At 37.9% G+C, this 72,089-nt stretch overlaps 3 protein-coding genes across 5 annotated transcripts; 1 reads left to right on the top strand and 2 right to left on the bottom strand.

Annotated features, from left to right (window-relative positions):
- The first annotated feature begins 1,998 nt into the window (after positions 1-1,998).
- On the top strand, positions 1,999-13,288 carry mpnd (MPN domain containing). The gene is made up of 13 exons (XM_083555014.1): positions 1,999-2,424; positions 3,947-4,149; positions 4,748-4,969; positions 5,098-5,209; positions 5,482-5,563; positions 5,980-6,076; positions 6,863-6,935; positions 8,662-8,738; positions 9,928-10,096; positions 10,496-10,566; positions 11,034-11,123; positions 11,391-11,483; positions 12,121-13,288. The coding sequence occupies exons 1-13, from the start codon at positions 2,421-2,423 to the stop codon at positions 12,205-12,207; spliced, it is 1,380 nt and encodes a 459-aa protein (XP_083411140.1). The 5' UTR covers positions 1,999-2,420; the 3' UTR covers positions 12,208-13,288.
- Positions 13,289-15,400: 2,112 nt separating this feature from the next.
- On the bottom strand, positions 15,401-49,554 carry sh3gl1b (SH3-domain GRB2-like 1b). Of its 2 annotated transcripts, XM_083555047.1 has the most exons (10): positions 49,062-49,523; positions 35,579-35,647; positions 32,486-32,558; positions 31,424-31,567; positions 29,592-29,725; positions 27,466-27,624; positions 26,502-26,605; positions 25,302-25,432; positions 24,547-24,591; positions 15,401-19,438 (listed from the first exon to the last, which is right to left on the bottom strand). In XM_083555047.1, the coding sequence occupies exons 1-10, from the start codon at positions 49,104-49,106 to the stop codon at positions 19,242-19,244; spliced, it is 1,101 nt and encodes a 366-aa protein (XP_083411173.1). In that variant the 5' UTR covers positions 49,107-49,523; the 3' UTR covers positions 15,401-19,241. The 2 variants fall into 2 exon arrangements, with proteins under 2 accessions (XP_083411173.1, XP_083411174.1); XM_083555048.1 differs by lacking the exon at positions 24,547-24,591 and having other exon boundaries at positions 49,062-49,554.
- Positions 49,555-50,340: 786 nt separating this feature from the next.
- rorca (RAR-related orphan receptor C a) lies at positions 50,341-70,103 on the bottom strand. 2 transcript variants are annotated; one of them, XR_014535828.1, is made up of 11 exons: positions 69,599-70,094; positions 60,439-60,524; positions 59,547-59,688; positions 58,238-58,639; positions 57,545-57,666; positions 57,213-57,345; positions 56,576-56,683; positions 56,113-56,223; positions 54,808-54,920; positions 50,678-54,313; positions 50,341-50,640 (listed from the first exon to the last, which is right to left on the bottom strand). XR_014535828.1 is itself a non-coding variant. In XM_083555013.1 (11 exons), exons 2-11 carry the CDS (start codon positions 69,603-69,605, stop codon positions 54,152-54,154), a joined length of 1,386 nt encoding a protein of 461 aa, XP_083411139.1. In that variant the 5' UTR covers positions 69,606-69,902; positions 69,950-70,103; the 3' UTR covers positions 50,341-54,151. The 2 variants fall into 2 exon arrangements, 1 of the variants encoding a protein (XP_083411139.1); XM_083555013.1 differs by having other exon boundaries at positions 50,341-54,313; positions 69,599-69,902; positions 69,950-70,103.
- Positions 70,104-72,089: the final 1,986 nt, after the last annotated feature.

Here is a 72,089-nt window from a genome sequence, read left to right as displayed (position 1 = left end):
TATATATATATATAATTAATTAACATTGTATAAGCTTTAATTGCTATAATGACGATTCAGTTATATGTCTCAGCAAAGCCATATGAGAGACATCAGCTTAACAATGTTAAGGAGTCTGTAGAGGAAATTAAACAGTGAATGCTTGTTTACTTCCTTCTGCTAATTTCTGATAAGTCGGAAATACTTTTGCTAGGACCATATGCAGCTGGAAGTCTTTCTGTGTACATCAGTAAAAGACCTTGGTGTGATTATTGACTCTGGTTTTTCCTTTGAGGCTCATGTGAATAATATTACCAGGATCACCTTCTTTTACCTTAGAAGTATTACTAAAATAAGAAATATGATGTCATTACAGAATGCAGAAAAACTAGTTCATGCTTTGTTACATATAGATTAGACTGCTGTAATGCTTTACTGACTGGGTGTTCTAGTAAATGCATAAATAAGCTTCAGAATGCAGCAGCAAGAGTCCTCACCAGAACCAGAAAATATGTCCACATCACCTCTGTTTCAATCAGTCTACACTGGCTCCTAATTCAATCTCACATAGAAATTTAAACAACTACTAGTGACATAAATCACTTGTTATTTAATGATCCTCCACACTTACTTTGATCAAAAGGTGCAGGCTATTTGTTGGTACCTCAAATAATAAAGACTACAGTAGAGGTTTCCCCACAGTTATGGAACAATTCCAATTATTGTTTTCCCATTATTGTTTGGGACTTAGACAAAGTCTCAGTGTTTAAGGCTAGGCTTATTTTTTTTTTTAGTCAGGCTCTTTGTCCTTAGGTAAAGGAACAGATCTGGAGAGATTGTTGATAGACAGTGTTTTGGTCAGTGGTTTTGGTTTGGTGTTGCTGGAATATTTGGATGCTGAGGTACCAGTGACAAGTGTTCCCTTTTTTATTTATTCTCTTCGAATCTTTCTAATTCATACAGACTCTTTACCTCTGGATAGAGTTTTATTTAAATGTAGTCCACTCTGTGCAGCTAAGGATGGTTCCACATCAACAGTCTAAAGATCCATAAAGATACTGAGCAACTCAAGAATTATAAGCATGGATTTGGACTGTAAATTGGTATTAATTTATTCATTAATGCCAGTCTGCTACAATGGCTTAGGACCACAGTTTGTATGAACAGCTCTGCATTTAAGCATCAGTCAACACGCCTTAACAATGATGGAACTATAAATAACTTTCGGTGCCACCCAGAAGGAAAATTGACATTTTGAGTCTGGTTTCTCTCAATTTTTCTTACTCTTAAAATTATAAAGAACAACCTTATAGGGAATAAACTTGTCTGTTCTAACATTATAACTTTTTTTTTTAAACTGCTTTGAGACAATGACCGTTGTTAAAAGTGGAATAATAATTTTATAAAATGTGTTTGTTTGTTTGTTTGTTTGTTTTATCAACATTAAGAGAAAAATGGGAATCCAAAAACTGTCTCATATATTCAAATTCTTTCAAAGACGCAGAATTCATTGACACAAAAGAGATCAGATTATGACTGATATACAACTAGTATGTATATGTATGCATGTATTTTTCTTAATTAAAAAAAATGTTTAAGACCAAGGGAATATTTCACCAAAGGAATATGTATTTGAATGCGTTTTGAAAAAGGAATAAATGACAATGTTTTTAATAAACACACCAATACCACTACAACTTACTGATTTACAAAAACACGCCGTTTTGTCGCCACCTAGTGGCGTACGTCATTTTTTATTACCGTAACTCCCTTATTATATGAACAACTATCTTTAATTAATCTTATTCAAATAATAACGTGTTGACTATACACAGGTAAAAAAACCCAAAAAAAAACAAAACAAGAAACAAATTAAAATACACCACATAAGCTGTAATTAGCCACAATGTAAAAATTAGACGGTTGGAGTCAATTTCAGTCCGTGTCGAATCAACCATCCTAAAACGCAAGCACGATTTTTTTATCCCTAAAGAATGAAAGAAAAACATGGCGGAATACTGCATGAAGGGATAATATGGGATGGATATTAAACATAGAAATCTAAAACGAGATATGTCTTTATAAAATGTCTGTATAGGTTTCTAAACAACAAACATATATAAATAAACATGCACACTTCCGCATTTGAAACGGCTGCAACGCCGAAATATGGCGATAGTAACGGTAGCCATGGCTACGTTCCAAACCGCATACTACCGTACTAAACAGTATAGCAGAAAACCACACGCCTTTATAGATGACTTAGATTGTTTGGCGTACTATTAAGTAGGTTAGTATGCGGTTTGGGACGCAGCCCGAGTGGTGGCTTTTATTTCAATAAGCGCTTTTTATACCCCAGCTGGGGGACAAAGTGGCCGAAAAGAAAACGAAACTAGGGTATAATCGGAGCACTGGCGAATAAAAGCGACGGGTTTGGTGACATGGGTAAGAACAAACACTAAAACCATCAGAGTTTGATTTGTTTATTAGTTCAAAATGTGAGGGATATAAAATTCAGGAGGCCGCAGCAGGACAAAGCACATGAGCATCACTCGCTTCTACCAACATCAAAACAGAGATCAGGGACTGAAGTCAGATTTTTTTCAGCACACAAAAATACATTATAAACCTTTAATAGTCAATAAAATCTCCAGGTGCATGTTATTTTTTAATTATGGCTGTCAATCGATTATAATATTTAATCGCGATTAGTCGCACGGTTGCTATGAGATAACTCATAATTAATCGCAACTTAATTGCACATTTATATCTGTTTTTCAATCCTCTAATCAACATGGAGAAATCTGCATGCTGTATGCAAATGTATGTGTATTATTTGTGAAACCAAACTCAACACAGCACGAAGGCAAAATATTATTGAAGATGTTTTACAGTAATTATAGTGTTTTAAATTACGGAAGTCATCAGGACGCTAAACGGAACTTTTTCTGTTTCCACACGGACGGGTTTAATTGCTGGATATGTGCAATCGTTGTGGATTTTGATGCTTGAATGCTTGAGACCTGGTGCATCAGTAAAACTAATGTCTAGTGACATTATTTTATTCTTTTTCTGAGTAAAGAAAAGACATGAATAAACGTGTGTTGCGTTTAAGGTTTTCATTTCGGCTCTTTTATATTTATTTATATTTTTTAAATAAACATTTAACACGTACATTTTGACAGCTCTAATTATAATACATGGATAGTACATGAATGAATGTTTACACAATGAGCCTGATGTCCTGGTGCATTTATTGGGCATTAGTGGATGTGTTACGAGGTGGTTCCAAAAAGTTTCTAGACCGGCTTTGTTTACAAGAAAGTACTTTATTTATTCTACGTTTACACACCATCACATTTCAAAATAGTCTCCTTGCACAGCAATACAGCGCTCCCAGCGTTCCTGCCACTTCTGCTATTTGTGCTGGATTTCCAAAATGGCGACCTTTGAGCTGAATCTTCATCTTCGGGAAGAGGGCGAAGTCTGCAGAAGCCAAATCTGGCGAATAGGGTGGCGGCGGAAGTGAGATTTTGTGGATTGATCTCTCGTCATCTTTCGGTGATGTTCTCCTGCTCTTGAAGCGTCGCGTTTGTCAAAGGTCTCTGTGACAGATTTGCCCAGTTTGCAGAAATCCATGTTTGCTCTTTGTTTTTAATTGCTGTCCATAATGGAATCGCAGGCGTGGTAATGCACGTGATCAAAATAGCACCAGTTTGCACCATTAGTCTCGAAACGTCTTGATACCACCTCATACAATAATAAACGAATACTCCCACATATGCACATTTAAGAACCGCTACGTCCTGGTAGAGCTCAGTCAATGGGCTTGATGGAGGCATCTGCTTGAGTTCTGTTGACAGGAAGTGTTTCCTTGTCCTGCTTTCTATGACCCTCAAACCCTTCACATTTAAACCAGTAACCTCTAACCGAAACTTTTGTGGTTGTTTTTTCTTTCTCCTCTCAGGTTCTGAGCCACCATCATCTCCTCAGCTGGTGGATGAAGGCGTGGATGAGGATGATGAAGAGCTGAGCGGAGGAGAGGAAGCCGAGCTCCGAGTTTCGTCTGGGCGGGGATCGGTTCTGACTCGGAGAGGAATCACACTACGCGTGCTGCTTAAAGACGGCCTGGTGGAACCGGGAGACGCCGTCCTGTCCATACACTACCTGGTACGGATCACAAAATCCCTGGATTTCTTTGCAATACAACTGAAAAAACTTGCGTTTTAATCCACAATCTAGTCCTCAAACCCGTTCTTTTATGCTCGGAGAAAGGATCGATTCTGAGGCGCTGAGCTACAAAACAATCTCTGCTGCATTGAAAGTTCCTGAGAGCACAATGCTTCTCCAGCATTTTTAAACTGATGAGTTTTGGAAAAAACAGGGCTCTTTATAGGTTCACTATGAGAAGAGAGGTGGAGGAGAACCTGATGGTCAGTCGGGTTGAGCGCCAGAGTTTATGTGTGGAGAAACTTGCAAAAGGGCAACCATCACTGAAGCATGTTAATGCTCCGGGTTTATTGCAGAGTGGAACAGACAGAGTTTTTTTTAACGTCCATTTTGATTAGACCTCAAACTATTTTCTGGATTTTTGTCCCATTTTCTTTCAGCCTGGTTATTTCCTAATTAATGACAATTTAACCACCAAACACATGTCCGCTCACAGACCATGCAGGTGAAAGTTAACAGTTACTTTTTTGATACTTAATTGCAGCACCTTTTCAGACTCCTGCACGTGCTCATGATTACTTCGTTCTGTTCTCTGCAGGGGAAGAACTTTGTGGGTGACCTGCTCACCGATGGAAAGATCCGATGGGTGGAAACGGGGCAGATCTTTAACTCCCCGAGTGCCTGGGCCACACATTGCAAGCGCCTGGTGAATCCTGCCAAGAAGTCGGGCTGCGGCTGGGCGTCTGTGCGCTACCGCGGTCAAAAACTGGCCCAGTACAAAACCAGCTGGCTGCGTAAATACCAGCCCAGTGCTGACATGGTGAGGGACACACAGCACACTAAAAAACAACATGAACTCAAGGACAGGAGTTTCAGCATTACCGTATTTTCTGGATTATTAAAAGTATTAAACTAGTTTCTTTTGTAATGTGCCTTGATGTGTGTCAGAGTCTCGCCAGCGAGGGAGAGGATGACGAGATGGGAGATGATGAAGAGGAGGAGGGGAAGACGACTATTCTAACAGACGAAAGAAACAGGAAGTCCAAACCAGAGTTTCATGGTGAGCAAAATCTTAACTCTTTTCATGCAGCATGAGCCGGAGTGGTTTATTCCTCTTATTACTTATTACCAACAATTGAGATTTTATTTTATTTTTTTTTATTAAACAACATACTTTTCCGTATGTTTATTGTTGTGGAATATCTTTAAAAATGCTCCACTTCTCACATAGCAGCTATAAACATACGTGTAAAAGAATCGAATGTGCACATATGACAGTATAACATCACGGCATAAACACGTCACAATAAACAATGTTTGTGTGCGTTTTAGACGTGGGCGTGGTGCACAGGAGAGGAGACCGAGAGAGAATCCCGGTCAGATACTGCACACTGGGGACCAGAGACATCGCCAGGTAATAAACCTGTAATATGACACTGATGGAAAAGTCAGAGTTTACAGCAGGGTTATATAGAGTCATATAATACACATATGTAGTCGTATATTTAAACTTTTTGATGTAATGAAGCGCTACAGTGACATAAACGCCTAGGATGAGTAACGGCTCCAGATAAAATCTGATGTTCGCTCTCTCTCTCTCTCTCTCTCTCTCTCTCTCTCTCTCTCTCTCTCTCTCTCTCTCTCCCCCCCTATGGGAAGGATAATAATGTCACACATGTTTTTGTGAAAGATCAGGAGCAGGTGCACCTCTTTTTATATTTATTTATCACGATCATATAATGCAGAATATGAATCTCAGCATGAGTATTTTCAACATCGTTGCATATGATTTATTAGTCAAAGTGAGTTGATGATGCGGTCTCTCCTCAGAGATCCTCACACACTGGTGGAGCTGTCGGCTTTCTCCGCCATCAACCGCTTCCAGCCGTTTAATGTTGCGGTCTCCAGCAACGTCCTGCTGCTCATGGTAAACACAGTGTGCATAAAATATTATAATGTCCAGAAAAAGTGTGTGTATATTAGGGCTGTCAATCGATTTAAATATTTAATCGCGATTATTCGCAGGATTGTCATGAGTTAACTAGTGATTAATTGCAACTCAATCGCACATTTGTACCTGTTCTAAATGGACCTTAAATGAATACTTTTCAAGTTTTTAACACTTTAATCGACATGGGCATAGACAAATATGGACACTTTATGCAAATGTATGTTTATTAAGCAAACCTTCAAACCAAAATCTACAAAGTTTTTTTTATATTTTTTATATTCAGTTTTTTTATTTTTATTTTTAAGTACATAAATCATCAAGACACCAAACGGAACTTTTGCTGTTTCTACACGGAGGGTTTAAGTTGCCGGATGTGTGCATCATTCAGATTTTGGTGCTTGATTTGAGACTTGGCGTATCAGTAAAACAAATTTTTAATGATTAAAAATAATACTGTGTATTTTATATATATATATATATATAGTAAAATACACACACACATTTATATATACATATTAACATATTTATAATCCCCCCCTAAATTTTTTTTAAATATATTTACAATTTATTTATATTTTATTGCATATGTATTATGATATTGTAAATACTATTATATTTACTTTAATTTTATTGTTATCCTTCATCTAACCTTTATACTTTATTTATCTAATTATCACTCCGTTTTTAAAATTAAGCTCTGATGCTGCTAGATCTCCGTGTGATGTTCTCTGGTTTACTTACTCCTTTTTAATAATTTTTCAGGACTTTCACTGTCACTTGACTACGAGCGAGGTGGTGGGCTATCTCGGCGGCCGATGGGACACTACAACACAGTGTAAGATTTCATCATCTGCCACACTGTAGATATACAGTGAGGAAAATAAGTATTTGAACACCCTGCTATTTTGCAAGTTCTCCCACTTAGAAATCATGGAGGGGTCTGAAATTGTCATCGTAGGTGCATGTCCACTGTGAGAGACATAATCTAAAAAAAAAAATTCTGAAATCACAATGTATGATTTTTTTAACTATTTATTTGTATGATACAGCTGCAAATAAGTATTTGAACACCTGAGAAAGTCAATGTTAATATTTGGTACAGTAGCCTTTGTTTGCAATTACAGAGGTCAAACGTTTCCTGTAGTTTTTCACCAGGTTTGCACACACTGCAGGAGGGATTTTGGCCCACTCCTCCACACAGATCTTCTCTAGATCAGTCAGGTTTCTGGCCTGTTGCTGAGAAACATGGAGTTTGAGCTCCCTCCAAAGATTCTCTATTGGGTTTAGGTCTGGAGACTGGCTAGGCCATGCCAGAACCTTGATATGCTTCTTACAGAGCCACTCCTTGGTTATCCTGGCTGTGTGCTTCGGGTCATTGTCATGTTGGAAGACCCAGCCTCGACCCATCTTCAATGCTCTAACTGAGGGAAGGAGGTTGTTCCCAAAAATCTCGCTATACATGGCTCCGGTCATCCTCTCCTTAATACAGTGCAGTCGCCCTGTCCAATGTGCAGAAAAACACCCCCAAAGCATGATGCTACCACCCCCATGCTTCACAGTAGGGATGGTGTTCTTAGGATGGTACTCATCATTCTTCTTCCTCCAAACACGTTTAGTGGAATTATGACCCAAAAGTTCTATTTTGGTCTCATCTGACCACATGACTTTCTCCCATGACTCCTCTGGATCATCCAAATGGTCATTGGCAAACTTAAGACGTGCCTGGACATGTGCTGGTTTAAGCAGGGGAACCTTCCGTGCCATGCATGATTTCAAACCATGACGTCTTAGTGTATTACCAACAGTAACCTTGGAAACGGTGGTCCCAGCTCTTTTCAGGTCATTGACCAGCTCCTCCCATGTAGTTCTGGGCTGATTTCTCACCTTCCTTAGGATCATTGAGACCCCACGAGGTGAGATCTTGCATGGAGCCCCAGTCCGAGGGAGATTGACAGTCATGTTTAGATTCTTCCATTTTCTAATGATTGCTCCAACAGTGGACCTTTTTTCACCAAGCTGCTTGGCAATTTCCCCGTAGCCCATTCCAGCCTTGTGGAGGTGTACAATTTTGTTTCTAGTGTCTTTGGACAGCTCTTTGGTCTTGACCATGTTAGTAGTTGGATTCTTACTGATTGTATGGGGTGGACAGGTGTCTTTATGCAGCTAACGACCTCAAACAGGTGCATCTAATTTAGGATAATAAATGTAGTGGAGGTGGACATTTTAAAGGCAGACTAACAGGTCTTTGAGGGTCAGAATTCTAGCTGATAGACAGGTGTTCAAATACTTTTTTGCAGCTGTATCATACAAATAAATAGTTTCAAAATCATATATTGTGATTTCTGGATTTAATTTTTTAGATTATGTCTCTCACAGTGGACATGCACCTACGATGACAATTTCAGACCCCTCCATGATTTCTAAGTGGGAGAACTTGCAAAATAGCAGGGTGTTCAAATACTTATTTTCCTCACTGTATACGTATGACATAACTTGTATCTGTTTCATTCATTTTATCAGTACATTAAAGAAAACCGCTTTTCTCCATTTCCTTGTGACAGTGCTCACGGTTTTACGAGCGTTTCCGTGTCGCACACGATTGGGCGACAGAGACGCAGCACCTGCTGTAGAGGAGGAGGTCAGTGCAGACATCTCATCTTATTAACACACAAATTATTAGATGAACAGCACAGTAGCATGTTCATCTCACAGCTTCAGGGTCTCATTTTAGCAGAGCTCTCTTGTTTTCCCTGTGTTCCTGTTTCCTCAGTGTTCTCTGGTTTACTTCTATTGTCCAAAAACATGCCAGTTGTTGATATCATTAATTTATGTTGCCCACAGGTGTGTGTTTGTTTGTGTGTGTGTGTGTGTGTGTGTGTGTGCCCCCCTTTTGTTTTGCTTGTGATAGGCTATATGAATTCCTAACCCAGCCATTAGGGCTGCACAAGCCAGTGCACTCTTAGTGCTGGTCCCAAGCCTGGATAAATGGGGAGGGTTGTGTTATGAAGGGCATCCAGTGTGAAACATGTGCCAAATCAAACATGCAGATCACAAATCAGAAATTCATACCGGATCGGTCGAGACCCGGGTTACCAACGACCACCACAGGTATTGTTAACCAACAGGTTACCCGGTGGAAATTGGGCTACTGTTGGCCGAGGAAGAAGAAGGAGAGGAGAAATACGTCTACAGAGACAGCAGGGAAAGGAGAAGTGTGAGAGTGGAGGTTAGAGTTGGTACTTTAAATGTTGGTACTATGACTGGTGAAGGGAGAGAGGGAGCCGATATGATGGAGAGGAGAAAGGTAGATATGTAGTGTGTACACAGGTGGACTATGTTCTATGCAGGAGATGCAACCTGGAGGAGATTGGAGACTGTAAGGTGCTGGCAGGGGACAGTGTAGCTAGACAGCATCAGATGGTGGTCTGTAGGTTGGTTGTGGAGGTAAAGAAGAAGAGGAGGAGTGTGAAGACTGGAAGAGGTTGGCAGCAGGTAAAGAAGGATGTGGCAAAAGCCAAGGCAAAGGCATATGATAAGCTGTAGGAGAAGTTGGACACTAAGGAAGGAGAAAAGGATTTGTAGGCCAGCAGAGGGACCGAGCTGGGAAGGAGATGGTGAAGCAGGAAGTGGAGGGGATAGGTAAGGGGGAAGTGAGTTCCTGGGATAGACTCTAGATATGGTTCCAGTGTTCCTGGAATGGACTCATGATAGGATATAGTATACCTGGAATAGACACCAAATCTAACACTATGCTGATGTGGATAAAATGAATAATGAAGGCGTGAACAAGATTGTCTCTCCTGACTAACGTGTGTATGCTTGTGCAGATTTGTCAGAACCTGTTCATGAGGGGTCTATCATTGGTGGGCTGGTACCACAGTCACCCGCGAGGCCCCGCCCTTCCATCACTGCAGGACATTGATTCACAGATGGACCACCAACTCCGCCTCCAGGGCAGCAGTAATGGCTTTCAGCCCTGCCTGGGCATCATCTGTGGTAAGAAATAAACAGAAGATATTACCCCATGAACAATTAAACGTGTTTGGATTCATTTACGTGAATCATCTTTCATACAAGTCCATGCTAATGAGCGGTTACTATAAAAATCATTATACATTAGAAAAAGTGAATTAACATAAATTTGTAATTTGCCACTAACCTGCTGTCAGAGCTTCTGGCATAGAAACTTAATCCTCACCATCTGACCAGTCAAAGTCCAGATTTTAGCAGAAGTGGAGTTGAGAGAGATGCTTAAGAAGTTTAGAACCAGGAAGTGAAATTTGACCAGGATGTGCTTAGTATTCAGGCAATGCTTCCCTCTGGTGGAGCTGAGGGAAAATTACAGTTGGTACCCTTACATGACATCATTTGGTTTTGTTTGTTTGTTTGTTTTAGGTCCTTATTACCATGGAAACCAGGGTGTGGCGTCGACCATCACTCCGTTCTGGGTTGTTCCTCCTCCAGAAGTAAGTGTGGCGCACTTGAGCAACATTTCCAATACAGAAAAAGTAGCAATGTCGGAAAAGTTGTTCACTTTCCAGAGTCCCGTGATAATAATAAGTTTACAAGAGACAGCAGTTCAAAAAGTGAAATACAGGACTTTACCTTGCCCTTTCGCATTCTTTCTCTTCCATCTCTGTCTTAAAGCGTCTCTGTCTGTCCTTCTGTCTCGCTGTCTGTCCCTGTCGCAAAATCTCTCTCTCTGTTTATTTTTCTTACTGTCTCTTTGTCTCTCTATCTCGTTTTTTGTCTTGCTGTCTCTCCCTGTCTCATAGTCCATTTTTCTGTCTTGATGTCTCTCTCATCTTACTGCCTCTTTCACTGTCTTGCTGTTCTCTCTTTTTTTTGTCTCACTATCTTTTTCACACTGTATCTGTCCTATGCTGACATGTTGTCTTGTCTCCTTTTTTGACTAAATTTTTCTGTCTCTCAGCAAAGGCCAAATGATTACGGTATTCCAGTTGCAGTGGAAGTCACATACGTGCAAGACAACTTCCTCACTACAGACGTCCTTAATGAAATGGTGAGATTGTAGGCGATATGACATGAGAATGGCTATGATTCTTTTACAGGTCTAGAGTTTATTTTAATTGTTTTTTATTGTTTTTTTATTAAAGATATTTGCAAGTTTTTGTAAAAGGTTAGCAAACTGAATTACAAGTCACAACTCTCATAGTCTAGCAACAATATATATACAGAATATTGTATTTGTAAGTTCATATTAGAACAAAATCATTATTATCACCTTTATCGTTCTTGATTTTTGTGTTTTTATGTGAACTCTATGCAGATGATGCTGTTAGAGTTTTATCGAGCAGCTCCAGATCTGGTAAATTTTAATCAGATGTGGTGTTCTGATACATCAATACTGGACAAAATTAAGGTCTGTCACCACACAGCATAGCCGCACACACACACACACACACACACACACAGAGAGCTAGGTGATATGTTGGTACAGAAAAATATATTAGGGCTGTCAATCGATTAAAATATTTAATCACGATTAATTGCATGATTGTCATGAGTTAACTCGTAGTTAACCGCAACTTAGTCACACATTTTTTATCTGTTCTAAATGTACCTTAAATTAATAATTGTCAAGGATTTAATCCTCTATTCAATATGTGCATAGACAAATATGGATGCTTTATGCAAATGGTGTTATGGTGTTTTCTAATTACGAAAATCATCAGGACACCAACACGGAACTGTTGCTATGTTTCCACACGGACGGTTATAAACGGCGGATGTGAGCATCATGCAGATTTTTAGTGATAAAAAATTATTATTACTATATCTGAGTAAAGAAAGGACGTTGTGAATAAATGTGTGTTGCGTTAAAGGTTTTAATTTCGCCTCTTTTATATTTATTTTGATTTTTAATTCAAACAGAAATGCGAGCTGCATTAATCGAGCGTTAATAAAATCAGTGCCTTTCATTTTGACAGTCCTTATATATATATATAAGGACTGTTTTTCTGCCTCATCTTACTGTATTTACATGCTCTGTTTCTCAGGCGTCCCTGAGTGGCCACGCCCCCAAAGACCAGGCCTACTCTCAAATCCTGGAGCACGTCTACAACCAGCTGCGCAACATGCAGTGATGCAGTGATGGAAACGTCCTCTCTGCTTTCTTGATGCTTTCCTGGACATCATCTGTGTGTGGGAAAACACCCACATACACACACTAAGGAACTGAGTGCTTTTGCATCATTATAGCTGCCTCATTCATTGCGAACACTCCATGAACATCTTCCATTTCTGTAGACAAAATTGTGTGAATAGTTTAGAATATAGGAGTGTTTTCTCTCATTTTTATCTAGATATTGCACACACACAATGTCACATGCAGCTAGTTTCCTAATTCGGAAAAAAATGTTGCACATCATCTTGGAAAACGGTCACATTTTCGTTCATTTTCTTCACATACCTCATTTTATAACTTAAGTTGGAATATTTACTGTCGCAGGAAGTCAGGGTTTGATCATGTGTGGACTTTCTTCATGTCCCCTGTTTCCTCAGGGGTTTCTGGTTTCCTTATTCTTCCAAAAAAAAAAATCAGGGTAAATGGGTTTAAATCACATAAGATTGAATAGAGGGAAAGAAAAATGACACATTGTGCTGACATCTTGAAAGTCTTTGTGAGATTGAGGAGAAGTTAATTCTTCATACACATCATACATTACTGTATAAAGTAATGCGTATACAACATATTCAAATGGCCTCTTTAACACTCAATAAATAAAGGTACCAAACTACTATTTTTTTTACTCTTCTAGCTGTACTTTTAATTAGCTATTAGAGGAACGCTTTAAATTTAGATCGGTTTTTAACAATATTCATCAATGTTTATTTAAAGTTTCACTGAATTGAAGATGAATGTACACTGGCCTTTATTTCTGTGATCTTTAACACTTACTAACAAAGATTCACATAAGTTTTTAAGTAGTTCGGAAGTACGATTTTTGCCGAAAAAAATCCTTTTCAAATCCAGAAACACGAAACTTTATTCGGTTTTAAGACAGCTGAACACGTTTTATTAAATTTTTTTTATTTATGTATTTATTACGTTATTTAATTTTGTTCCGTCATGTGCCACACTGCAGAGTTAGGAATTGGTGTGCTTGTATTTTTACATGCTATTCTTATACTTTTTACCACCTCAATAAACTAAAACAAACATCATTCCTCTTTTAAATCGCTTTAATTCTTTTTTCCCACTTAAAAAAAAAAAACCACACATTGTAACAAAAATTAGTAATTCATTGTTACACTTTCACTTTTCTACTATAGATATTCAACTCAAAAAATATTTTATTGTTTTGTGTAAATATCGCGGAATATGAAAAGTGGAATCGGACCTTCGTCTTTACTTTAGAGATCTAAGAAACGCCTATAGGATAAATCTGATTAGAACTCACTACAAAAGAACACATTTGGAGTCATGTAGTAAACAAAAAAATGTTAAACTAGCCAATATATGATTTCTTTTTCTGATTGTCCAGAGTAGCTACATTTAGCTTTGACGAGGTAGTCACCTGGAATGGTTTTCAATTCACAGGTGTGCCTTATTAGGGGTTCATCGTCATCATCATCAGTCGTAGAGAGTACATAGCCAAATGATTGTATTAGATGTGGTCTTCCAGAGACTTAACCATAAAATGTTAATGCTTTGAAAATGGCAAAGTAGCAGCAAGATCGAAAGGCGTCACTTAGCTGTCACTTAGCTGTCACTGTGGAAACACAAGCTACCTTTAATACCTGAATAACACAGATTTTAAGAATAGACTGTAAAAACAATGGGTTTTTTGACAAATTGATTGTATTTTTATTTTTTTTGAAAACACACCAAAAGCTGGTAAAAGAATCGTTGATGTTTTCTTACGTTTTCCACACGTCTGGATTTTACGTGTAAAAATGTAAGCAGGCAAGAGAGAGAGAAGAGGAAGAAATAAAAATGGTCCCTGTCTTCTGGCTGATGATATCCAGCCTATAGTTTTTTTTAGCGAATTCTCTAATTAGTTTAATAATTCATTAATTAGTATTTAGCAATTAGTGAATTCAATCAGTAGCTGCACCGTTTAAGTGCTTTAGGTGATTTATGGTCCTGTGTTTAGACTTTTGGATGATTTAAAATTCATTTATTTGCTGTAAGGGAAGTGCTGTAATTTAGTGTGTGTGTGTGTGTGTGTGTGTGTGTGTGTGTGTTATGCAAACTATTTGCTAATTACCTTCATTAGCTTACCTTACTGACCGTCACCTTGCACCTTACCCGGCTGCTGACTGCTTACTCTCATCCTCAACACTAAAAAATAGATTATGTCAGAAACAACACACTCATTTGCATAGTAATTAGATCATAGTGATTTATTTGATGACGCTTGTAGATATGCCATGTGTGTCTAAGGCAGGGTTTTGGGATCCCGTCAAGACTTTGGCTGTGATACATATATATGTCCACTAGATGTCCCCATTTCACCGATGTGACTGCATTTCTCGTTGTCTCTACATTCCTAGTGTCAGTTTCTTTGATTGCTTTACATTGTGGCTCTTTGTGTAATGTTTCTCTTTGGGGGAAAAATATATATTAGCTTTTTCCTCTTAAATTGTTTCGACTCTGGATTATTTTCTGCCTTGTGGACTTTGGAGTGCTTTACTAACCATTTGTTTTTGTTTATTTTTCGTTTACTTAATTTTTTACTTTGAATAAATGTTGGAATTGACCCTGCTGTCACTTGACACTTGACTATAATACAGTCGACCCTGACAGTCTATAACTATAGAAAACTCAATCCTTAAAAAGGTCTGATGTGCAGGAGAATGCAGCATTGAACTGCATACATTATTCCCATAGAATTTTCCCAGATTCGGTTTTAATTCTGATTCATAGAGAAATAAACCTAAAACCAAATATTGATGAAATGGTGTGCTTCTTCGTTTGATTCCAGACAAATCAGATGATTTTTTTCCTCCATATTGTATTGTTTAAATAAAAATTAATTGCTTTGTTTAGTCAAATATATAAAAAATCCTTTAACATGCCTTATCAAAATTTAGAAGTGAAGATTTATTTTTTAATAATTAATGAAAATGTAATGACCAAATTAGCTGTTCTTTTCACCAGGGACTTATTACATGTCAAATAATATAATGGTCAACGTTTGTACTTTTACTGGAGTATAAACATTAAAAGGAGCAATTTTACTGATGTCGTATTTAAACATTATTAATACTTTTAATTACTTGGTACATATTCACAAAACTCAAATAAATAAAATAAAATAATCTCAGGACAAATAATTTTTTATGCATTTATTTATGTAAAAGATGGGGGAGAAGCAAGTACAAATATTCAGGTTTACAGGGTGTTTAAGGAATAATAGGATACTGCAGTTATTTTTTTTCCTTCAAGACAAACCAGTTTTTTTTTTTTTTTTACAAACTAAAACATACATTAGCAAGCTACCATATAGAGCTCACATGCAAATAATTAAAAAACGAAGATACATAGAAAAATAATAATACTAAAGAAGACTACCAGAATAAATTCTTCAAGTGGGTAAAATTATTCTGGTACTCTACTGGATTAGACAGAAAAATAACTTTTATTTATTTTTAAACTGTAGTGTTGCTGCGAAGGCACATCTGTACTCATGCTTGTACGTCTGTACACAGCTCATGCCGAAGCCAGAAACACACCAAGCCCTTTTTTATTTGATTACAGACCAAAGGAAAGGAAAGAAGAAAAAAAATAACACGGTGCTGAAAGTGGGAATCGTTTGGTGTCCTAGCTTTCTTTTTCACTTGTGTCAGGCACACGATCCACTTTGTATCATGTTGAATAGAAATTTATCACAAACCCACACACTGTAAACAGGACAGTTAAAAATGTTAACACATGACTAGGACAAGCAAAAGACACGACAATCATGCAGGACGCTTCTGCAGCACGTCGCAAAAAAAAAAAAAAAGTTAGGGTCCTACATCTGAAAAACCCCTGATCCTGGAAAGAGATCTAATCCATGTTGTGATTTTGACTCCCTATTTAATTATTTTCTGTCGATAATAGCATGTAGACTTGTGTGACAATGTTTTTTTTTTTTTGTTCGATTTGATAATCCAGAAGTCGCAAAATAAATATGAGCATTTTTGTTATTTCAGGTGTAAAAATGACATCATCTGTAGCGATGGTGAAAACTATTTGTTTTTTGTTTCTGATGTTGAGCAATTTTTTTTTTATGTTCTCCTCCTGCTCTAAAATGTAAGTGTCTCAGAGCTATCTTGCGAAAGCATGAAGCAAACAAAAATCTTTTTCTGAAATCATAAAAAATGATCATATTTGTTATTAAAACTATTTGACATTTCACTATAGGCCTTTGTCGAGCTTTAAGGTCAAACACCCCCGTTAATTTTCTTCTTATTGTGTAACTAATTGTATGCATGTCTAATGTTAGTTAGGTCTAATCTAATGCACAGCTCACAACGCTAAAATTAATTTCACATTCATGACCTCGAAAAATGATCATTATGAAGATCACACTGTGTTACATGGACCTAAGAAACTTGGGTAGGACAGGAGTTTTTATTGAATTTTTAAAAAAAATTGGTTTTATAGGTTTGCCTACGATGTAGCTCGTAGAATTTCCGGCTAGTTTTGATCAGAGGACTATTTAGCAGCCACGACCATAGAAATCAACACAAATGTCACACAATTGTTTCAGGATCATCTTTCGTCTAGAAAAGCCAAAAAGTCTTACAACGTGTACCGGGAATTATATGCAAATTAGCTCCTGCAGCATTTTATTCCAGAGAAAGGGGAAATGTTTTTTTTAGTACTCCTTTGTTAAATTTACATTTAGGCAGACAACTTAGTTATCTCACTTACGGATTGAGGTTTAAAAGTCTTACTCAAGGGCCCAACAGTGACATCTTGGAACTCACAACCTTCAGATTAAAAGCCAAACATCTTATCCGCTGCTTCCACTTGACAATTTCCAAATTTATGCTGCTGGTATGCGAAACACTAAAATGTGGAAATTCGATCTAAGCATAGAGATGATCGTTATATCGCACAAAGCCCACTCGGAATTTATGCGTTCTTTGATGAGTTACAAAAACATTTGCTGTATACTTGTGTTGGTCAAAATAACAATGATAATAGGCTGTTACGGTGATAAATATTGGCGTTTGATGTTTCTGCTTCAGGGCTTGTGTGTGTGTGTGTGTGTGTGTGTGTGTGTGTGTGTGTGTGTGTTCAGGGGGGTAAACAGCAAGACACTGCCAGCAGTATCATCTACAGAGATTTTTCAGAAGCAGAAAGGCGTTAAAGCAGCAGCAACAGCGCAGAGCGTTTTGGCCATTTTCTTGCACACGCACATTCATGTTAACTCTCAAATCGGTGTAGTGTGGAGATCTTTCTCCTCCAAAAAAATTTTTTTTCGAGGAGCCGGTGTAGTGTTGTTTGCAGAAATGTTAAGGTTCCGTAAACACAATTCTCGTTATTCCCGGGCTGTAAAACGGCATGCTTTTTTAATTCCCTTGCTCATCACGCCACATGCAGTCCGTTTGGCACCTTAACACAGTGAATCGGTGTGTAAGAAGTGGTGTATTTTCCAGACTATAACTGTGACCTTTGTATCGGACACGTATCGGATTGCTTGTTGCATATGATTTGCTTTACATTGATGATGCTGGTAAAACAGGACTTCCACTCCCTCTACTGGCCAGGTCTAGTATCGTCCTGTTTCTGTAATTCCGTACTGGTTTATTTTCTTGTGCAGAAGCAAAAAACCTGTTAAGCTTGAATGTTTACTGAGGTGAAAAAATAATAATAATAAAACCTGTAATTTTCCATATATCAGAGCTCTGTCTAATCCCCCCACCTCCCCAATTTTGCATAGAGTATCAAATATGTGAATAAAATAGATGCTTGTATAAATAATAAACGTTAATTTTCCATATAAAGTCGTTATCTTGCAGCCTGACTGCTGAATTCGAACACATTAATAGTCTGGAAAATAGGATGAGAAAACCACTAAAGTGTGCACTTCTCCTGTCCGTCACCTTCACTTTTATCTCTTCTGTTATCCAAAGCTTGGGACACATCACTTACTTGTCTTACTTGTGTGTGTAACACGCTTCTTTAAAAACACTTCTGTGTGTAATTTTGTATTTGAGAGTGTTAGAAGTGTGAGTTGTGAAGCTACTGTATGTGTGTATGTGTGTGTGTGTGGCTCAGGAACGCTACACAATGAGCGGCTGAAACACTAGCAGCCCACAGTGCCAAGTCAACGTCTGAAAGGTCCTTCAAATCACATCCTGACCAGCAGGGGGCAGTCAGGCAACATCTGGGTCAGTCAGAGGATCTTGAACGTACAGTAGGAAAATATTATTTCCCCCCCCCCCCGGATTCGATTACAGTATCGGGATTTGGGATCCCTGCTCTTAAATATACACTAATGGAAGATTTTTTTTTAATTTATTTATAAAATATTAATTTTTGGTAATTCTTGATTCCTAAGTGTAGCCTTAAGCTTTAATAAACTCTGAGTGGAGAAAATATAACATCGTGGAAGACATTTTTAGAATCCCAATACAGTCGATTTGTCAGAGGTTTGTTTGCATTTTTTTTTTGTTTCAGTGCTATTGTTTACAGAATCTTTAAAATTGGTTTGAAACTTTTCTGAAGTAGTGACATCCTCAGAACCAAAAAAGCGGCATATATCTAACTGATCACAATGAGAAATAAATGTGGCCACACCTCCTGTGCTGCACTTTGACATAAGGCTGAAGTGAGCCACTAAATTTTGAAATGGTTCGATCAGTCGGAGTTGTGTTTAAGTGCCAGTTTCGGTAAAAGTTAACATACGGTATATAAAAGTGCGTTAACGTCATGTTAGTCCGTCTGACTTCTTCTATGAGGTTTAAATCGGTCAATCGTCAAGTCATTCGTCCGTTTGTCCGTCCGTCCGTCCGTCCGTCCGGTCCTTCCTTTCTTCTTCTGGAATGTGAGAAGAAAAAGTTTTTTTCTTCATAAGAGGTGAAAGTGCCAGAGTTCGGGTGCTGACATGGATGGTTCCGTCCTTTCCCTCTTTCGCTGTCTTTCTTTCTCTCACTCTTTTATCTTCTGTTCCGAAAATTAGCGAGACAGCGGGACGATCACCTCGACATAGTTGCGTGGGAAGAATCCTGATTGGCCGCGTAGAGTGCCTTCGAACCAGTTCTCATCGATCTGGCTGGTCAGAGTGATGATGTCGCCCTCACGGAAGCCCAGCTCTCCCTCGTTCTCAGGCTCAAAGTCGTACATGGCTTTACAGCACGGCGGCTCTCCTGGAGCTACACATACACACACAGTGAAAAATATTAGATGACAGGTCTGTTCAGGTCAACACTGGAGTAACAAACTCGTTCAACCTCCTCAGATGTTTGAGTTTGAACGCTCTGTTTGTGTGTGTTGGAAAAAAAGAGTTTTGGTGTTAATATTTTGGTATCATCCATGACAAACTCAATTCACTGCTGCAGTCTGAATCATACAGTACACAGATGCGATTCCTTCACAAACATGCATGCATGAAGCTAAAGCTTCTATTGTTCATATCACTGTACAAAACCCAAGGTCAGTAGACATCCTTCTGAAAGACCTCGACCCAAAAACGAATCCACATTCAAGTAAATGGTATGTTTAAATAACATGCTTTAATTCATTGACCATCTTGAATTCTCTTCCCATTTAAGGTAAATAAAACACAGTAAACATGATAACGGGACAATGATCCCGTTTCGATTTGCCAGATCCTTATTTTGGCTGATGCACAACTCTTAAAACTGCCAAGTAATTTGCATCTGTTTTAAATCAGTGGAAGTGCTTATACAGCAGCTGTGCAGCAAGAGCAGGCAAGTGGGAAGTGTGTTAGTAAAAAGAATACAGACTCAACCTCACTGCAGTCACTGTGTTACTGTTACGAATCTGCAGCAAATAAATTAATGTTATGATTTAACCCCACTAGAGTCTCCTTGTTACTGTTGTGAATGAACCCCACTACAATCACTGTGCTAATGTGAAGTTCTAACCCCTCTACAACTACCATTTTACTGTAATGATTTAACCCCACTGAAGTCACCTTGTTACTGTTACAACTGAACCCCAGTACAATCAACAAGTTACTTTTACAACTGAACCCCACTGCAGTTACTGTGTTACTGTTACAACTGAACCCCACTACAGTCACCGTGTTACTGTTACAACTGAACCGCACTGCAGTCATTGTGTTACTGTTGCAAATGAATCCAACTACAGCCACTGTGTTACTGTTACTTTTGAACCCCACTACAGCCACTGGCACTGTTACCTCTGAACCCCACTGCAGGCACTGTGTTCCTGTTAAACCTGAACCCCACTGCAGTCACTGTGTTGCTGTTAAACCTGAACCCCACTGCAGTCATTGTGTTATTGTTACAACTGAACCCCCACTGCAGTCACTGTGTTCCTGTTACAACTGAACCCCCACTGCAGTCACTGTGTTACTGTTACAACTGAACCCCACTGCAGTCACTGTTATTGTTACAACTGAACCCCCACTGCAGTCATTGTGTTATTGTTACAACTGAACCCCCACTGCAGTCACTGTGTTCCTGTTACAACTGAACCCCCACTGCAGTCACTGTGTTACTGTTACAAATGAACCCCCACTGCAGTCACTGTGTTACTGTTACAACTAAACCCCACTACAGTCAACGTGTTACTGTTACAACTGAATCCCACTACAGTCACTGTGTTACTGTTACAACTGAACCCCACTGCAGTCACTGTGTTACTGTTAAACCTGAACCCCACTGCAGTCACTGTGTTACTGTTAAACCTGAACCCCACTGCAGTCACTGTGTTACTGTTAAACCTGAACCCCACTGCAGTCATTGTGTTATTGTTACAACTGAACCCCCACTGCAGTCACTGTGTTCCTGTTACAACTGAACCCCCACTGCAGTCACTGTGTTATTGTTACAACTGAACTCCCACTGCAGTCACTGTGTTATTGTTACAACTGAACCCCCACTGCAGTCACTGTGTTACTGTTACAACTGAACCCCACTGCAGTCACTGTGTTCCTGTTACAAATGAACCCCCACTGCAGTCACTGTGTTACTGTTACAACTGAACCCCACTACAGTCAACGTGTTACTGTTACAACTGAACCCCACTTCAGTCACCGTGTTACTGTTACAACTGAACCCCACTGCAGTCATTGTTTTACTGTTGCAACTGAATCCCACTACAGCCACTGTGTTACTGTTACATCTGAACCCCAATACAGCCACTGTGTTACTGTTAAACCTGAACCCCACTGCAGTCATTGTGTATTGTTACAACTGAACCCCCAATGCAGTCACTGTGTTCCTGTTACAACTGAACCCCCAATGCAGTCACTGTGTTATTGTTACAACTGAACCCCCACTGCAGTCACTGTTATTGTTACAACTGAACCCCCACTGCAGTCACTGTGTTACTGTTACACCTAAACACCACTACAGTCACCGTGTTAATGTTAAAACTAGAACGCACTACAGTCACTTTGTTACTGTTATGATTTAACCCCACTAAAGTCACCATGTTACTGTTACAACTGAATCCCACTGCAGTCAGTGTAATATTGTTAAGTCTCAACCTTACTGCAGTCATGGGGTTATTGGTACGACTCAACCCCACTGCAGTCACTGTGTTAGTGTTATGACTTAACCCCACTGCAGTCACTGTGTTAGTGTTATGACTCAACCCACTGCAGTCACTGTGTTAGTTACGACTCAACCCCACTGCAGTCACTGTGTTAGTGTTATGACTCAACCCCACTGCAGTCATTGTGTTAGTGTTTTGGTGTTAGCATAAACTATGACCCTGCCACTGAGCCATGTGCCAATATTATTGATATTTCTGTGTTTAATTACATTCAGTATTACCAAACAGATTATTCAGCACTTATTTTAACTTTAATTTCTTTTTTTTTGCGTTCGCAGAAGAAAGACGATGCTTAAAATGCTTTTTAAGTAATTTCGTAACTACACAAATCCATCATGTGTTTATGTGAATGGGACGTGTTAATCAGCAATAAAAAGCCTCCTGCATAATTAATATTTGCATGTATGGGAGCGTTTCCTTGCTGTGACTTTTCTTGTAATAAATGCAAAGCAAATTATATTTGTCTCCTTCCGTTTGTTGCTGATCCGAAAAACTATCCGATCCGTGACGCAAAAAACTGTGATCCAAACCGTGAGTTTTGTGATCCGCTGCACCACCTGTCTAAGCTCTGCTACAGTCAGATTAATTTTAATATAAATGTGAATATTAATATTAATAAATATATTTAAACTGTCTGAGAACAAAACCAATTTAATTAGCTAAAGAAAAGAAAAAAGGAAACACGTTGTAAGAAAAGCAGGTTGGGAGGCTGGGAGAAAACAGAAAATAAAAGAAAAGAAGGATGAACAAAGATAAAAACAGAGGGAAAGAATAAGACAAGAAATGAAGAACTGAAATAGGATAGAGGGGAGTAAGGAAAACAGAAAGGAAGAAAGAATATAGGAAGAAAAAAGTAAAGGAAGGACATGAGGAACACGGAAAGTAATAAAGGGCTAAAAGATTGACACGGCAGGAGAGAGGAAATAAACTGTTAACAAAGAAGGAGGAAAATGGAAACGGAAATAAAAAGGAGGAAGGAAACAAAAGAAAGAAGGAAATGAAAAAGAAAAGTAAAAAAGGACAAAAGGGCAGACAGGACTGGAGAAAAGACAGCTAAGAAGGAGGTAGGAAACAAGATTTAGGGAAGAAAGGAAGAGAGGACATAAAGAATATAAAAAAAGAAGATAAAAAAAGAATGCCAGGAAAGGGGAAAAAAGAAAGAAAAGAAGGAAGAAATGAAAGGCAGAATGGGAGGGAACAAATAGTTTTGTTTTGTTTTTATTTTTAAATGCAAGATCAGGAACAGTGCATGAAAAAGAGACCAATTCCATCGCAGCCATCCTTCATCCTGTATAGCACACATGATATGATGGATGTTATCAGTGATGGGCTAACGTATATAATCACTACTGAAATTTTACTGTGGTATGATGATAAATGCTGCAGTTAGATTTACTGAATTTATTAAAGGGATCACCGCTTCTAGTATAAAAACGGAATTATAGAAAATGTGACGGATATTTATGTGTACACTATGGTGTGTTGTAATGTATAAATGATTATTGGCACATGACTTCAGCTGTTAAGCCGAGACACACACACACACACACACACACACACACACACACACACACACACACACACACACACACACACATCCCCTGTCTCTGCTCATCCCCACTCTTCTCTTCTCGTCCTATATTTCCGTGTAACTGTGCGAAATCTTGGGCGTAGAGTTCGAGAGTAACACTTGGCTGTACTGAAGAACTCTAACATCCAGCATAGCTCTTATCAACACCATGACTTGACTTTGGAACGAGTCCACAAGCTGCAGAGCAGAAGAAACTCCGCTGTGCTTCACAGTGCAGAATGCTATTGTTTAAAGAGTATGTTACTGTAAATAAACCAATCAACCAAGACGTGTTAATTTTCCACGTTCGTACGTGTGACATGGAGTCGTGAATTCAGCATCATGGCCGAAATTCTGTCAATTCTATACAAATGAAACCGCAATATTACGGTCAGAGTGAACAACTTTCTGAAATAACCAAATGACACTTTTACTTGCGCTCGCAACTTTTATTGCTTGCCTGCGATTAGTTCCTGTTGAACGCCACACTCTTAAACCACAGTGATTCTCACGGCGTAAATAAAAAAAAAAAAAAACTTTCACTTCATCTGTAATCTGTTTAATAAAGAGGGGCGTAGTTTTTACCCATTTATAGTTGCACTGAACCGCTGTTTTCTCAGCAGCCTCCCTCTAATCTCTGTTTCTGAAACGATTCATGTAACCTTGTTATCTCATTGTCTCGTTCACAAGCTTACGTTAAATGCCACTTCGGTTTCAACGACGATAAATAGAAAAACAAATCTTAAAAGTAGCATGCAGCTAAAGCCTAGCACAGCTAACTATGACAGAATGACCATGTCTGAGATTTAGACTAAAGGAGCCTACAAAAGATAATTTCAGCAGGTCACTTGCTAATATGAATGTAAAGGAAATCCTCACAGGTATCTTGCGTGTTTAGCGGCAGGGTGTGTGGCCTAATGATCGTGGGTTAATCTGTACCTAAGTAGTCATTGGTATCGTCAAAACGTTGAATTGTTGCTGTGAGAATTGATATCTCATAAAAAGTTTTCGGAGACTCAAGACGCTCTGCTCTAAGCATCTAATGATCCTGATCGATCTTCATTCATTTCCCCCTTAAACACACACACACACACACACACACACACAGACATATGCACACGTATACACACTCCTCAGACTCACTCGTTCTGGGTTTCCACACCGATCTGCTGCGCTTGATCAACTGATCTGATGATGTCAGAGTAGGAAAAACACAAACAAAGCAAAACGAGGTCATGGAGTGATGAGAGGAGGACAGCTGCTGCCTTCTCGTCCGGCCATCACTCACTCACTCTCTCACACACACACACAAATATACTCACTCACACACACACACACACACACACACACACACACGGCCAGGCGGCGGTATCACACCCTGCCACCAACCCATAACAACACACACACACACAGTGTACATTGTCCCTTTCACCGTTTCTCTCATCATCAATTTGTATAGGAGAAAAAAACAAACAAACAAAAAGGAAGATTATAAACCGCGGAACTGGCGTCGTGTGTAAGAAATAAAAAGCACCGTGCTGTGCTGCAAAAATAATCAACAACAGTCAGAGTTATAGTTCCTGTAACACAACGTCTTAAAAAATTTTTTTTTCCATTTATTTATAGTTGAATTTAAATTAGATCTATATTATATATCTTATATTCCTAGTCGTGTATTTGCGTTTGACTTTTATTTCTGTAAAGTTCTAAGAAAATAAACTTGCCTTGCCTGCATTAGGAAATAGCTAGTTAAGATAACGCAATATAAACTTCTTCTGTCTTGGTCCTTCACTTGTACATACATCAAGCATACATCAAGCTATGCTATGTTTCCGAAGAAATGCACACAGTCGTATCTGGAGCAGCTGGGGTAGGTGAACAGGGGTCACATGACTTACTTGTGGTGCGGATGGGTGGAGGAGCAGAAGTGGGTGTGAAGCCTCCGTTGGACTGCTCGTTTTCAAATTCGAAGACAGGTTTGGGTTTGGGGACGTACTCTTTGCGGGGACGGGACTGGGCTTCGTGAATCCTAAGTGTGCGCACACACACACACACACACACACACACAAATCAAATGTTGACATATCATTATGCCTTGTTATATGCATCTCTGTCTATATCTGTTCTACTGTATCTCACGAAAGTAAATACACCCCTCACATTTCAGCAACCATTTTATTATATCTTCTCAAGGGACAATACAAAAAAAATTTTACTTAGATATATTTTAGAGTAGTCAGTGTGCAGCTTGAATAGTGGTATAGATTTACTGTCCTCTGAAATAAACTCAACATACAGCCATTATTGTCAAAACAGCTGGCAACACACTCACACAGTGAGTACACCCTCATTGATAACAGCTATAAATCATAGCTGAACATGATCCCCCCACCCCCCCTTTAGAAACTGGTCCGAACAGCAGTTTTTCAACATAATAAGTATGTCTCCAGACCTTTAACCTTCTGAGCACCTGTGGGGCATCCTCAAGCGGAAGGTGGAGAAGCTCCATGTGTCTAACATCCAGCAGTTCCTTGATGTCATTTATGGAGAAGTCAAAGTGGATCCCAGCAACAACCTGTGCAGCTCAGGTGAATTCCATACCCAGGAGGTTTAAAAATCTGTACTGTAAATCTGGATAGTAAATATGTACTCCTACACAAGCTGCACACTGACTACTCTAAAATATATCCAATTCTTATTTCTATAGTATTGTCTTTTGAGATGGACAATGATTGATGAAATGTGACAGGTGTACTCACTTTTGTGGGATACTGTATATGCAGGGTGTCAAAGCATTGGGTTAATTTTTGTTTTGAATGTTTGTACAGACCATGATGTACCTGAGAATGGAAAAAAATCTATAAATCAATGAATCAACCTCCCTATCCTCCTATCCATCCATCAATCTATCCATCCTATATTGAAAAAATTGTCCATTACTTTGTAAATACCTTTTTATTTCTGTAATAATAAAAATAATCAGTTACATTTTGTAATTTAATTGAACTCTATTGTGTGCTTGATAAACTACAACACACACACACACACACACACACACACACACACACACACACACACACACACACACACACACACACCTGTCTTTCAGTTTGTCAGATAGTTCCTCAAGAATCAGTACAGCCTGTCTGTGATACTGTAGCTGTGCCTCCACCAGGAACGAAAGCTGGCTCACCTGCTCTATCTGTGGAGAGAAACACACACAAACACACACACACACACACACACACACACACACACACACACACACACACACACACACAAACACACACGCAAAGTATTAGAACCCCTTTTTTGCGAGATAAGTCTCAAACAAATAGACACACACCTATACACACACACACAAACATTTCTTCTCCACTTTTAAAAGAGCAACCACTTTCTTTACAGTTACCAAGTAACTTCCTGTACTACAACAACAGAGGGGAAACACACTCAGTGCCTTCAATCAGATATCTGTCAGTATTAATGCCTCTTCAGTTATTCATTTCCTTATGATCACAACTGTCAGTGCAGTGCTCTGATGATCCAGTAGGGGGCACTTTGAGCTCTCAAGGGACAAAACCAGGAAAGAAAAACAAATCAATGATCTTCCTTCAGTCTGTGACAAAAGATCTGCTGCTCTAGAACTTTAGAAAAGTTTGGGCTATCACTAATCCGCTGTAATGACACACAGCATGCTGGAGTACCCTAACACAAAAATCTCAGAACAAAGTCCACAAAGATCAGAGTCAAACTGTGAGCAGGCAGCAGTGGAGCAAACAAAGCCCTGAACTATAACACTGGAATTTAATCGGTCGAAAGGTGATAAATTTACTGCTGCTACTATTTTCAATATCACACGTTTATTTTGGTGTAGTGACTTTAGTTTTTGGAAGGAGGCTCCAGTTCAGAGCTTTGTAACAGTCAGTAAAATTCAGTTTTTCAAAACTCCTTAATTTAAGTTCAGGTAGAATGTTAAGTGCATGTTAAAGCGATGGAGTGATTACAATCAAAACCAGGGAGGCATTAGAAAAAGGTGTTGCAGAAAGTTTTTTCTCTTACATCAGTCTCCAGCAGGTTGTACATGCTGATCTCCGCCACCTCTTTGGACTCGTGAAATTTCTCCAGCGCCTGCTTCACCTCCTCATCAGGGATTTTACCCATGCGCTTTTTCTTGTAGTCGTAATCCAGACGACGTCCTTCCAGCTTTTTCAGGTGATGCTGCAGGACAAAACCACACATACACCCACAATTATCACCCACTTATTATCAAGGGTTGTTTCAAGTGCTTTTTGACTACAAAGGTACCATTTTCAATAAAAAGGTTAAATAAAAAATGAAAAAAATAATAGTAATAATAATAATAATAAATAATAATTGTTGGTCCGTCCAGTTACTTTTGGGCTTGTGAAAAAAAAGCAAAGCACATTTATTTTTAATTTTATTTGTCTAATTCCTAAACACCCCGGTATCGCCAAGCTGCCACTCTTGGGCCCTTGAGCAAGGCCCTTAACCCTCAATGCTCCGGGGGTCCTTTACAAGGGAAATATCAAGGTCCGTAACGTCGGAGTGACGTGGGGCCGTCTTCCTGTGGAGGGACCGTAAGGGACGGTGCTGTGAGGATTGGGCAGCAGTCGAAGGCGGGGGCCTGCTTAGACTGCTGCCCCCGCAACCCGAATTACGGATAAGCGGGAGAAAATGAATGAATGAATGAATAATTCCTAAACGATGTATGACAACTTCAAAATAAATTAATTTCAGATCCATTGCAGTGATGTCCAGATACTTGTGGACCCAAGTGTTTAAAAGGCTACAAGTATCTTTTACAGTTGTTACATGGTGTGTTACAATGTGAACACTTCCTTTTTGGTCTAAGAAAGCAGTCTTGTATAAAAATGAAATATGGATGAAATAAAAAAAAATCCAGCTTCTATGAGTGTGATAATAACTCCTGCCCACTTCTTATGAACCAGTGATTTGTGGTGTTAATTTAGACTCTGAAACCTGATTGGCTCTTATAATTATTTAAAAATCAGAGGAACGTTTTTTGTATTGCTTTCACCAAGTTTTTACATGTAAATAAGGAAGGAAAAAAAAAAATCAAATGCTTCTTTTTAGCTATTCATTTTTATATGTGTTTTATAAAAAGCTAGCTTGACGTGTTAATGAATATTTTGACATAAATTAAGAAAATTAATAAAATTAATGGCACAGCCTATGAAAGAATGTCGCACGAACCATCATTATTATCAAAGCAAGAATCGAGGCGACGATTTTCCTTACTAATGTGTAAAACTCAAAGGTTAATTGTTAACCCTGGTTAAAGTACATTACAGTGGTGTGAATTTCTTCTGATTTCTTTTTTTTTTTTTTGCATGTGTCACACTAATGTTTTAGATCATCAAACAAATTAAAATATTAGTAAAAGATAACACAAGTGAACACAACATGCATTTTTTAAATGAAGGTTTTTATTATTGAGGGGAAAACAAAATCCAAAACCACATGGCCCTGTGTGAAAAAGTGTTTGCCCCTAAACCTAATAACTGGTTGGGCCGCCCTTAGCAGCAACAACTGCAATCGAGCGTTTGCGATAACTTGCAGTGAGTCTGGTACGGCGCTGTGGAAGAATTTTGCTCCACCCATCTATGCAGAATTGTTGTAAATCAGCCTCATTGGAGTGTTTTAGAGCATGAACCGCGTTTTTAAGGTCGTGCCACAGCATCTCAATAGAATTCAGGTCAGGACTTTGACTAGGCCACACCAAAGTCTTCATTTTGTTTTTCTTCAGCCATTTAGAGGTGGACTTGCTGGTGTGTTTTGGATCATTGTCCTGCTGCAGAACCCAAGTTCGCTCCAGCTTGAGGTCACGAACAGATGGCCGGACATTCTCCTTCAGGATTTTTTGGTAAACAGCAGAATTCTTGGTTCCATTTATCACAGCAATTCTTTGGTCAGGTCATGAAGCGGCAAAACAGCCCCAGACCATCACACTACCACCACCATATTTACTGTTGGTTTAGAAATGGCTTTATAACCTTTTCCAGACTGATAGATCTCAATTACTTACTTTCTTATTTGGTCAGCACACTATAACAGCACATAGACACTCAATGTGGAATCTTTTGTCCATATACTGTATGAGCAGTGTGAAACAAGAAAAGCCAGGATTAGGAATCTAATATTACCTGTATCTCTCTCAGGTCCTTGTCACACAGACTTTGTAAAGGGTCTATAAAGTTCTGCTTGACGTCGATGTCCAGTGAGTCCTTCACCTCAGCGAGCCTCTTCATGCTCTCGCCAGCGTCCACTAGCGCCGCTCCTACAGTGACAAAAAGCCAAGCTGATTATTCGCCGTCCTGTATCAACATTAACCAGTGTTTTTTTTGCTTTAATACCACAGTAATTTTCAAATGACTCACAAGGACCGACCTGTTGCTATGGAAACCCAGATGTTTTACAACGAGCGCATTAATCTAAATCTGTGCCTTTGCTGCTGTTACGGAAAATTTTATTAACATGTCTCGACCAATCAGAATCGAGAATTTAATAAGGGTTTAAATTAAATACAATATAACCTCGTTTAGGATTATTTATAATTAAAGTAATTTACTTATTCAGTCCAGAAAGAAAATCAGCATCGAAGCTTCTTCTGCACAAAACATCATTATTCATTTCTAAGAAGACATAAGGACACAAGTGTCAGCATCTCCATGGAAACAAAGTGAGTGAATACAACAATCCTCTCCGATTTAACTGCCCACTTTGGCCTATATTTAATTTTCTGGAAACTGTATTAGATTTAGTCATGATTATTACTGAAGAAAACAATTTTTCATACATCGGCTGTAAAAAAAAAAAAAAAAAAAAGAGCTCCATGGGTTTTTTATTAGATTCAAAGTTCATTATTGTTTTATTTATAATTCTGGTCAGAAAGAAAACTGTCATTTCTGCTCATGGCTGGTCCAGAAGCAATACCCTTCATAAAAATCAACCAAATAACTCTATAACTGCTATGGATTATCACCTTATACCATACCATGGTCACTTACCAGCATGACCTGCCAGTGATGTCTGCAGAGCAAATTCCACTAATTCCACTAAAAAGGTTATTTTTTTCTTACTTATTTCAAAAAGAGCTCATTAATGCTATAACTCTACTGCTCCAAATCACACACAGAGATTAAAAAGTTGAACTGTATGTGTTTGTGATAATCACTTGTGTCTGTGCTGCGTCTCTACTAATAACAAAGCTGTTCTTTTCCAGTTCTTCAAATTCGTCTTGTGCATTGAGACACTAATTAAAATCACTTCTGTGTGGTTTCACAAAAGATGACAAGCTGCTTTTTTTGTGTCTTATTAACAGAAGCAAAGAAAAGAGTTTGGTGAGGGAAGACATGTTCTGCTATAATGGATGCAATACTGTGTTCGAACTGTAATAATAAAAAGTGCGATGCGTCATTATTTTTTTATCAATAACATTTTATAATTATTGGCAAATGACTGTGGTGGAAGGGGAATAAAACATATAAAGATGTGGTTTTATATTAGAAATTGATATATCAATGACTGATTGCTTTCCTGTAACTGCATCCCCTGGTGTGTGTTATTCCAAACACTCTAAAACCTACGGTATTCTGAAACGGTGGAAAACGTTGTAACACTGTAAGCAATCATTTATTTCATTTGGACAGTGAGGATGAAATGTGGTTATGAAAAGTGCTGCAAAAAATAAACTGACGTCTGCTCGTTATTTAGAAGCGTGTCTGAAAAAGAACAAAAGATACTTGATAAAAGACAGACATAAGACCCAAAAAATCGTCAAATATTGTAATTAGTTACGGACACTTTTGGAGTCAAATGTCTTAATAATGTGACGGATTCATTCTCTAGCACAGCAGTGTGATTGTGTGAGTAATGTGAGAGTGTGTTGTGAGTGTGTGATGTGAGGAGTGAGTGTGTGAAGTGTGTGTGGAGCGTGTGTGTGAGGTGTAAATGTGTGACGTGTGTGTGAACTCACCGAAGTTGGTTTCCTCGCCGAGGTCACGGCCATATTTGCCCATGCATTCTCCCAGCAGCCCCTCTGCCTGGGGGTATCCAGGGCTTTTCACCTGCCCTCGAATCTTGGACATGGTGTTCAGCATGGAGAGCTTGGCCCGGGACGCTGACACACACACACGCACGCACGCACGCACGCACGCACACACACACACACACGCACACACGCACACACGCACACACGCACACACACACACACACACACACACACACACACACACACACACACACATTAAAGCTAATGAATGATATGCTAGACCTACACGATATGAACAAAACTTTGTGGACACATGACCATAAGTTTGGTTTGTCCTTTTTGAACATCCCATTCCACATTTAGGGCACATTTGCTGTTCTAAAATATTTTGGAGTGTGCTTTTGGAGATTCTTGCTCATTGAGCCATACAAACTTTAGTAAATCAGGTACTGACTGGGAAGTAGAAGATCCTATAGTTAAGATGTTGGACTTCTGGTTGAAAGGTTGTGAGTTTAAACTGCACCACCACCAAGCTGCCACTGCTGGGCCCTCAACCCTCACCTGCTTAGTTGTATAAATGTTTTCATCAAGTCGCTCTGAATAAGGGTGCCTTTCGACCAATAGGGTGCCTTTTGACCAATATATTTACAATAAATGTAAATATATTGATGTAGAGTGAGAAGACCTGGGGTGCAGTCATTCCAAAAGTGTTCAATAGGGTTGAAATCAGAGCTCCACTTATGATCTTCCACTCCAACCCATTTAAACCAGTACCCCACAGAGCTGGCTTTGTGCACAGGAGAATTGTCATGCTGGAATGGGTTTGAGTTTACTAGTACAAGTTAAGGAAAAATTTGTGGCAACAGTTTCAGGAACACATATGATCACATACTTTGAACATATAGTGTGTACATATAGTAAATGTATGAAAAACCTACTGGATCGTTTTATTATAATTTCTTTTTATAAAATGTATTATTTCTAAGTGATAAAAACCCAACATTGAAATGTGTTATGTTTAATATTTAACCTCAGCCTTGCTCTTACCTGGGTTGGGCTGCAGGTATTCCGAAGTTTTAGAAATTACCTCCACCACAGTTTTGCTGGTCACATCCACTTTCTGGGAAAAAAAAACCCCAAATAAATATAAATAAATAATATACTTTAAAAGAAGAATGAAAGGAAATAAGAGTCACTACAACAAATTAGCACAAAAATGGTTTCATACTACAGTGGTCCCCCAGTTATCGAACTTAGTTCGTCCCTTAAAACCGTTCGAAATCCGAAATGTTCGAAAACCGGACCTAATTATCCCATAAGAAATAATGGAAAACCAATTAATCCGTTCCCAAACTCAATAATTAACAATTTTTTCCTGTTTTTAGCCGTATTAATACTGTCAAGAATCCCTCTGCCATGCCCCCTTTGGTGGCTGTCATACCTCGGTGCTTCAGGGAATGCCCTTTTCCTTCGCTCATGTGTGCCCCGCCCACATTGAGCTCATCCCAATCGGGCTTCCTCCATAAAGCACCGTGGATATTATTTATGGACTGCCTTTTGCCAGATTATCCCGATCTCTGCGGGTATTTTGTGTTGGCTAAAAGTGTTGGTAAAAGTGTGTTGGTAAAAGTATAAATTAACAACTTTACAAGAGTAAGAAACAAAATGATTACTGTACTTACCGCTAAATATCACTAATATTGTTCACAAACAGAATTTGTGATAGATGCTTACTCAGCGATGGTTGAAGTGGAAGCAGTTTCTTCCCCTTGCGCTGGGTTGGGCAGCGTGGGTGGCATTCGATAACTGGAACTTTGTTCGTTCACCGGACCGAAATTTCGTTCGGAAAACCGTTCGCTAACCGGAATGTTCGATATCCGAGCCGTTCGATAACCGGGGGACCACTGTACAACTAACTTTTTCTATTTGAAACTAGACAATGCTACAATCGTGAACATCCTTGTTTTGATGAATAAAATGGCTGCTGTGCTGTTCGCTCTGTTCCTTTCCTCCTGTAACTTCTGGTCTAAATTTTGTGAAAACATAAAACTACAAATCTTAGTTGTGAACCATGACCATGTTCAACTGAATACAAAATTCATCCATTACACTTCTGTTCACACTGAGAACTTTTTGGTCCAGATTAAATGGAAGGATTTGTTATCATTTTGTTGATAAATGTGAAAAACACATGTAGGTATATCAGAGTTTTCAGATGTTTCGGTATAGAGAGATTTTTTGTAAACATTTTGCAAGTTTTCAGATCGTACTGAATTAACAGGGATGTAACCCAGATTACCATGGATATCAATTTAAAGGAGTCACCATAGAACAGATATTAATGAGCAGAGCAGAAGTTAATGCGTGGGCAGGTTCAAATCAATAATTGAATTATGCATTATGTTTTTCACCTCAATTTAACTTAATTCTCTTCAAATTCTTATAAACTCGGAGAAGCACACACAAAGAACAGATAAGGATTTAAAGCTTACATGTTGTGTGTGTGTGTGTGTGTGTGTGTGTGTGTGTGTGTGTGTGTGTGTGTGTGTGTGTGTATGTGTGGGCACATGTAAGGCAGCTGTTATGAATGACTGTAACAGGTGACACACCACAAAGAGCAGTGAGTTAAGTACAGCTGACATTTCCCCCGGCGGTGTGTGTTACAGTGCCATTACATATTAATACTCCTATTACATCAGCAACACCAAGTAATAACTATGTGCAGTTCAGAACCAAGTTGTGTGCAACATTTTGTTTCCACCTGAATCTTTCTGCAGATTAAACAGTGAAAGGCTCAACACTGATACCCCCTTTTCTGTGACAGCTCTGAATTTGGGGTAAATCAGTTTCGCTCCATATCCACAATAATTTAGCAAGAAACTGTTACGATATGAATATGTCTTGGAACAATTTCCTAAAACTCTGCATGTTTCACGTTTCTTGTATTTAGATTGCATCCTGGCCAGTTGTTTTCTGTTTTGTAAACTTGTAGTAAACGCTGTCTCGAATGCTTTTCCGTGGATCCTAAAGGTTTTTTTTAATGTCAAAATAGCTTTTCTATAGACAGTGTGTCTGTACTTTATACTTGAGCAGAAATGTACAAGAAATAATTTAGGTTTTACTGGCAATCTGACAAAACAAGAACATTTTAAAAGCAATGCAAGAAAGAAAGAAGGAAATAAATACTACAAGCACTAAATTAAAGAAAGACAAAGAAAGAAAGAAAGAAAGAAAGAAAGAAAGAAAGAAAGAAAGAAAGAAAGAAAGAAAGAAAGAAAAAAGAAAAGGTAAAAAGTAATTACTCTTCAAAATAAAAAGAAAGAAAGGAAAAAAGCACTTTCAAGAAAGAAATAAGGAAAGGCATCTAGCACTCTTAAGTCAAAGAAGAAAGAAAGATTAAAAGAAAGAAAGAAAGAAAGAAAGAAAGAAAGAAAGAAAGAAAGAAAGAAAGAAAGAAAGAAAGAAAGAAAGAAAGAAAGAAAGAAAGGGTAAAAAGTAATTACTCTTCAAAATAAAAAGAAAGAAAGAAAACAAGCACTTTCAAGAAAGAAATAAGGAAAGGCATCTAGCACTCTTAAGTCAAAGAAGAAAGAAAGAAAGAAAGAAAGAAAGAAAGAAAGAAAGAAAGAAAGAAAGAAAGAAAGAAAGAAAGAAAGAAAGAAAGAAAACAAGCACTTTCAAGAAAGAAATAAGGAAAGGCATCTAGCACTCTTAAGTCAAAGAAGAAAGAAAGAAAGAAAGAAAGAAAGAAAGAAAGAAAAAAAGAAAGAAAAAAGAAAAAAAGAAAGAAAGAAAGAAAGAAAGAAAGAAAGAAAGAAAGAAAGAAAGAAAAGAAAGAAAATAAGCACTTTCAAGAATGAAATAAAGAAAGGCATCTAGCACTCTTAAGTCAAAAAAGAAAGAAAGAAAGAAAAAAAGAAAGAAAGAAAGAAAGAAAGAAAGAAAGAAAGAAAGAAAGAAAGAAAGAAAGAAAGAAAGAAAGAAAGAAAGAAAGAAAGAAAACAACAAGCACTTTTAATTCAAGAAAGTAGGGAAGAATTCAAGCACTGTCTTTCTTTAAAACGAGAACATGAACACAAGAAATGAGTGCTAGAAAGAAAAAAAAAGAGTTAGAAAGAAAGAAAGACCAAAGATTCTTACTCTCTCCAGGTCTTTGAAATCATCATCGAGCTTGGTTCCTTCTGCTCCACCAACCTTCTCACTCACCATCTGCAGACAGACAGAGTTCATCAGCATTTAGTGTAAACCTTAACACCTCAAACCAACACGGAGCAGCATCACAAACTCAGTGTCAAGAACCACAAAGAAGTGAATGATGTTTATACTGTGCACAAGGTCACCGATACTGGAGGAGAAACAATGAAGATTTCATAAAACTTTAATAAAACCCAAAACCAGAATTCAAAAAGTTGCACAATTGGATTATTTGAATAAATGATCAATAAATGAGTATATTAATAAATAAAAAACAGACAAAGAGAATGTTTTCATTGATTAAATATCAAAACAACAATCTAAAAATATTTATAAATCACAAAAAAACGAGTGCTGGAAAGAAAGACAGACATGAGTACTAGAAAAAAACAAAAGAACGCAACAGGACACAGCCGTATTGTCCTTTTATGTCATTTTGTGGGCGTGGCTAAATGTGAATCTGCATTGCTCTGAATGAGTTTGGTAACTGAATGTTGCTGTCCGTCATTACCCCTAAATTCTTCATTCATCGTGAACTTTCCCTGAAACAAATCGACCCCACACACATCTTTCAGATGATATCGATAAGGACGATTTATATCGATGAAGAAGCAAACCATTTGCTCTCTCTGAACACACTATGTTTCGTCTTTCGCCCTCTCAGTTTTATTTCTGCTGCATGTTTCCGAGACCACGTCATATAAAAGCTAATTCCAAACATGTGCTTAGAGACTAATGCAAACAACATGCTTTTTTTTTTTTTTTGCTGGTCTGCACTTTTTTTTTTTAATTACGTGTTTGGCAAAGCCACATTTACAGGACGCTTTGAGTCCTAGCGCTGCGTTGTGATCTAAACCTGTCACTGTGGAAAAAGAAAACACGGTTAAAACGCTGGACACATAGCAACAAAAACTTTTATATATATACACACACACACACACACACACACACACATACAGTGCCCAGTTTTTTCAAGACCCAAAAAATAAAAAAGGGCCAGATTTCACTTTCACATTTAACAGCCAATTTATTTTCAGTTTCGATCCCACACACTGGCTATCTCTCCACTATTACACAACAGTGTTCCCACCATCTTCTGATGAGGCTCACACTCACACTGCTCTGTATTTTTGCTAATGATTAAAGTATTGACACCCTCTGCCTGTCTTCGCCTATGTGGGTGGCTATTAAGTGAAAGTTTTCTTTCATGTCCCCTTTTTTTTTCTCAAAAAGCTGAAGTCATGATGTATTTGTACGCTGTGATGGAAAGAACCCTGTGCCCTGTGTTTCATCCTCTCTCTCCCATTTGTGCTTCTTCCCCAAACTCTTAGAATGAGGTTGGAGGCACACAATTGTATAAGGATGCCTTTGGATGCAGTAGTATTATATTTTCCCTTCACCTAAAGTTTCAGACCCAAACCTTTTCCAGCATAATAATGCCCCTGTGAAGGTCAGGAATTAGGCTCTCTCACGCTGTATAATACTGTAACTGTATGATTATAGGTGTTTAGGAGCAGTGTGTTCTTTAGACCGCTGATTACTCTGCAAACTACCTATATAATGTGCTCTATACTGCATAAATCATTCCCAAATCATTAGAATGATGTGTAATGCCATATAAATGCATTACAACAGGTAATGAATACATTTATATGGATGGCTTTGCGGTCCCTGAAACAGATACGCCGAGGAAAATCTATTAAACACATTAACTTCCATCATGAGAAAACTGTTTAATCTGCACAGGTCAAAAGTTGCAGTAAACCAAGCCTGAGTTGACCTGTGTGTTTGTCTGTATTTTCCAGTACAGATGAACACACACACACACACACACACACACACACACACACACACCGTCTGTGCTCTGGGATGTGCTTGTCAGATGGCGAATGAGGAGCACGATTAATAATTAAAAGTCTGTTCCTGTTGAGTGAAAAGAGGAATGATGCGTCTTGACGTGTTGAATAGAGAAAACCAGTTTGATAAACCCTGTAACATTAAACCACATCACTATACATACACCGTACACTACACGCATTACCACCCACACACAATGTATGTATATAAATAATACAAGCTTCTCGACTTGACATAATACACACTATACACATTATACATACAATACACCATACATACAATACACTATACACATTACCATACACACACCATACACACTATACACGTCATACATACAATACACCATACATACAATACACTACACACATTACCATACACACACCATACACACTTTACACGTCATACATACAATACACCATACATACAATACACTATACACACACCATACACACTATACACATCATACATACAATACACCATACATACAATACACTATACACATTACCATACACACACCATACACGTCATACATACAATACACTATACACACACCATACACACTATACACGTCATACATACAATACACCATACATACAATACACTATACACACACACCATACACACTATACACATCATACATACAATACACCATACATACAATACAGTATACACATTACCATACACACACCATACACACTATACACGTCATACATACAATACACTATACACACACCATACACACTATACACATCATACATACAATACACCATACACATCACCATACACAAATCATACACACTATACACGTCATACATACAATACACCATACATACATACACTATACACATTACCATACACACACCATACACACTATACACGTCATACATACAATACACTATACACACAACATACACACTATACACATCATACATACAATACACCATACATACAATACACTATACACATTACCATACACACACCATACACACTATACACGTCATACATACAATACACCATACATACAATACACTATACACATTACCATACACACACCATACACACTTTACACGTCATACATACAATACACCATACATACAATACACCATACACACACCATACACACTATACACGTCATACATACAATACACTATACACACACCATACACACTATACACATCATACATACAATACACCATACATACAATACACTATACACATTACCATACACACACCATACACACTATACACGTCATACATACAATACACTATACACACACCATACACACTATACACATCATACATACAATACACCATACACATTACCATACACACACCATACACACTATACACGTCATACATACAATACACCATACATACATACACTATACACATTACCATACACACACCATACACACTATACACGTCATACATACAATACACTATACACACAACATACACACTATACACATCATACATACAATACACCATACATACAATACACTATACACATTACCATACACACACCATACACACTATACATGTCATACATACAATACACCATACATACAATACACTATACACATTACCATACACACACCATACACACTATACACGTCATACATACAATACACCATACATACAATACACTATACACACACCATACACACTATACACATCATACATACAATACACCATACATACAATACACTATACACATTACCATACACACAATACATACAATACACCATACATACAATACACTATACACATTACCATACACACACCATACACATCATACATACAATACACCATACATACAATACACTATACACATTACCATACACACAATACATACAATACACCATACATACAATACACTATACACATTACCATACACACACCATACACACTATACACGTCATACATACAATACACCATACATACAATACACTATACACATTACTATACACACACCATACACACTATACACGTCATACATACAATACACCATACATACAATACACTATACACATTACCATACACACACCATACACACTATACACGTCATACATACAATACACCATACATACAATACACTATACACATTACTATACACACACCATACACACTATACACGTCGTTATCAATTAGTTGGGCGGCTTAAGTTACAGGTTAGCAATCGCTCGTGACACAGTCTTCTTCTTCTTCTTTCTGCTTCTCTCATCAAGTCAAGTCAAGAGGCTTTTATTGTCATTTTAACCATATTTAGCTGACGCATTACACAGTAAAATGAAACAACGTTCCTTCTGAACCCTGGTGCAACAAACAACAACAACAATCATTCTTAGCATTCTCCTAACGATATAGCCCATGTCCCGTTTTACGCTGGATGCAATTCCTAACGCAACCCTCCCCATTTATCCGGGCTTGGGACCGGCACTAAGAGTGCACTGGCTTGTGCAACCCTAATGGCTGGGTTCGCTCGCGACATAGTGATGGATTCAATTGAACAAACGCTAAATCTAATAGCAGCAAATAACAGCAGCAAATAGCAGCAGTCACTGTTGTGGTTTTTAGCTAAATCTTATGCATTTATTCATAACCTTGCATTCTCAAATGCTGTTTTTTGTTGTTGTTTCTTACAGAAAAAAAGAACCCAGCACAAGTGAATTTGTTCAGAGAAATCTGCCATGCACAGCCACTATAAGATTAATAAAATGTCAGTGGAAAAACTGCGAATTTTTTGTTCAAATTCAAGCGAAGAAGTGGATCGTAAAAAGCACCACAATTAAACAACAGTGTTCGTAACATCTGAAAGATATATTGATATCAGAAAGTGCATGGTATAAATCTACTTAACCATCAGTCAATTCAGAGGCATCATAATCTGCATAATCGTGTAAAGAATTGAGTGGCACAGAAATCCCCTACAGAATAGAAAAGCCAATCTGGTGAGTGTGTGAAGTCCCACCTGACTCATTTCCTGACCGCTAGAGCTGTTAATGACTAGTGTAATCAGCCGTGTGTAAATGCGTTTGCTAAAAAGCAAAACCGCAGAGTGAAGAGGCACAGGAACCGCTTAACATGATAAAAAATCGTTTATTCGATTTTCTGCTGACTCAGAAACAAAGCCAGATTTCAGAAAATTCCGCTCGATTAATATTATTGTGTTTGTTACACAATTTTGATCTCCAGATCTTTTTATATATCTGATAAGTCAGAAACCAAAACAAGATCAAAAACCGGTAAGGTGTGAAACATGAAGCAAATGGCTCTGTTCGCACTGCAATCTGAAAATAAAATATTGCAAATCACAAACGGACACAAATGAGGTATATACAGTGCAGCCGGAAAGTATTCACAGCGCTTCACTTCTTTCACGTTTTGTTATGTTACAGCCTTATTCCAAAATTGATTCAATTCATTATTTTCCTCAAAATCCTACAAACAAGACCCCGTAATGACAACGTGAAAGAAGTTTGTTTGAAGTCTTTGCAAATATGTTAAGAATAAAAAAACGAAAAAATCGCAAGTAAATAAGTGTTCACAGCCTTTGCTATGACACTCAAAATTGGGCTCAGGTGCATCCTGTTTCCACTGATCATCCCTGAGATCTTTCAACAACTTGATTGGAGTCCACCTGTGGTAAATTCAGTTGTTTAGACATGATAGAAGGTCCCACAGTTAACAAGTTAAGTCATGAGGTCAAGAGGCTTTTATTGTCATTTCTACTATATAGAAATGGAGGTACAGAGTGGTACAGAGTACACAGTAAAAATAAGACAACGTTCCTCCAGAACCCTGGTGCTACACTAAACAACATAGAGCTACAACACAACACAAAGCTACATAAAGTGCAAACTGTGCAGACGAAAAACAGTACAGTACAGACAGACAGTGCAGACAGATAACACAAGACAAAACACATAGCCCAAGGTAGCGCCGACCAGTAAACCTACTGTATACTCTGATTATACAGTACTGTGCAAAGAGAGCGGTAAAAAACTATAACTGGGAGTATATATAAACAGACACAATGCAGTGCAAAAAAACAGCAGTAGCAGCAGTCAAGAGGTGCAAAAAACAGCATGTAAACAGTAAACATTAAACAGTAAATGTCAGAGAACAAACCAAACCATAAAGTCCAAGAAATTGTCTGTAGACCTCTGAGACAGGATTGTATCGAGGCACAGATCTGGGAAAGGAAACAGAAAAAATTTCTGCAGCATTGAAGGTCCCAATGAGCACACTCCATCATCCGTAAATGGAAGAAGTGTGGAACCACCAGGAGCTAGAGCGGAGCTGCCTGGCCAAACTGAGCGATCAGGGGAGAAAGGATTTAGTCAGTGAGGTGACCAAAAACCGAATGGTCACTGTGAAAGAGCTCGAGCATTTCTCTGTGGAGGGGGGAGAACCTTTCAGAAGAACAACCATCTCTGCAGCACTCCACCAGGCCCGAATGGTAGAGTGGCCAGACAGAAGACACTCCTCAGCCTCCAGCCCACCTGGAGTTTGCTAAAAGGCACCTGAAGGACTCTTAGACCATGAAAAGCAAAGACTGAACTCTTTGGCCTGAATGCGAAGCGTCATGTATGAAGGAAACCAGGCAGCACTGGCCAATACCATCCCTACAGTGAAGCATGGTGGTGGCAGCATCATGCTGTGGGGATGTTTTTCACTGGCAGGAACTGGGAGACTAGTCAGGATCGAGGGAAAGATGGTTCATCTTGCAACAGGACAACGACCCTAAGTACACAGCCAAGATAAAAAAAAAAAAGGAGTGGACACAGGACGACTCTGTGAATGTCCTCGAAGTGGCCCAGCCGGAGCCCAGACTTGAATACAATTGAACATCTCTGGAGAGATCTGAAAAAATGGCTGCACCGACACGCCCCATCCAACCTGAGGGGCTTGAGAGGTTCTGCAAAGAAGGATAGGAGAAACTGGCCAAAAAATAGATGTGTCAAGCTTGTAGCATCAAACTCAAAGACTTGAGGCTGTGATTGGTGCTAAAGGAGCTTCAACAAAGTATTGAGCAAAGGCTGTAAATACTTATGTACATGTGATTTCTTTTTCGTTTTTTTATTTTTTAATACATTTGCAAAGATCTCAAGCAAACTTCTTTCACGTTGTCATTCTGGGGTTTTGTTTGTAGAATTTGGAGGAAAAGTGAACTGAATTTATTCCATTTTGGAATAAAGCTGTAATATAACACAATGTGAAAAAAAAATGAAGCGCTGTGAGCACTTCCTGGATGCACTGTATACATGGACTAATCACAATGGAGAATAGAAAGAGCTGTGAATAATTAACACATGTAAGGGATAAGACAGGGGTGGAGATGTAATATGAATCAAAACAAAGATGGTACATGGCAACACAAAACGAAACCCGGAAGTGTGCTATAACCCTGAGAATTAGCATTTACGGCATTTCGCAGACGCCCTTATCCAGCGCGACCTCCAAGTGAGCGGTTAAGGATTAATGACCTTGATTAAGGGCCCAGCAGTAGCACCTTGATGGTGCTGGGATTTGACCCTATGACCTTTTGATTCAGAGTCCAATGCCTTAACCACTGGGCTACAACCTTCCCACGGCTCTGGTATGCACATCTTATAATCCTGTATCCTACATTATCACATCTCAAATACATTACACCCTTAACAACTACACGCTAGTATTCATTTTACAGTTACGCTTAAAGTTATACCCTTGAAACAAGTCAGTTCCAGTGTGCAGCTATAAACATTCCGGCCACTATTTTTCTTTTTCTGGCGTTGAATGACACTGGAGACTCCTTCCATAAGCATGTTATTCTTCATGTTCTACTTCTTTTTAAATTAGTTTATGTAGCCCGACCTTCAGGGTGTATAGAATTTTAATCAGAAGTATTTGCCTTCAAATGTACTTACGTATCCAAGTACTATAATTTAGTATGGATATAATGAAATTTTTATCACAAGACTCTTGCTTAATGAAAGTTACTCTCAGCACACTGATCTATTAATAGAATGAGATAAATAAGTCAAACACTTATTGATATCTAATAAATTACCATGAGCCCAAAACCTTCTTTTCAACAATTTAAAAAAGAAATTGATACAATGAGTCCACGGGTGTTGGGGTGAGTTCGAGTCAGGAGTTTCTTCCATCATTTATTCCTCTCAGAATGTTCTGCTTGCTGTTGAACTGACGCTGAACTGTATGTTGTTGATAAGTAGATGCCACCAAGTGCCAATGGTGGTTCTATCTTGAATGAGGCCCTGGGTGAACCACGCCACGACCCAACGTCTCCCTGTTGATTAGTTTCAGATTTGAAAAGCTCCTCTCTGCTTCAGCTACCGACACAGAACGAATTAAACATGTTCTCAGAGCAGTCCACAAATTTAGATACATTTCTGAGAGCTCCAATTTAATGCACAAATATCACCCTAAATGCATTTATTGCACAATTAAATATACATCATTGTGCAAAATTGATCAAACTCTTTGGCTAATTGCAGCCATAAGATACCTACAACATCTATATCCTTATATGTCTTTTAAATGAGCCTTTTAAGCTGCTCTGGAGATTCTCCCTTACTGAACTCAGTCCAGGACCTTTTCATACACACCTTTATCTTTTGCATCTTTCCCCCCTACAGCTTACTTCTTTTTTTTTTTTTTGGATTGGGCTCCTGAGAGTTTATTTTTTTGTGTCATCCATTATTTTAATTTGGATTCAACTCTCCTTACTAAAGTGACGTCACCCCACCCCCCGCCTCTCCTTCCTGAGTGAGGGAACTTCTCCACTGCGTGTCCCGACCTGGTTCATTGACCGTGACATGATATGAGCGTGCAAATGATGGTAAAAACACAAACAAAAAAAAAAAAACGATCGACTTTTTTCTTTTTTCCATGGATGCCCCGTGCCGCCCCGCAGCAAGATGCCCATGTCACCAATGCCTGAATCCGCCACTGCCGAGCGGCAATCAAAACAAGTTTAATACGGAGGGCACGCTCGACCCTGATTGGTGGCTTGTGTTTGACTGGTTATGTTTTTATCGGCTTATAAATAAAAAAGAACGACTGATTTTGCGAAACGTAGTTGAGTAAAAAAAAAATTCGACTTTGAAATGTAGTGCATTTAAAGTAAACGTCTCCCCAAACGGAAATCTTGAGTAAAGTACAGTAACGAGGAAAAACTAACTGCATTTATTTTCGTTACGCTTCACCACTGTTTGTCTCCCAAAATGATCCTCATCAAAAATCAGTAATGTATTTGACTTTCTTTAAAACATCCCATGATTTTACATGAACTAGCCACATGAAAGTGTGTAACTGGTGTACGTGCGGCACGTTAACGTGCACCCAATCTGTGTGGAATGCAGCGAAGCACCATAGGAAAGTAAAAGACTAACAGCCAGGACTGTAGTTTGACCGAGTTTGTCTTTGGCAGTGTTTCTTTCCCCTGAGCGGTATTGATTATAAGGGAACTCTGGCACGAACTGCATGCAGCACCACTGCAGTCTAATCAGTCTGACAGGCTACACACACACACACACACACACACACACACACACACACAAAACACAACACACATCCGTTCACTAGCAAATACACAGCTCATCTTTGGCCTCAAGCCAAACAACAAAGCGGGGCTCCATTTTGTCCTGCTCAACTCTCCTCTTGCTTTCTGTAGGACACTCTCTCTCTCTCTCTCTCTCTCTCTCTCTCTCTCTCTCTCTCTCTCTCTCTCTCTTTCTCACCCACTAGGGAGTCTATTCCTGACAGGAAGTTGGGAAGCGGTTAGGCAGCTCCATTTCCCGCTATGATCAGCAGAAAGGAAGTGGGAGTTTAGGCGTGACACACACCCCAAAAATCTGTTTGACCCCAATTTTATTTATTCATGAAATAATCAGATGTTCTTCTAAATGTGTGGCTTTAAACTACCACGCACTTTATGTCCTGGATTTTTGTCCCAAACAGCTGGAAACAACATTTAGGCAAATGGGTGTGTTTAGGTGTGATTATTTTTATTATTATTATTTTTTTTTTTGGGGGGGGTAGTCTGAAACATGTACTTACACCAGAATTAAGTCAAAGTAAAAGTGTTAAAAAATGTAACAGCACTGGCAGTTTGCCCACTGTGTTCCTGGAAAGAAAACTAATTACTGATTAAACTTCATCAGAAAGAAAGAGACTAAATTGAATAAACCTAAGTTTAGAAAGAAATCTGCTTTCTGATTAAACCACATAGTCCTGTAGTTTAGAAATAAAATGGATTATAGTATAGATTGTAAACCCAAGTTTAGAAAAAAACCCGGATAAATTGTGTAAACAGGGGAGTTGAGAAAGAAACGTGATTACTGAATTAAACCGTGTAAAGTTGGACATTATAATAAAAATCTGATAGCTGTTCAAACCATGTAAACTACAGACGTTTAGATAAAAAATCTGATTATTTATTAAACTTGTGACCCTGTAGTTTAGAGAGGAATCTGAGTACTGTTTAAACCATGTAAACAGCGTTTAGAAAGAAATCTGATTACTGACAATCCTGTAAATCTGGAATTCACAGAGAAACCTGACCATGAATTGAACCATGTAAACTGAATTTTACAATGAATCTGATTAACTGTGTAAACATGGGAGTTTATAATGAAATCTGATTACAGATTAACCCGTGCAAAGGTGAAGATTAGAACAGAAATCTAATAACTGTTGCAACTTATGTAAGCTTAGAAAAGAAATCTGATTACTTATTAGATCCCATAAATCTGGAATTTAGAAAGAATTTCAATTTTTAATTGAACCATGTAAAGCCAAGCGTAGAGAAAAATCTGATTACTGATTGGACAGTATAAACATGGATTATTCCCTTTATTCAATGCACATAAACATGTTGAATAAACTAAATCTGATTTCATTTTGGAATATTGGAATATTTTGCACATGATGCAAATAACGTGGTGGAATTTTCTTAACTGGCCAAAACACCTGCAGCGAAAAGGAACACATTTTTCCTAAACACATTTATTTACTAAAACATTCATAATGACGCTAAGACCCCTAAATAAGACAGTCACAATGATAACAGCCACACCCCCTGGGGACCAGGGAAAACACAGGCAGATTCCATACAGCAAACTGCACTGTTAGACGTCAGAGTCAGACAAATGCTCGCAAATACTTTTGCACCAAGTACAACCAAATCAGATATGTTTCCAAGGCAACAGAAGACAATTGTGGTTACAGTGATTACGAGGAATAACTGGTTTCAAATGCTAAATACACTATACGGACAAATGTTTGTCGACACCTGGAACATCTCATTCCAAATTTCGTCCCCATTTGCTGTTATAATACACTTCACTCTTCTGGGAAGATGTTCCACTAGACTCTGAAATGTGCTTGTGGAGATTTACTGATATAGGTGAGGTGAGGGGGCCTTGGGTGGGGTGCAGTCAGCGTTCCAATTCATCCCATAGGTCTTGTTGAATTCAGTGCTCTATTGAAGGCCACACAAAATCTTCCACCCTAAACCATGCAAAGCATATCTTCATGGAGCTGACTTTGTGCACATTGTCATGCTTGAAACAAGTTTGGGTCTTCTAGCTCAGGTCAAGGTAAAATTTAACACCACCAGATCCAAAGTCTTCCTATACAATTGTGTGCTAACAGTTTGTGAAATAAGCACATAAAGCTGGAAAAGTCAGGTGCCCCAATATTTTTGTCCATACAGCGTATCTGACACATACTGTTGTGTGTGTGTGTGTGTGTGTGTGTGTGTGTGTGTGTGTGTGTGTGTGTGTGTGTGTGTGTGCATGTAGTCTAGAGGCTGGACAATGACCTGGGAATACAGTTATGGGATGCTTTTTTGCCACTCGATAGATATATAGATAAAGTAACTCCAAAAATGTTTTCCTGGTGCGGCCGGATGTTAACGATAACAAAAAAGTCACTAATTTTTACTTTCAGGTGTTTTTTTTGTGTGCTTGCAAGAGCACCGCCTGTATAATTGCAGTATTATCGCCTCTGTGTAGGAAAGAGCGATGTGACAAAAATAAGTCTGGAAGATGTTTTTATCATTTATAATTATATGGGTTTGTTAAGAAACTTCCGCAAAAACACCTGCGTATAAACCTGTAGAGTTTTGTGGAACCTTTCGTTAGATAATATTTCAAGTTTCAAGTTATTCAGTTTACCAAGTTTCGTTGCGACTTCTCGTTATTATCTTTCCTTGCATGTCGTTATGCTGTGACCGGTGTATCTTAATGATAGATGACTTCGACAACATTTTTTTACACGCCTCAGCGTCTGTGTGACTGATATTTCCGGATCCGCACGGAAGAGACCGAATAAGAACGAGTGGGATGATACTTTAAGTCGTTTCTAGCTCAGAAATCCTAACGGATGTTTGCGTGCATGTGCATGTATATATACAGGTAGTCCTGACCTTAAGATGGGGATGTGTTCTGATGACCCTATTGTAAAGTGTGTCCAAAATTCACAGATTTTCAGAACTCGCAGGGGGTCTTAGAACGCAGTTACGGGGGATGACTTTACATATATACACATACGTATACATGAATATTAATATATAAATATATTTATTGTTATGACTTACGATATTTGGGAGATACGATGGTCAACTCTGATAAAAAAAATATATATATATCTATCTTATTTTTTATTGACTTTTGTTTGTACTATGTAAAAAACAAACAAGAAATCGATCCAATTTATGCACCACTAGAAACCGAACTGAACGTAAACGTGTCACTTCTCAATTCTCTGAGAAATGACCAGGGAACAAAATCTTTTTTTATAAACATCTACAACAGTGCAGAAGTGGGCGTCCGAGTGAGTCGAGTCGAGGCGAGGCGAGGCAAAGCCAAGGCAAGGCGAGATAAGACTAGTTTCAAACCCACAACCCACTCAACATCTAACCGCTCTGCAAACATGACCAACCCAAACCTACTCTCAATAAAGAGGGACGTTTTTATAAAAAGGTGTGTTACTAATAAAAACATGATTTATTGAGAGCTACAGGTTTTCCCACATCTACACATCTTTCCTTTTTTTATTTTTTTTCTGTCTCACACCGGTTTGAGCAAACGTGGCACATATTTTTTCCTGACCGGTCAAAGCTCAAAACCAGTGTTAATCCTCTACAGGTCACCATTAACCCTGTAAGTTGTGGTAGTTATACAGGGTTTTAAACCGCTTACTAAACCCCTCATATGCACTTTTACAGTGTTCATTAGTTCACAGGAGCTCAGCTGGGCCTTAAAGCACAATATTTCACTGGAACATGAGATTAAACAGGATTTAAGATTGAATCTGGCAGGATTGCTCATACTTGTGCTTGTTTTATGGATTGTATATTCTATATGTTGTATAGATTCATGCAATGTTATAACCCTGTTATTAACTCTTACTTAACGCTCTATACAGCTTCTTGGGATTGTTATAAGGATAGATTGCTTACAGGATTCTTTTAGGTGTTTGAAAACATTTAATAGGTAGTAAAATAGAGTAAAAAGAAGGATATAAACAAACAAACAAACAGATAAACAAACAAACAGACCTGGCTTGCTTTGTAAAACTGCTTCTTCAAACCCGCAACAGACATCTTTGGATCCTTCGGGTTATTTTTCGAAGTAGGAATTTGAACTATTTATTATTAATTTTTGTAATAAATAAAATAAAATCACCCCACACTGTGAAAAAAAAAAGAGTTAATGAGTTAAACAGGCGCAGAAACCCGATCCAATGTTAACGTTAGCTGAGCGACATCCAGAGGAGCGGGCTTCTTCCCAAACCCTCTCGGCTTCTTCTCCTCCTTCTTCTTGTTTATCCTTCCAAAATTGCTATCTTTCTTAAAAAAAAAATATATATATATATATATATTATTTTTTTTTTTTAATTATCCGTGGAAAATACCGTTAAACAGGCCAAGCAGAATACGCCGTCCTGCTTTTTTCTTTTTCTTTACAGCTCAATGGAGCCAAAGCAAAGCCTAGCTAGCGGTCCTGTACTCTGGAGTTACCATTCCTTGCGCATGCGCGGTGCGGTGCGCTGCTTGGGAAGATATCGAGGACAACGACGCCCTCTAGTGGCCACAAGCCGTGTACGAGCTGGTTCTTTCTAGAACACGGACACGAACTGGAAATTAAACGAAATGAGAAAGGAAAACCAGAAAGAAAGAAAGGAAAAAGAACGAAAGAATTAAATGAAGAAAACAGGAAAGAAAAAACGTTTGAGCTTTAAATTTGCAGGTAATGGACAGCTTTGATAGATAGATAGATAGATAGATAGATAGATAGATAGATAGATAGATAGATAGATAGATAGATAGATAGATAGATAGATAGATAGATAGATAGATAGATAGATAGATGAAGCTGGCCTAATGGATGGATTGACTAAAAGCTCAACAGACAGACAGATAGCTCAACAGTTACCTTGTGTTTACTCATTCACTAGCAAACATGGCTAACTATTTTATTTGAACACAGCTAACAGCTTAACCAGGTCGCTAACACACATACCATAAAGGCCTTTTCCCCGAACTATAAACACAAAGTTGAAGACACATTTGTATAGGATGCGTTTGGATGCAGTAGCATAACATTTCCCTTCACATGAACTAGGAGACCCAAACATGTTCCAGCATAACAATGCCACTGTTAACAAAACCTCATGAAGATATGCTTTACCTAGGCTTAAACAAAGCCTTAAATGACCTGATATAGAGCTCTGACCTCAAACCTTGAATCTTAGTTGCTGTATTATGATTTTAATAATTCATAATTATTTTATGTGACTTTAAACATAAATTAGGAGAAGAAAAAAACACACCACTGTGATGTGTAAAAATACCATTTATTACATCTTTAATCCACTTATTTTATCCCCAAAATACAACTGTACATAATGGTTCTCATTTTTGTACAATACTTGTATCTATAAATTATAATTTTTAAACAATAAAATCAAAAAAAGTAAACAGAAAGATCAGAATTTCTGTTTTTAAAAACATTTTGGAAAAAATATTACTACAATTCACAAAGACAACGACGAATCTACACTGGCGAAAAAAGAGAAACATTGCGGGGGGATGCAAAATAAAAATAAAAAATAAAAACCAAAATTAAAACTTCTCTCTCTCACACACACACACACACACACACACACACACACACACACATACATTTCATTTATATTTATATTTTTATATTTATATAAATATATAGCGAAGCGACACTTCTGTTGGAGAAAACTTTATGGAGCGCAATTCCTAACATGCAGATTCAAGGGCGTTTGTGAGTTTGTTTGTGTGCGCATCGAGGAACTAGCAAGATAAGCGCTATATATCAGTTTGTACACACACACACACACACACACACACACACACACACACACACACACACACACACACACACACACTCTAAAAATTCATAAATGCTTAATTTTTTTTATTATTTCACTTTGCCATTCTATTCTTTACCTTGCAATACATCTGGTAAATACCCCTTAAATCATGCAAGTGTAATTTTGGACCAAATTTTTCTGCTGCTCCAGTGAATCTACGTCCTATCTATTGCACAGTCCCGTTATGACACTGTTGTAAACACCCAGTGAACTGTTTTATAACCATAAGAAAACCGGTAACCAAGTTCAAAAGGTTCACAATTCCAGTGGAACAGAAAAAACAACATGACATTGGAAGCAAGAGTCAAGAGCTGTACTGATGAAAACAAATGTGGATTTTTTCACAGGTCACTACTAAAAAAAAAAAAAATTCTGTACCAGATGTTCTTTTAAATTTTAATACTGCTGTTGCAAACATGATAATGTACTTATATGATTAAACGCTGGTAAATGCAGTTCACTTATTGACCACAAGGAGGCGGCTATTGTCTCCCTAAATCTTAGCTAATGTATTATTATTTGTACAGCGCAACACGATCGTTTATAATAATGTTATTTAAAATAAAATCTAATTGTTCGTCAGTAATTATTTAACAGGTTACTTTCGGGAAAAAAAAATGTTTTAGATGTATAGGATTTAGGTAAGAGTTCAGCCCCAAGAGATTCCAAGTATTGTAATTGTAGGCAAAAAGCATACAATGGGCCTAGTTTAGAAAAAGAATTTGTGCATTTATTTTTAGAACAGATCTAAAAACTAAATCAAATGTTTTTATTTTATAGAACATGGTCAGAAATACTTGTACTGAATGCTGTCTTAAACACTGCCTTAGGTTTTTAAAGACCAAAACATTTTGAAGTAGATATATTAATGCATAGACATATTACTAAGAATTTAAGCCATTTCCTTTTTGTGTTCCAATATAAGCCTTTAGATAGCAATAAAGGATCAAATTCTTTAACTTTCAGACTGAGAAGTAAACAGACCGAACTGGCTCTTTAGCTTTACTGCAGCGCCATCTGCTGTTATTTAAAAATAGAGCAACTGTAATTATATGGAATTAAGCAGCTTATTCTGTAGTTGGGGTATACAGCACATTTAAGTTTGTCCTGTTTTTATTTTGTTGTTGTGTCTGAACTAGTGTGACTTAGTTGTCTTAAAAATATGGTGTGGAAAAGAAAACACGTCAGTTTGCTCGAATACACACTCGGAGTCGAAGTGCAGTAAACACCAAAGGGCCGTAACTAAACAAAGGAAGAAATAAAAAATCATTGAGAAACAGGGAACGATTTGGAGTTTTGTGAAAAGTGTTGTGCGTTAACGTTTCTCAGTTGTGGAGGTTTAAGGTCTGTAAGTGCTATTCACCTAGCAGCATCTCAGCCAGTCTGTCAGAATGATGATGATGATTATTATTGTAACACCCTATTCATACTACTGTATTTTTCAGATAAGCAGGCTAATAGTGGCTGCAGAAATCAGTTCTGTGGTAATTTTGGAGCTTGAATAAAAATAAATCCACTTTATAAAAATAGTTTCAACGAACATTTTGTGTAACCTTAATATTGCTTGTGATTAGCTAGTCACGCTATTGAGGCATTTTTAAATGTCTAACATGAGCTAGCTACAACAAAAAAATATATAATTCTTGCTTGGCTTGACTAATAGCATCTACAATATGATTTGACTGATCTCTATTACTTACACAATAAAGTCACTTCCTGTCAGTGCAGCATTGATGCAAGAGGGGAAAAGGCAACAAAAGTTTATATTTTATGCCAAAAAAAAAAAAAATTGCAGTTCAACTATAGTTAGTTCTCCAGAGCACCACAAACACTTTAAAACCACTAAAAAAAAAATAACTATAAAAAAATTAACACGATAATGATAAAGCTGTGTTGGTTTGCTGGTTTGCTTATAGTCTGGAAAATAGGTACTACTTTACACATCACTGCTCTTCTTTAATAATTCATTCTCTATTGTCTGTATATATATATTTTCTAATTTGAAATGCAATATATACACTGTGTTTCAGAAAAATCTATATGTTACACCTTTTATTCTATAGTGGCATTTCCAGGAAATAACAATAAGTGAACAGCAAAAAAGATGCAATAAAGGGTCAGAATGAAGACCTCATCCAATGTGTACACAGGCTTGCTGGAGCGCTGGGTTTCTTTTTAGCTAAACACTGCTGAAGATACCAAGCCAAAAGAATATTTTACTGGTCCTCGAGGCAGTGCTGCATTTCCACTGCATTAAAAAAATGGTAGGAAAAAAAAAAAAGTGTCATATCCCACTGAGACTCTTAGAGATTTAAGCTGTGATTCTACCATATGCACCTGTTCTGTACTGTGCAAATTGTTCTGATACAGTCATGGCCATGCCCTTGACTTCCTGTAGTGGGTAAAAAAAAACATTTAAAATTATTAAAATTATTACTAAAATCATAAATTATTATTAAAATTAAAATATATATATTTTTTAATGCATGGGTGTTGACCAGTTTGTAAAACAAAACACATTAAAGAAAGTTCAATAACTGATTTAGTTAGCTATCTAAAGTCAGGTAAACGTAATGGAAAAAATATAACCTACTATGAATAAATTGTTTGATTCGGCAACCCTATTAACAGTGCAACTCCATTACAGTTTTTTTGCAGTTACCAGCCTGATGATGTATGCAATCCCCATGGCAACATTAACATGGTCAAGAAAGATAGTTGGTTTCTGTCAATCATGTTCTAGATATCGACTCATCTCAACCAGGTTGGTTTTGTAAACTGGGATTGTTAACAAACTAAGCTGTTCAAATAGGCGGAACATTTAGACGGCATTGTTTCTTCTTGACGGAATTATAGCTACATGTTATGCACAGTGTAGGTCAATATCATTTCTATGTATATGTTTGCTGGTGAATGCAAGTTAGCCACCATTTTTCCAGCATCGAATTGTGAATTTGATCAGTTAGATTTTTTTTTCCTTGTCAGTTTAAAAAAGCCTCTGCTTCACTGCTTTAAAAGCCTCTTCGGTTATTTAACCGGGGCAGCATCGTCAATCGCCTGTTAAAAAAGAGCTCAGAGAAAAGGATTGTAGGTTTCAGAGTCCAAAAGTGTAGTGTGCAGGATTGTCAGTGAGCGGCTGGTCTGTTAATCTACCAGTCCTTCTTTCCTACATCTCCTTATCCATCTGTCTCTGTCCTCTCTCTGTTTCGTACATTCACCAGTGACAATCTGGTGTCATTTTGTTTAGCCCTTAGTGGAATCGGGGAAGAAGTTCTCGCTCACAAACACCTCCCGATACAGCGGAGGGAAGCTGCAGGCTGTTTCTGGGTGAAGAAGGTGGAAGAACTCCAGCTTATCGATGTGGAGGTTACAGATGGACTTTATCACGGGTAGTTTAGCCAGCATCTAAAGATAAGCGGAAAGAAAGTTCATAGTCTTTTAATGTTGTAAATTTGGTATAATTATACCATTAACATAACTGTCTGTAATCTCTCTAATAATCTTTCTGTCTGACTGTTTTGTTTTTGTTTTACTTAGAGTGCCAGACACTATATAAATCAAGTAATGGAAAAAAAGTATAATTTTTATCCATTCAGTCAGTTTTTCATTCTTTTTTTCCACTGCAAACATCTATCGCAGCTTTAATTTGTCAAAGCTGGTAAATGACTGTTGTATGAGATGATAATCCACAGCTAGGTGTGAGGCTTTGCACCATTTTAAGGCATTCTACTTCACCTCAGAAAATTATTCACATCTGCATCATGCAGTAAAATCCTGTAACACCTAGCTGTGAAATATCACCTTACATATTTATGTATATCTTTTCTTCTTGGAAGGCAGGATGTAATTGCAGTGTACACATTCCAAAATTATGGTAAAAAACTGTGTATAATATGTACCTTGTCGAGTTTGTGCTCGTTGGCGCCATCTCTGTTTAAGCAGCACTGTAGCGCCTGATAAACCTTCTCCTGCAGCCTCTGAACCTGCTGTCTGTCTGTAAGCCAGGGCCGATCTGATTAACACACACACACACACACACACACACACACACACACACACACACACACACACACACACAAAAAACCATAAAAAATCCATAAAAACCTCTGCAAATCTCCTAACCTCGACTCTCATGTCAACAAGCTCAATAAAGCCGTTGGTGATACACAATTATCATCTCAATTCAAGGCAACTTCTCATCCATATACGTTCACACACAGTATCTGCTCCCTTTCGCTTTCATTCACCCTTACTTTCTATCTCATTCTATTGCTATAACACTCTTTTCTCTCTCTTTCAAAATGTCTTGCAATCACTCTCACTGTTTATTACTATCTTTCACTCCCTCTCTTTGTTTCACTCTCTATTACTTTCTTACACTCTCACTCTCTATTAATTTATATTACTCTCACTCTGTTCATTTCTATTCCTCTTCTTCTCTCTGCTTCTCACTCTATTAATTTCTATTACTCTAACTCACTTCCTTTCACTCTATTACTGTATTACTCACTCTCTTTCTCTCTTCCACTCATTTTATTACTTTCCATTACTCTCACTCTTTCAACGTCTGAATCTGTTACTTTCTATTACTCTCACTCTGTCCTCCTCTGAATCATTTTTACTTTACTTTCTTTTACTCACTCTATTATTTTCTCTTACTTTCACTCTCATTTACTCATTTCCTTACTTTCTCACTCACTCTTATTCCTACACTTACTCTTACTGTCTCACTCTCTTACTCTCACTCGCCTTTTTCTCTCAGTCACTGACGCCTACATTTTCTTTTCTCTCAGTCACTCTATTACTAATTTCCTTACTTTCCTGCACACTATTATTCTTACATTTACTTTTGCTTTCTCACTCTTTTTGATGATCTTTCTCGCTCAAAAAACTAGCAGTAGAATTCTGGCAATTCTAGTAATGAGCCAGTCTGTTTTGCTCTGCAAACATCAACAATAGATTTAACATCTCAATCCTAGCTAGATGTGAGGCTTTACACCAATGTAATGCACTCTGCATCATCTCAGGCTGTTCTGATTTGCCTCGCCTTCATCTCGCACCTCTGCATCATGCAGTAACCTCCTGTAACTTCTCAGCTAGCCTTCAATTATCTTTCACATACTGCAGATTTTGTGTAATACGCAGCTAGCGTCAGTACAAATAAAATGTTATATATTGGATTTGAGTTGATTAAGATGGAAGACCTGGAGAGAATAAGACAGCGGCACTAAACAAAGCCATTTCTTCTTCCGTTAGCTGCAGGCGGCTCATCAGTTTAGCGAGTTCAAACACAGCGTTCACCAGGTCATCACAACCTACAGGGCAAAATAACACACTGGGTAAAACTTCGAAAATGTGTTCCCATGATCCGCCACATCGCGGCTCTCGAGCTCCGACTGGATGATTGTCAAACACAACACCACAATCAGGTCAGGTGGAGAAACTGGCACTGGAGCTTTTAACTAATGCAGTAATTAAATAAATTAACGTGAACAAGGAATTTATATTTTAATTATACAGTACAAATACAGGATATTCAGGTTTGAGAGTATCATGAGAGTGAGAGATAGAAAAATAACAATTCTGCAGTTGTTATTAATGCAAAGTACGTGGCATTTGGTGCCAATGTTGGCATTTTCTGAGTCACACCCTGTGAACGACACTTACCAAGAGCTTTGAAGAGCTGAACACTTGCGAACTTCCCATTAAAGAGCACCGTGTGGTTCGCAGGGTTGTAGGCTCGACACATCTGAATCAGCAGCACGCTCAGACATCCTGCAAAGAGAGTGAGAGAAAAAGAGAAAGAGTGAGACACAGAGAGAGAGAGAGAGAGAGAGAGAGAGAGAGAGATAGAGAGAGAGAGAAAGAAGTCCAAACAAATCTGTGTGAAAATGTTTAAATGTGTGGGTGTTCTCTTTATTGAGATAGTGAACTCAGTGTTTTTATTTCAATGTGAAAATGAAGTAAAGAGGAAAAACACTCAATAAACTCTGCACTGAAAAAAAAAAGAAAGAAAGGTGATCATTCAAACACAAACAATACATAATGCAGAGGATTATACAGCTTTATGGAAAAATCGAACGAAATAAACTGCTTAAAAAAAAAAAGCAGAAATGTCCAGAGGATTCTGTGAATGTGCTAAATGAAGTACAGTGAACTTCAGTACACGTAGTAAAAGTCAAGCTTATACAACATTTCCATAGAAACATGACGTTCCGGATGCTTCCAAAGAAATATCCTGTATCTCTGTTTGTAAGAGTGTGTGTGTGTGTGTGTGTGTGTGTGTGTGTGTGTGTTCTCTGACCTGCTTTAAGCAGGATGATCTGGTCGTTCTGACACAGCTCCATGAAGCCAGAGATGCGCTTGGCGAACTCCACCACATACTGGATGGCGTTAGTGAGGTGCGCCACACACTGCTGCCACATCACCTCAGTCGGCTGTACAGGAAACAACAGAGTGTGTTCACTTCCCACAAATCTCACATCTCAATGTGTGAATCTAAAACACTCCATTATGAGGTCTGAATTACAGGACATGTTGCCACCACATTACTACAATATTATAAAGCACAGTGTTTTAGTGATTGACTGTTTAGTTGAGCGATAGATTGATTTGAGATTTTAGGGGAATGAGTACCTTGTTCTGGTATGTGCGAGTCTCCTCGGCTGAGTACAGGTTCCATACAAGCCGTTTCAGGTCCTCTGTACTGTACTGACTCGTCTCTATGTGTGATTTCACCACACTCTGGGCGATGCGCTCTGCAAACACAACACACCCACATACACACATGAGTGAATACACCATAGCACAATCTTATAATCAAAAAAGCACTTTATCACCACAATTAACCAAATTAAATCAACCAAAAAATCATTTATGTATTCAGATAAAGAAGTGAGAAATATGTTAATTCAGGCTAGGTGATGCCAAGACCGTTATACTGTAGGTAGTCAGCTATCTAGCTAGAGAGTTAATGAGTGAGTAAATAAGTGAGTGAGTGAGTGTAAGTTACAGGAGCGAAAAAGAGAGAGAGAGAGAGAGAGAGAGAGAGAGAGAGAGAGAGAGAGAGAGAGAGAGAGAGAGGGTGAGAGCAAGAAATAAACAGATAGAGAGACAGAGAGTGAACATGTTATAGCATAGCATAGCATAGCTAGATAGCTAGATAGATAGAGCTAATCTAAATGGATCTAAAAGTTGTGTCCAGTGTCAGCTTTTCGGAACATTATGAGTTAAAATGCAGTTTGATGTTCTCCGATATGTTCAGGACAGAGGAGTACACGTTTGTCAGTGTTGTGTGCTATGACATTAGTGAGCAGGCTATAAACTGACCCATCTCGAGTAGTAAGAATCCCTCTTTGAGTGGTGAAAGTCCAAGGTGTTCTTGTTTAGACTCTGTGGAGCCATTTGAGGATGAGTTACTGCCTTCTCCGCTGCTCCCCTCTCCGTTCGCCCTGTTGTTGCCCTGCAGCTCCAAGCCGCAGTACTCGTCCTCTGGAGTCAGGGGCAGGTCTAACAGCAGGCCTCCGAGGTCGTCGAGGTCACTGCTGAGGGCTGCGCTGGAGCTGCGGCTGCAGGTTCCTATGTTTCCGTCGTGGCTCTTCTCCCCAGGTTCCTCGCCCACTTCGCCTGAGGACACGATGCTGCTGATGCATTCCTGACCCTGCTGGTGTTTCTGCACCTCAGCGTACAGGCTGTCTCGCTGCTTCTTAGACATACGGCCAAACTTCACAGCTGAAAGACAGAAAGAGAGTAAAAAAGAAAAGACACATCAAGAGAGGTCAGAATAATATATTTTAATGCACAAAGCTGTGTTCGCTTAACATTCTAGATTCTCAAGTGCATAGTGTCAAATATAATGTACAATGTGTGAGTTGAGACACCGCCTTGCACTAATCACAGTCCACAGATTGCTCATCACTTCCATTCTGTTATTCGTAACTCAAGACCTTTTAACATCATTAATATATCATTTCAAACTGAATAAAGTGTGTGGATTTATGATCCTAATGAATGTTTAATGTCTATGTGAGGAATGAAACACTCTTTGTTGAGATGATACAGGAAATTAATCAGTGATGAATTGGTACAATGATGCTGATGACTTGAAGATACTGTTATTCCCCCAAAATGATAGCAGAGAATGATGTATTTTATATGATAAAATAGACAATTATAATTATGTATTGATAAGTATAGTTAAATGTACAGGAACATTCATTGAACAAGTTGGTTCATGTTGTCATTTACGTAAAAAACGAGACAACCTTCCTCCAGAACCCTGTTGCTACACTAAACAACATAGAGCTACAACACATAACACAAAGCTACATAAAGTGCATCGAGTGCAACCTAGTGCAAACGAAAAACAGTACAGACAGACAGTATAGACAGACAGACAACACAAGACAGTGTGGGACAATACACATAACACAAGATAGCACCGACCAGTAAACCCACTGTATACCCTGAATATACAGTACTGTGCAAAATGGACTATAAAGACTATAACTGAGAGTATATGTAAACAAACACAATGCAGTGCAAAAATATGGTAAGATAAGATATGAATATCACTAGCACTACAGGCAGAGCTGCTGATATTAATTTACCACAAATAGATGTGTAGAGTTGGTCTTACCGTCGCGGCTCATGCCGAGTGCCAGACATTTCTGCAGCCGGCAGTGCTGACACCGGTTCCTGTTCGTCCGATCGATCACACAGTTTCTCTGCCGAGAGCATGAGTACATGGCATTGTTTTGCTGACTGCGTCGGAAAAAACCCTGTAGAGGAGATATCATATTATATCATTATTTACAGCCTGAGGTAATGCGTTGCCAATATTTTAGACAAAGAAAAATACGTTTTGGAAAAAATTTCAACAAACAGCATCCATGCAATCATTTTGAATAAAAATAAATAAATAAATAAATAAAAACCCCAAAAACAATACAAACCACAATATCTGTATGACAATATGAACAATATATCGATGTATCAGAAAGCTATAGTTTCAACTATGAATTGAGCTAAATTTTATTGTGGGGTCATAATCAATATGTAGAAATAAAGTAATAAATAGAATTTGGACATGTGTTTAACTTTAAGAATGGAACATGATAAAAAAGAACATGGATTTATTCAAAAACCTTTTTTTTTTGTTTTTACAGTCAATGGAATGGAAAACCTTTAGGAAACTGGTGTATAAAAATAAAAACAACAAAGCTGAACTTTTATACTTTTTGATTATATAAAAACTAAGTGAAAAATTTAACATTATTCTTTTAAAGCAGCAAGAAAATATCTCTATTTAATAATAATTTATTTTAAAACATAATTAAGAAATATAATAGGTGATACGAGACAATCAAAACAACAAACAATACACAAATATTAGAAATAAATATAAAGCATTAATGAAGTTAAAACTAATCAATCATTCTGATTGAATTTATTGGCACCATAATTTAGTACAGAGAAAAAAAGAAAAACAGAAAGAAAGAATTTTTTTTTTATGCACAAGTTTTCGTTACCTTACATCCTTCACATGTGATCACTCCATAATGGATTCCTGATGATTTGTCCCCACAGATCTTACAGGGGATCACTGCAATTTGAGCTGAAGGAGGGAGGAAAAATGAGAAAGAAAGAGAGAGAGAGAAAGAGAGAGATGTTACTGAGCTGACCTCTCAAGTGTCAGAAATACTAAGCAGAGTACAGGTTCAGTGACCACACTCTGGCCATAGAGAAGGGCACAGTGACACAAACAAACATGACTTCCTTTGAAAGAGAGTGTGTGCAGATGTAATACTGGTGAGGTCGATACACAGGAACCTTTTATAATGCAATGGAAAAATATTTTGAAATAGTTTTTTAACTCTTCTCACAATTTGGCAGCCAAACAGGAGAAGAGCAGGTGCAGGCGTTAGTGAGGGGGAGAAATCACGCTCACCTCTCACAGGTTACACAATCAACATGTATCTTATTGATCCATCTTTCCACATTTAGAATTATATTTTTACTCATTTTATTTAGTTTATTTACACTTTGCACTTTACACTTTTCTCTTCATTTTTTTCTACTTTGTCATTAATGCATGTAAACAATCATGACCGTACAGAGATTAGATTGGGGTTATGACCTGATGATGATCTTTTGAGAAGCGAAAAAAAAAACAAAAACAAAAAAAAAACAACCTTCTACTGAAAAGCAGAGATGGAACATTTATCTGCAAAACCCTCGGACATGAATAGATGTATCTGTTTTAATCCGCTGTATCTAATCGGGTGGAAACAAAGAGAGACTATGTAGCGGTGTGGTAAAGCTGAGTGTGTTCCTGGAAAAATATCCCTGAAAAAATCCCACTAAACCATCGCATATAAAGAGAAAGCCCAAGGCAATGTCTTAAAATCCACCCTGAAGTTTCAGAGACAATCTGTTCTCTAGTTCTTCTGCTTATCTAAACTCTGGAGTTCTCTCTGTACTGTAAGAGCTGCTAATAAGGTTTGAGGGATGTTGTAAAATTAGCTTTGCTGAGAGAAAGAAAGACAGAGAGAAAGCAAGAGATAGATAGGTAGATAGATAGATAGATAGATAGATAGATAGATAGATAGATAGATAGATAGATAGATAGATAGATAGATAGATAGATAGATAGATAGACAGACAGACAGACAGACAGACAGACAGACAGACAGACAGACAGACAGACAGACAGACAGACAGATAGATGAGTGCGTGAGTACACTCGAAGTGAACATGCCAAAACTGTATGCCAAAGTATCAATATTTTTGTGTGCACACCAGCGTTATCCAGCACTGCCATAATGACAACATGGAGCTGCTGGATGTTAGACACATGCCGCTTCTCTTCGTTCCGCTTGGATCCCCACAGATGCTTAATAGTGTTCAGGTCTGGAAAACATACTTGGTCAATCCATCACCTGAACTCCTGAAGCAAGGCAGTTGTCATCCCGACAGTGTGTTTGGGGTCGTTATTATGTTGGAAAACTTCCGTTCAGCCCAGTTTCTGAAATGTGGGCGTGATGTTCTGCTTCAGAAAGTCACAATACATGTTGGAATCCATGTTTCCCTCAATGAACTGCAGTTACCCAGAACCAGAACCAGAACCGTGCAGCCCCAAACCATGATGCTTCCACTAACATGCTTGACTGTAGGCAAGACACAATTTACATGGTTCTACTCATCAGGGCGTTACCACACATGCTGGACATCATCTAAACCCAAACAAGTTTATCTTAGTCTTATCAGACCACAGGACATGGTTCCAGTAATTCTCCAGTAGCTCTTGGACATGTTGTCTTCAGCAATTTGTTTGTGGGCCAGCTTTAGACGGCCAGTCAGAAGAGGCTTCCCTATGGGACGAAGGCCATGCAAACAGACTTGTTGCAGTGTGCGGCGTATTGTCTGAGCACTGACAAGCGGACCTTCTGCTCGTGCAACTTCTAAAGTAATGCTGGCAGCACTCATGCATCTGTGTTTTAAAGTCAGCTTCTCTGTAGCTGACGCACAGCTTGAAGCCTCAACTTCTTTGATCGACCCTTGCGAGGCTTGCGCTAGCTCTAGTTTCTTTTTTATACCCCTGGTGTATGTTTTCAAGTTTAAAAATATTAATAAAAAATGCACTCAAAGAGATTAAACAAACGAGGTCCACCACTTGATACGTTCCTGAGGGAAGTCAGAATTGAACTATGTTCCTTATGTAAAAAGGATAGCATTCGGTGTACTGTACTGGGAGCCCTGGACTGAAATATTCCAGTAGGAATACGTGTATATAATATATATTCTAAGAGATAAAGCAAGAAAGAGGGAGAGAAAATATGTTACAACAGAGCGTGTGTGTGTGATCTTAATAGGGTTTGTGTGTGATGACTCAACCTAAATAATAGCATAGTTTATTGTGATTTGGGTTGTTGCTGAACACCTTCAGAGAGTCACTGTACAAACACTCAAACACTGTTATATAACTGTATAAATATCATATAATAATACTGTAAGTGTGTGTGTGTGTGTGTGTGTGTGTGTGTGTGTGTGTATATATGTTTATAAAGTGTGTTTATAAAGTGAAGCTATAAGGGCTGTCAAAATTAATGTTAACGCAAATTAGTTTTGACAGCACTGATTTTTATCAATGAGCGATTAATGCAGCACACATTTCTGTTCGACAATTTTTTGTAAACATTAAACCCTTTAACACGACACACAATTATTTATCAATGCCCTTTCGTTACACAGATTTCTTTTTAAACTCTACCTAAAAATTCATAATTTTTCATCACTAAACTTTTGTTTTACTGAGGCGCCAAGTCTCAAGTCAAGCATCACAATTAACAATGATGCGCACATCCGGCAATTAAAAACGTCCACGTGGAAACATTGCAAACGTTTCGTTTGGTATCCTGATGATTTCTGTAATTTAAAACACCACACAAACATTTACAAGTAAAATATTTACAAGAATATTTTGTCTTCATGCTCTATGTTCAGTATGGTTTCACTAATAATAAACATACATTTCCATAAAGCATCAATATTTGTCCATGTTCATGTTCATTAGAGTATTAAACACTTTTAAAGTATTTATTTTAGGTACATTTAGAACTGATAAAAATGTGTGATTAAGTAGTGATTAATCACAAGTTAACTCATAACATTAATTATGCGATTAATTGTGATTAAATATTTTAATCAATTGACAGACCTGAAAGATATCAAAAACAAGTCCCTTTCTATTCTCCTTCAGACTATTATATAAACACTAGTTGGCCACATTCCACAAGTGCACTCAGTTGAAGGAAGGAGGAGATGGTTACCATAGCAACCATAATGATTTCTCCCTTTTGGCCCCACCCCTTTTCTTCAAACTGGTACACACAGAGACAATAAGCCTCTGATTGGTCAGGATACATAACAAGCAAAAGGTCTTTAACCGTCTCCATAGTTTGATATTCCGTCTCCATACTACCCTGTCCTTTACATTTGTCTCTTTCTTCTTCCTATATACACCCCATGTCCCTCCTCTGCACATTACCAAACCATCTCAATCTTCTCTTTCACCACGTCCCCAAAACAGTATGTTCTGTAGTGTTTTACTCTTCTTAAATCATAGCAATTTGCCAAAAGGTACAACTTTTATTTAATGACATTTAATACTCTTTTTTTTCCATTTATAGTTGCAATAAACATTGCAAAATGTCTACATAACAAATCTATAGCCGTCAAAAAAAAACTAAATGCAGGTCGTCATGTTACCAAGCAGGTTAAAATTGCATAGGAGCATAAACACCTCCTTCCTGAGGATCATCTCCATGATTTAACACTGGAGAATCCCCACTGACAATTACGCATGTTTTGAAAATCCGTTTGGACGAGTGGCTACTATAGAAACACTATATTCATATATACACTATATACAGCATATTCTTTAAAATGTGCTAATATCTTGCTGTTGTTTAGGACTTGTGACAGCACGTCAGAAACATGAACTCAGAGCTTGCTCGTAAAACTATTTTTATCTCACGGCTCCACTGCAGAGACAAGCATTTACCAGGCTGTTATACCCAGGCCAGAACACTCTTTAAAGATATATATCAAACTTTAAAAACATATTTTTTGAATTTTTATTATATTATGCAAATTTGTTGAAATTGTTTCCTCGTGACTAAACTGTCTGGTTTCAACGACTCGCCTTATTGGTGATTAATGTGGAAAAAGTATTTTTGGGCAACCCAGTGCTACCGGTTTAGGCGCTTGGTTATGTAACTCTGCAGCTTTGAACAGAAAATGTGGTTTCATGGGCTATTTGAATTTCACAGCAAACAATATTGGTTTCGCATTATTCTTCAAATTATGCGTTTTTCGCCTGTGATTTTCATTTGTTGTTCGTTTGGTTTTATAATCAGTTTTCCAAAAAAAAAAAAATCACGTTTATATTTACTACGTAAACTAAAAGTTTTTTGGGTTTTTTTTATATTTTATTTCATCCTTTTATTTAATCCTTTTTTTCCCTCAAAAATCTGGACAGTGAAGATCATGAAGTGTACAGAATACTGTGCTCTGAGGTTATGTTAAGTGGCATATTATTAAGAAGATAGTAACACTGCACACTGTTTCTAAAGTGTCTCTGAAGGCGCATACACATAAATGAAAGAAGGAAAAAAAATTTGCCATGAGTTTTAATCAAATCCAAGGATGTAACCCATTAATCACAGTCATACTTTATATACACTGCAAAAAAAAAGAAAAAAAAAAAGAAAAAAAAATATTCCTTTCAAAAACAGCCTATTCACCTGCCTTTATAAAGGATTCCAATGCTGGTGGGGTTTTTTTTTACCCTATGTAAGAAGCAAACACTGTGAATGAAAAACCATTTTGGATTTTTGTTGACAGAATATCGAGGTTCCTACAACACAAAGTCAGAAATAAATTCTAGCAATGAAGAAAATATGAAACCTATGAGGGCTAGATAGCTTAGTTTGGCAACATTCTGCAATATTAGCTACAGTTTAGTTTTTAGAGGTCTTTTAATGTCTAGTTTGTAATCATTGTTAGTAATCAATTAATGGATAGTTTTTTACCCGTGCATTCTGAAGAAGTGGTGTGTTTTCCCAAAATACACCACAAACCATGTGTTAATGCTAATCAATATGGCAATAAGCATTAATTAAAAATAAATATTTTTGGCACATGAACACCAATTGTGAAACTTCTGACGAATTGGAAGAACTCTGCAATTGAGAAGATTTTAAAATGGCCGACTCCCTGATTTCTTGATCACTGCCTTGAAAAGTGAACTAGGGAGTGGACAGAGACGCACCTCACCTCAGGCTTGATTAAAGGCAGTATGTTTGATTAAACAGAGGGATGGTATGTAATCCATAACACTGTCCTATACATAATTAACCATGTGACTGATTAAACCTGAAGCAGAACCTGAGCTGGAAAAGTGAGACGGTGGAATGACACCACTGTGACTCGTGAAATATTCACACAGGAGATGAAACTGTTCTTCAGTATAAGTAACAGGAGTGAATTAAAGCTCTGGATGTGTGCTGGCATTTAATTAGTCCCCACAAACTACAGAGAACAATAAAAAACTTCACTATTTTATTTTTATAGTTGATTTTTGCTTTTTTTACTTATTTTTTTTTTTAGATTTTAAAGTATATAAACATCTGTCCTTTTTTTTTTTTAAATTAATGTGAAATAAAAATTTGGATTTGAAAATCTGAAAAAACTTTCTCTAGAGCAGATAAAAAATAAATAAAAATAAAATATATATATATATTTGATCTGATATAGAAATTTTAACAGGTATTATACTAAATTAATTAATATTCAAGCACATTTTATTTTATTTAAATTAATTAAATGGACTTTTGGTTTGTGATTTATTTTATTTTTGAAACTCAAATTTCCAGGTTTAAATACACAACAAAATGGCAGCAGTAGAAATCTGAATTCTAGAAAACTTTTACATTTGGGTTTTTATTTAAATGGAAAAATGAAATATGACCGAATGAACCGAGTACGGAAAAACGTGTCATGAAGAAAAGTGACACCAAGACAGAGAATGATTTATAGATTCAACTTCCAACAGGCTGCTTGTAAGACACTCTGACATCTGTAAGATTTCCTTTTTTTTTTTATATAGTAATTCTCTAAACACCAACATAAACAATAACCACTGGCAGGTTTAGAGAGCAGTAAAGGCAGCCGAGGCCGAGGCAGGCTAAGGCAGAGTCAGTAACAGTCTACTGTATTCACTTATAAAACGTTAACACGCGGTCCCGGATCTTTAAGTAGAGCCTTTGTTCTTAAGTGTGCGTTAGTAAAAGAGATGAAATAGAGTGAGATTTAGTTGGATTACACATTGAGCACATTTTAAAACCAAAATGAAAAAGAACATGCTGATGTACAACTATTATCTTCGTCCCAAACATGAACAGTGAGCAACTTATTGTCATAAGCAAACATCAAGCTTACAGATAGACTATTCATTATTATATGGACAATATAGACTAACGCACATTTACTGTTCTGATTGGTTCGGCACTGTCATGTTTGCTTTCTCATTGTGTTGTGTTGTGTTGTTCGTGCAATTTATGTAGCATATTGGTCCCGGAGGAGCGTTGAAACTTTTCACTGTGCTGTGTACTGTATATGGTTAAAATGGAAACAGAATCCACTTAGTCTAATTGAACAATAAATAAAAATATTTTTAGAATGCGAATAAAATGCACAAACACTTTCATTTGGAAATGTATTTCATAACTACCCAACTCCAATGTACAACTGTCAACTAAAACCTAGTTAATTTTCATACTAAAATGTAAGAACAATAAATAAATGAGAATATTTAATAATAAAGAAATCAAGAATAACACAAAATAAATAAGAAATGCACAATTGTTAGCTCAGACTCCAACACAGCTATAACTACCAAACCAAAATGTCAGATATCTTGAGAGACATTTTCATGCATTAGTTTTTTGACCAAAACTGTCATAAAAACTGACTTAAAAAAGGCATCAAAAAATACATTTAAAATCTTTTTTATTTTGACAAATTTTCAGAGATTTGATGAACAGTTACATAAGCTCCTGAAGGCTACTGAAAAGTATACAAGTGTAAAATAATATATAAAAATAACGGCCCCTAGATGTTTTGTGAATTTGATCAAATATTTAGCAGTTTGGAGCCACTATAGTTTTATGCCCTTGAATAAAAGTAAAGTACTTCAACATGGAAAGGAGTGTGTGTGTGTGTGTGTGCGTGCGCGTGTGCGTGTGCGTGTAAACTTACATGTGTGTTGTGTCTAAAGTTTGCTTTCATACCCCCTTTAGGAAATGACATAACAGACGAATTGATTTTTTCTCACTTTCTCGCTTCATATGCAAACAACCGGCTGAAAGGATTCACAATTACTAAAGTAAAACTGAAGACTGTGACTTCTCACACTGTAAGACATGGTGCCAATAGTGTGTGTGTTCCCCACGTCAGATTGTACAATGAAGGTTCTCTGACGAGAGATCTGTGATTAAAGAAAATGGCTTCATTCTGCTTAAGTAATCAATCAGAATAATCCAGGCTATTGCAGATATATGAACATGGACAAGATGTTCTGTAGAACAGCCAAGGTTGAAAACATGTTTAGAAAAGAAAAAAGCTGGAAAAAAGACAACACGGATTATCTGTTTTTAAAATGTGTGTTTTTGAAAGGATAAGAAAAAGGTTTGGACTCGTATGTGGGCACGAAGCGTGAGTGGACCTTTTTAGGTCAGATCTTTCAGTGAACATGAAGTATTAAGGACTTGAAATGATCTATCTGCATTCAGGATAGCTTTTTGTCATTCAATGGTGTCCATCTATTGATAGAATTAAGATAAAAGTTGTAACATGTCAAAAACGTTATTTGTCGGAAATTTAAGACACAACAACCATCTCATCAATTATCGCTTTGTTTTTGCGGTGACATGAACTCAATGAAAGGATTCTTTGACAGTGTGTTATTTCCTTCTGCAAAACTACAAAATCAATCCCAAGAGGTAAATCCGGATTAAACTGTGATCCCCCCACCCCAATACACACACACACACACACACACACACACACACACACACACACACACACACACACACACACACACACACACAAAACCCAAGCACATTTATGCTAGATAGGGGGAAGTTACCTCACTGGGGTGGACTCAGTGACCCTCGCTCTCGTGTCACATATTGACAGAATTGTAATGACCCACTTTCGCCAGAGAGGCCGCTGTTTCTCCCCACCGACTTGCACCAAACTTTTATTGCGTCCTTTTTCTTTCCCTCCTCAAATATCCATCCACAATGAGGCTTTGTCACTTTCACCACAGCAGCTTTTGTGCTCAGAATAGACAGAGCAATGGATGACAGTGTTCTGCTTTGTATCGATTTGCCCACTTTTTCTCCGAGTGAGGTTAATCTTTAAAGACAGAAGTGGGTCAATGGAGCAGCGGCTGACACACTTCACTTCTGCTGCGTTGTTGTGCGCCACACACACACACACACACACACACACACACACACACACACACACACACACACACACTTTCACCAAACCTTTATATTTGTCATCCATAAAGAAGCAATTGGCCGTCAAATAAAAACACCACAGCAGCACAAATTGTCTAAACGAAACCTGCATAAATTATAAATGACAGCAGTTTTTACGCAACAACGAGCAGCAACTAGGATCAATTATGATCAAATAAAACGTATGCAACCAATTGCGCCAAATCCAATTCAAAGGGCATGTTAGGACATTTTAAAAATCATGCTGGGTTCCTCTGAGTTACATAACCAAAGCCGCGTTCTAAATCAATAAGCACTAAAAGGTTAGTAAAACTATGTAGGGTGCAGATCTCTGTGATTGTTAGTGCACTTGCGAAGGGAGAACCAATGCGATTAGGATCGAAGCCGAATTCAGTTACTGGCCAAGTAAACAGCGAGCTAAACGTCACTTTCACGGCTGTCAAAACTTCTCCTCGGGTTCGCAGAGAATAACGTGCAAATTTATTGAAATAAAAAACTCAAAGCAACATATTAAACCATTGGCAGCAAATGCTTTCAAAAACCATGCATTAGAGCAGAATATAGTATAAAAAGAGAATTGCATTAGAATTAAACTCACCTCTCATGATGATGATGATGATGTTTTTTTTTTTTTTTTTTTTATCTGGAAATAATGATGCAAACTCCCGAAAAAAGATGAAATCCGCAAAATCTCCGCTCAAAGCCGAGAAAGCCGCTAAAACAACCAAATCGCATGAAGTTCACCGGAGAGACGCTCGCGCGAAGAACAAACACGCGATCAAAGGCTGGAGTTCATTTCCGCTCGGACCCTCGTATCGTTACTTGTTTCCCCCCTGCGGTCTGCCTGTGTCACTGTGTTTGTTTTTTCTTTCCTCTCTCTCTCTCTCTCTCTCTCTCTCTCTCTCTCTCTCTCTCTCTCTCTCTCTCTCTCTCTCTCTCTCTCGATCACTGACTCACTCACTCACTAACCTACTTTCTAGCGCGTGGACTCTCACATGATCTCGCGCAGCCGGTCCTCCACGGTTCTCCTTCGGGGCAGTCCGGAGCACGCGCCTTAAAAGGGGCAATAGGTGAACACCCGGGAGCCCTAGTGGTTACAAGCGGAGATACAAAAACATTGCAAATATTTATTTATTTACTTATTTTGTATTTAACTACAAGACTCCGCCTTCCATTCCTGGTTATGTAGACAAAACCACGCCCCATAACAGTCGAGGTTTGCCTGCAGATACATGCACATTTTTCAACTGTAGATCAGACCAGAACTTTTAAGTTCTCAGCATTTTTCCATGACATTTATGAAAGTTTCCTCCTACTGTCCATCAGCTTCAAGAAGAAACATTTTTTATAACTTTCAGCCAATCAGAGCACAGAAAGGTCACATTTCACTTATTAAAAAAAGTTATTCAAAAGACATGGTTCTGCCTGGAATATGAATTCAAACCAAGGCAACCTACAAACATATATTTTGCTCATACATGTATGTGTGGTTTAGACAGGATTGTTTCCAATTAATTACATTTTAGAACAGCTAACTATACATATGTAATAATCAAACTTTCCTACGATACGATACAACATGACACGATGTAGTCACCAATTAATGTGTGACAAAATTGTCCACAAATTAAGCACCGTTTAAGAATTTAACATGTGCTTCACAATAGACATGAATATCATCCACTATTAAAATCAAACCACACCCTTGTATGGCATCTTACTGTATTGCTTTTCATTGGTGACTTAAAGAAAACGTTTCACAATAAAAAAAAAGCTAAACCTTTACTTTACTGCATTTCTCTCATGTCACATCATGTATCATGTATCTCTCATTTAACAAGAGGGTTTTTTTTTTTAAGACAATTAAATATTGACATTTTGATTAGATTGCGATTCATATGTTGCTTTGATTAGTGTGCTGCTGTCGTGTTACCTAAAATGAAATCATTGTCGAATCACATCCTTGGAGCGTGGCTGTAATTTCCCTGAAAAGAGAAAAATGTTCTTGAAAAATGTCGTCATTCGCATTGAAGGAATGCCCCATAAGCCTCTATAAATCATCAACTTACATCAAGAATTAGTAATCATGCTAAAAAATGATATTGCATAAAATTAGGTTGTGTAATTATCTACAGTAAACGTTTCAGGAATTTCAGATGTTAGATAACCACATGTCACACGCAGGGATTGATGAATTCTGTCGAACTGCATGAGGAAGAGGTTAAGCATGATAATTCTGCAGGTATGCAGGGACTTTTTTTTATGTGTGTGTGTGTGTGTGTGTGTGTGTGTGTGTGTGTGTGTGTGTGTGTGTGTGTGTGTGTGTGTGTGTGTGTGAGAGAGAGAGAGAGAGAGAGAGAGAGAGTAAACTGTGTCAGTGTAAAATATATTAAAGTATATAAAAGTATGTAGCATCATGATTAGATGCTACATAAAAATTAAATCATTTAAAAATACTTTTTGCAATAATAAAATAATTATTTTGTAACATGTCATGCATCAAAGACATGAGTTTAAGATGGATGCAGTTGCCATTTAGAGTTATATTAGAGCTGGGAAACAAAATCCAAACGTAAGATAAACATAAACATGAACAGGCAGAAGGTTGGGTAATCGACAAACAACAATTCGAATCAAAAGCGCAAGTTACCAAACACAAAAACCACGGAAGTAAGACAAGATAAAAACCAAAATAGTAAACACAAAAAGATTAGGCTTGGTGAGTCAAGCAAATGTACAATAAAGGTTACTCTACAAAGACTCATTGCAAGAGGATTCACAGGGTGAGGGTGAGGGTGAGACTGGAAAAAGGTGTGCCCGGTTAGTATTTAGGTGATTTAGACTGTGCCAGCAGAACTCCAAAAATTGAGGTTTTGAAAGATAGTAGTTCATGGGGGCCAGTTCTGTAGACCACAGTGTAATTTCAGGATGCTCTTGACCAGGTCAAGAAGTGCACATAGTGTGGTGGGTGAACTTTCGAGGGTGACAGGCTTGAGACATGATATTTGGCATGGCACGTCTAGCTTATACTTGACAATGTTAATGTGGTAAAGGATCCTGTAGGGGTCGATGCATTGTACATTGATCTG

Source organism: Silurus aristotelis, assembly GCF_946808225.1.
Source record: "Silurus aristotelis genome assembly, chromosome: 11".
Classification (NCBI taxonomy): Eukaryota; Metazoa; Chordata; class Actinopteri; order Siluriformes; family Siluridae; genus Silurus; species Silurus aristotelis.
This window is presented reverse-complemented; position numbering and strand designations above follow the sequence as displayed.

What these genes read in the sequence shown, in the direction of transcription:
- mpnd (XM_083555014.1), top strand. An exon ending in ATGGGACACTACAACACAGT is followed by an intron (nt 6,936 to 8,661) that starts GTAAGATTTCAT and finishes TCCTTGTGACAG; the next exon opens with TGCTCACGGTTTTACGAGCG. An exon ending in CTGCCTGGGCATCATCTGTG is followed by an intron (nt 10,097 to 10,495) that starts GTAAGAAATAAA and finishes TGTTTGTTTTAG; the next exon opens with GTCCTTATTACCATGGAAAC.
- sh3gl1b (XM_083555047.1), bottom strand. Translation starts at nt 49,106, where the DNA reads ATGTCTGTTGCGGGTTTGAAGAAGCAGTTTTACAAAGCAAGCCAG. An exon ending in ATACCTGCAGCCCAACCCAG is followed by an intron (nt 31,568 to 32,485) that starts GTAAGAGCAAGG and finishes TGTGTGTGTCAG; the next exon opens with CGTCCCGGGCCAAGCTCTCC. An exon ending in AGGACCTGAGAGAGATACAG is followed by an intron (nt 27,625 to 29,591) that starts GTAATATTAGAT and finishes TTTGTCCTGCAG; the next exon opens with CATCACCTGAAAAAGCTGGA.
- rorca (XM_083555013.1), bottom strand. An exon ending in ACTCGGCATGAGCCGCGACG is followed by an intron (nt 58,640 to 59,546) that starts GTAAGACCAACT and finishes TCTGTCTTTCAG; the next exon opens with CTGTGAAGTTTGGCCGTATG. An exon ending in TCAGCTCTTCAAAGCTCTTG is followed by an intron (nt 56,224 to 56,575) that starts GTAAGTGTCGTT and finishes TTTGCCCTGTAG; the next exon opens with GTTGTGATGACCTGGTGAAC.